Source organism: Fundulus heteroclitus, chromosome 13 (genome assembly GCF_011125445.2).
Source record: "Fundulus heteroclitus isolate FHET01 chromosome 13, MU-UCD_Fhet_4.1, whole genome shotgun sequence".
NCBI lineage: Eukaryota > Metazoa > Chordata > Actinopteri > Cyprinodontiformes > Fundulidae > Fundulus > Fundulus heteroclitus.
The window spans coordinates 10,794,860-10,866,948 of record NC_046373.1 but is presented as its reverse complement, the minus strand read 5'-3'; the positions used below and the strand labels follow the sequence as shown (position 1 = coordinate 10,866,948).

Sequence of the window (72,089 nt, the reverse complement as noted above, 5' to 3'; positions counted from 1 at the left end):
ACTGCAGTCTGATACGTTGTGAATGAATGCAAAACAGAGCAATGTAGTACATTACAATACCATACAATATGGTATGATTATTAAACAATGCACTTTGATAGCCTGATGTAATGCAAAATAGGGTACAGTATAATACACTAAAATAATATACTATGCAATACAATGTGCCATTGTGTGTATTGATGTAATACATTGCAATTCGATGCAATCAGAACTGCCTTGATTCGTCGAAATGATCTATGTGGTCAAAAATAACAATCCATTGACATCAATATCGTTAGCGAATGCATAATTTTTTAGATTCCATCTTTGTATTGTTTAAACATTATTCTCAATAGTTACAACATATTTCCCACAAAGTCCCGTGTGTCACGTACATGCAGTATGCAGCAATACGTGTCTGTGTCTGTTTTTAAGTAATCTGAGTTTGACTCCAGTCATTGACTACACTACCATTTCCAAACAAACATGGCAGATTTAGTGTCCGATTACTCACTAATGGAGCCAGGATCTAAAAGCTCTTTAAAGTTCTCGAAGGCCAAAGATGTCTAAAGTGTGGAAGTACTTCAAGTTAAGACACCATATTCGAAAATCAGGTTGCTCTGTAAGTTTCCCCACAAACCGCACCAGCAGAGCCCAGGAGAAGATGCATAGCCCTATCCAGGGGCTGCTGGTGTGACAGAAAAAAAAGGGCTTTGTGCGTTAATGTGCTGAGTTTATGCTGAAGCCCAAATTAACTTGACCTCATTCTGCTGCTTTTACGTTTCTATTGTTTATATGACATGAAAATCCAAATGAATCAACTAAAAACTAGACAAATTCCTAAAAGAAAGCATGCACCTAACGCAAGTGCAGCTGAAAAAAATTGACTATCATGAAAAAAAGTTTAACATTTTTTTGTCAATCATTTCACAAAATGAAACTCGTATATTTTATAGAATCATTACACATTGTGGGAAATATTTCAAGCCTTTGTTTCTTGTCATTTTGATAACTGTGGTTTACAGATTATGAAAACTCAAAATTCAGCCTCTCAGTAAATTTAAATATTGTGAAAAAGCTAAACCCTGTAAACTCATGGGGACACATCCTACTCAGCTAATTAACTCAAAACACCCACAAAGGTTTCCTGAGACTTTAAATGGTCTCTCACTCTGGCTCAGTGGGTGACACAATGATAGAACAGACCACTCACATAACAGAAGACCAGAAGACAGATAGGAGAGGAAGACTCAAAAGTTAATTGTTAAAATTAACACAGAAAGCTGTATCCAAGTAACCTGACTCTAGCCAGATGTATTTCGCTCCGCCTAGCTCCACTCATCCATCTGGGACACTGCCATAGGAATTGCCTTTTTTGAAGGCTGGGCCTTATCAAAAATCCTTGCATATGATTGGATAAGCCACTTGTCTGTCATTTTTATCGACGTGCTATTTCAACCACTCACACCGAAGCTAACCCGTGACGCTGTGAGAGCGACGCAGGAAAAAACTAAACTTTTTTATAATGTGTTTGCGGCTCTAATGGCACGCGTTTTATTGACAGTGAGCTGACAGGAAGAGGGGGGAAGACAGCCGGCAAAGCGTCGCGGGTCGGAGTCAATCCCGGGCCGACCGCGTCGAGGACTAAAGGCCTCCTAACATGGTTCGTGCTAACCACTCCGCTGCGGGCGCGCCCCAGAAAACAAAACTTGCCAAATCCGGTCGGGAGAAGGGCGAAAACATCGTTTCCACCAACAAAAGCCTTCAGAGGCGTTCTCTGATGTTCTTTTAATGAAACAATATTAGGTAGATTGGACAACACGGAAGAAATAGCAGCATCAACGTTAACGCTTGCTTCCTCGATGCGAGCCGCCATTGTTTTTTTTCACGGTCGCTTCTCCACTACATCACATCTATGAAACTCCAGCCCTGCGTCCTGATTGGCTGGACAATAAAATTGGTTGGAGAAATCACTCTCTATGGGAGATGTCCCAGATGGATGTGAGTGAAGCTAGGTGGAGCGATATCAATCTGGCTAGGGTCAGGTTAGTATCCAAGCACATTCATGAAAAGCTGAGTGGAAGGTGGAAGTGTGGTAGGGACAGGCGTCCTAGAGTGGATTGTCAAATAAAATCCATAAAAGAGTTTATTAGAGTTTCACAAGGATTAGCCTGAGGCCGGGGTCAGCGCATCAAGGGCCACTAACTCACACATGAATCCTACACATGGGCTAAACATTGTGGTTCTCCGATTGTTATCATGCTGTTACCAATAAACATTCGGTAACCAGGCACACAGGAGTCAGTTTCTTTGAAACTAGAGCCATGCCCCAATTCAATTCACTGCAATCCCTAAATAAACATATAAGAAACAAAGGTTCTCTAAGTGTGCGACTGTTTTTTTTTTGTTTTTTTTTGCAGCACAGGACCAAGTGTAATGTGCAGTTAACTAAATAAGCAAATATTAAAGCTCCACCAATTCTTTTCATCTGATGTGATCCACAACAAGGCTTTCCTTTGTTGATTTTGGTTGAAGATAATTCTACATACAGGATGTTTAGCGCAGTGTACAACCGCCGCTTAATTCACTGGAAGTCTTTAATAAAGCCCACGTACAGTAACTGCGCGACTCAGATGCACATTCGCGCATTTCCCTGCTGATGACTACACAGACTGTAACAAAGATCTAAATCTACAGTCAAGCCCCCTCTTGATTTTTATCACCCTTCCGGTAAGTTTCGGTGCTTTCCACAATACAGTTTAATCCGCCCGTGGATGAAAAGGCTGGGCATTAATCTATGCACAAAGGCGTAACTGTGAGGGGATGAGTGAGCATCTGAACGCTCGACGGGGAACAAGAAATCTCTTGGTGGGAACGAATCTAAGGGAGTGAGCAGAAGAACAGAACATTTCTCCCTTTACTGGATGCACAAGTTGGCCCTTTCTGACCGCAGCTTTCAGAACAATACTACTGCAGCAGAAAAGCTCTCTGAGCAGGTGTTGGAAAAGGTATCCAGAAGGGCCTGTTTCTAAATATATCTGTCCTATTTGCCGACACTGAGTCTCTCGTGTGCGGGCAAGGTAAGAGTCTTGGGAGAAAAAAATAAAGGTTGTGGAATCACATGGGAATGTTTTCCTATTAAATACAGGCTCTAATCCGCTCAACTCAGATTATTTACCAAATCTTTTCTGTCCCATAAAGCTCTCAGTGATGTGTTTGTACGTGTTAAACTAATCCGATAGGTCTGATACATGCGGCATCAACTGTTATGCCGTGATTCGGGGGTTTACCGTCTGGCCTGGCTGCACCCCCGAGCAGCTCTGGTCCTTGGCGGTGGATCCGCGAGGACAAAGAGGAGAAACGGACACCCAGTACCTGCTGACTGCCTCGTCCTCCACTGACACTGACACCGCCACCTCAGACAACAATCTCTGTGGAAAGAAGAAACAGATGAACAGCTTTAAGTTTAAGGTGTGAAGCTCAATCATCAAAGTGAATTTGAACATTTAAATCAAGGCCATGATAAAAGAGAAAGGAACTAAGCTATGCAAGCTTCTTTCTTTCTTTCTTTCTTTCTTTCTTTCTTTCTTTCTTTCTTTCTTTCTTTCTTTCTTTCTTTCTTTCTTTCTCACACAAATATTTCCGAGGACAAGGAGGTGGGGCTAAAAATAGCATCTTTGTGTTCGTCCGAGATTAAGACACATGGTTTCCGTAGGGATCTGATAGCTATTATAATGGAAGCTTCTGTTCAGGCGCTGCTGCATGTGTTTCTGTGTGTGTGACTGTGTGTGCACGTGTGTGTGTGTGTGTGTGTGCACGTGTGCGTCACAGCACATCCAGATCTGTGGGTTCTGCAAAATAGTGGAGCTAACAATGGACCGCTTTGCCGCAGGCAAGCTCGTAGCCCAGAGGCCACTGGCAGTTGAACTAACTCCTAGATTCATATAAGCACAAACAGGGTCTCTCTCTCTCTCTCTCTCTCTCTCTCTCTCTCTCTCTCTCTCTCTCTCTCTCTCTCTCTGTCTCTCTCTCTCTCTCACACACACACACACACACACACACACCAGGGCCTAACCCTCTTTAACCTCTTCTTCTGATGTATTTTAATGTTCTGTTTTATTTTCTGTTTCATCCGCAGCAACCACACACGTTTCCCATTATCTCATTTCCCACGTTCATTACATAGGGTTTTGTAGTATAACAGCTTTAGTACTTCTCTACTTAGCGCTATCTTTGCTGAATGAAAGAGACAAAGGAGTTTTCTAAAAGGAGCTACGGATGAGCGATTTTACCTTGTAAGCATCTACCACCAGATCTATGAGGTTTGATGCTTGAAATTGGCCCAGCTTTCCCAGGAAGGAGGCGGGTAGAAGCTTCCCCAACTCCTAAAGAATGAAAGAAACATAGTTGAAAGTAATTTTTTAACTAATTCCATCATCAATGCATTTTTTTCTTAAATCCCTGTAATAAAATCAAAATAACAATAAATACATATTGTAGACAACAGATGCTTAGGAAAGTAGTAATCAATATGCCGCAATCTTTTAGCAACAGGAAGAATGGGGCTTGAAAGGGCGACGTAACCACTGCACTGCATTGTGGGATACTTGGGCATCTGGAAACTGGCTTCTGTTTGTTTACATAGCCTTCATCCACATCGCTGTCTTTGTTTTCTGTTATTTTATTTATAAAATGTTAAGAACATAGCCCAAACATGCTGTCACTAACCATCACACTCGTTCACATGATCACTTCGGGGAAAAAGGAACGATGGGTTGAGGAGGAGCACTATGAGGTGAAGGTGCGTAGTTCATGTACCTCTGAAATAACATGTTTTCTCTTTACGATGAAAAATCTGGAGATCCTGGACCCACCCAAAGCTGCTTTGTCCAGGAGCCCTTAAAGACGTCACATTTCTGAATTCTTCGCCAGAATGAAAACCATCTCCATTGACGAGATAGAACTCAGCTTTTGAGTGGGTGGCGGCAGCAGGTCGTGTAAATCCTTTTCCCAGTTATCACGCTCATTTGGATCAATCCCACCGATCCTAGAGATTTATTTTCAAGATAACGAACCTTCTGAACAGGATCTAGCTTGTCTCAGTACAGTCCATCGGTTTCTCTCTAGTACTGTCCATTTGTCAAGCACTCTGCAGCTCTATCTCTCACAAAATAGTAAACGAATCAGCAACTTAAATAACAGCCGTTGCCCTGTAAAATGGCGACCGCATCCCACAATGCATTGCAAAATCACATACCCTTTTGAGTCCCATAAATGCTGATTTTTAGTTTACAATGAAAGGAGCTGTATGATGAAAAAAGCAGTTTCTTTGCTCTAGATTTCAAAACCATGGGAACCCCATACCAACCCATGGTTAGTTTGTATCGTGTTGCAGATATGGCACAGGTTACCTCATACCACTGGTACTGCTTCTTCTCCACAGCAAAGATGGGGTAGATATGGTTTTCCAGCAGCTTGTCAGACAGTTGACTCAAAGTTGGATGGTCCTGTGAAGATGTTCAAAAAGAAGGAGTTGAACTGCGATCCTGATGTAACAAAATGTAACTAGAGATTCAGATTGTCCAGATTTACTCGTGACATCCGCACCATCCGTGTGCTTCCAGTGTAAACGTTGTTCTCCAAGTGACACTTGCCGTCGTGTGGCGTTACGATCCCAGCCAGCCTGCTGTCCAGGGCGAGGTGAGACGGCTGGTCTGTCATCATGAGCAAGAGGCGCTTCGCCCCGGGCCGCCAACCAACTGCACGCTGCCAAACAACAAAACACAGAAGTCATATTTGACCAAAGGATTTTTATTTTAGAAATGTATTTACGAGATAGCTCATGTACATGGGCTTATGTGGGCTTTGACATGCTGCATCCCAACTACGTTTGGAAACATGGTTGCTTTATGACAGACATCACCACAAATCTATATCTACCACGTTTCTGGAAAGGAGTTTAAAAAAACTCCCCCGTTGTTATATTCTCATAAATCGTTCCTTATTCATATAGTCACAGCAACTGATGTGGAAAACTCTGCATGCTTCTTATTTTAATGATTTACAAGTGGAGTTAAAAAAACAAAATGCACACTGAAGCAGTTTCTTCATCTGAACTGCATTATTTTCCACAATGATCGGGTCTCTCCGCAATGCCATATTTAAGCAAAAGCAGCAGAAATTCCCTCCGTTATCAGTCAGCGTGGCTCCTTCTTCATGTCTGTGAATCATCAGACAGTGTGAGAAAATGGGACCATGTGTGCACGTTTGTGTATTTAGGGAATCTCACTGAGTTTATAGTACGCATGACGCAATGGAGAGTCTATTTTGGAATGTGACCACCACCGAGCTGATTGAAATCTTGCCTACTGTTACCCCTACCCGTACGCTTGCTGTGACTCAAAGCCCCCCCGCAGTCGTTTTGTGAGCCGCGGTGACTGTGTGCGCCATAATCCTGCAGTGGTGTTATTACTTAAACAGGATTCCCGTAGGAACACGCAGTGCTGAGTCACAGTGCTTCCAATTGTTCCAGCACAAATGCCACTCTAAGTGTCTGATGGGTCACTCAAGTGTCGTATTCACCTGGCAGACAGCAGCCTGGAGCATGGCGTCAAGTCCTCCCTCCGGCGTGTCGACGTTACCGGAAATGCGCTGCCGCTTCATTGTCCGCGTGAACTCACTGATGTTCCCAGTCATACTGAGGACATTGTGGAAACCGTGGGCCGGGCGACACTCGGTCTGGTAATCACTGGAAAAAAACAACAAAATAAAAACGTTAACTACATCTTTCAGGAATGCAGTATATAGCAGACAAATATGCAAATACCCCCCACCCACCCCACCCAAAAAAAAAAACTTGGTTATAGCTCCAACTTTAGATCTGGGCAAGTTTAGACTTAATATCAACACACTTCAGTTTTACTTAAATGGTATGTTTTCCTCTATTTCCTGTTTTTATATACAGATGACACTCAGCTACATCAACTGATAAAGCCTGAAGAATTCAATAAGTTAATTAGACTAAAAGTGTGTTTTGAAGACATTAAAGCCTGGACGACTGGACGATTTTTTTACTGTTGCATTCAGACAAGACTATAGATGTTGTCTTTAGAGCAGAACACCTAAAGAGCAAATTGCCTAGTCAGTTATGTACTCCAAATGGCATTAACTTGGCTTCCAGTAACGATGTAAGGAACCCAGGTGTCACATTTAACCAGAACATGTCATTTAAATCCTAAATAAAACTGTTTTTATGACATCCTTTCACCAGCATGTATAATTTTGCCAAAATTAAAACCATCACGTCTCAGATTTAAACAAAAAACATCTCCACACCTTTGCTTTCTTAAGGCTGGACTATTGAAATTAATTAATAGCAACACATTCTGTAAAAAGTCTTTAACTCGTTCAAAAATGTTACAGATAGAGGTCTGACAAAAGTTGAAAGGAGACAAATTTGTCACACTTTAGCGTCTCTTAATTGGCTTTTACATTTTACACATAAAACCATTAATGATCAAACTTCATCTTGTATGAAAGGTTTTCCTACATGTTCCCAAATGACCAAACTTTTGACTAATTGGCTGTCTACTCTGAATGAGTATGTCTTATATTACATTGGAACTGATTGTATCTTATGTGTCTATATGATTGGATTGGTATGAATGTGATTTGTAACGAATATTATTACAATTGTAAATGAAACAATGTCTTTTCTTATAAAAATTTAATTTTAGAGGGAACTTTGTAACTGAAATTGTCACTTAACTCTTCTTATATCATTAAATAAAGAATGCTGTCTGAAGAATATAAAAGTCCATGCAGGGAGTGCTACAACTCTGCTGCATTTTCAGCTAAAAAACAAACAAACATAATATGAGATAAATTTCAAAGCCAGATGCTACTTTTACGGACTAGATAACCCAATTGATGATTTTCTTTCTCTCTGTACCTGCAGGGATTGTCAATTTTAGAAGGATGGACGCTGATGTAAGGGGAGACAGGTTTGTCCACAAACGAGCCAAAACCCAGCCAAAGATCTGACGTGTGTTGCATCATCTGGAGGGACAGCGCGATGCCCACCGTCTTGAGCTGTATCACAGAAAGAATGAAACAAGTGAGTGGGCGAAAATGAGGAAGCAGATATTGATGGATCAAAAAGAACAACAGTGAAATACATGGAAGACAAAGAGGAACGAAAGGCTTGCACGAGAAGTAGAGTGACTTGATATTTTCTTAGATCCTCATTTCTATTAAAAAATTCTCGTGAATTATTTTTAAAAGGAAAATCACATTTTCCCACAAAGTAGAAGAGGTGAAGTGATAACTGACAGTCTAAACACGTACATGATCAAGGTTGTCCTGCATGGAAGCTGATACGTCCACCAAATAGTAGAGATCCACAGGATAGCGCTCCAGTTGCTTCACAGACACGATAAAACTGGCCTCTGAACCTGCAGACGCACAGCATATAGAGAGAAAACTGTCAAGTAACCTTGTTGTAAATGAGACATAAAATCCTGAGTTTCAGCTTCTGTACCTGGCCGGAGGGTAATGTCAATTTGTCGTGGGGACACTTGTGTGCTGCTGAGTGTAGCGTCGACCTCCACTTTGACACCTGACTGCTCCATGAACTCTGGTCCGCAACCTCTTCTGCGAAGGTTGTCGGGCAAATCGCAGCGACGGCTCTGCTCAGCTCCATGCAGGAAGTCCTAGGTACCACATGCATGCCAGAATGTAAAACTGTATCTTTCCCTATCCTGTAACAATTTTAACATTTTAATAAAAACAGAACTCCTTTAATCTATTATGCTTTGTAGTTTTTATGCTTAGCTGGCAACTCAGACAAAGAAAGCAGCGTCCATTATTTTGAGCAGGGAACTGCAGACTAAGGTCTTGTCCACACATAGCCGGATTTCTGGGAAAACAAATACATTTTTATGCATTTTAGTCTTTCATCCGCATGCTAACTCTGTTTTACGTCACTAAAACGATAGAGAGGCAAAATGTCAAGCGATCCAGGCAAAAAATAGATCCTGTTCAGTCTGAATGTACCTCAAAACAACGCTTAGTAGGGTATATGTGCGAGTTCATGTGGACGAAAATGTTTCTGAAAGCAATTCCTTGTACAATATGACTTTTTAAAACAACGTGGGGGAGATATTCGTTTTTATAAAGACCCAGCTACCTGTGTACAAGGCTGTGGATATTGTCAAACATTGAAAGGAACATTTAGAAGATCTTCTCAATCTAGTCACCATGTCTTAGGGCAGGTCTAGGTGGGTCCTCCACCATGGCATAGTGAAGAACTCACCTGAGCCTGTTACTAAGGAAAAGAGGGTGCACAGCAGGAGTAGATGAGATCCACCCAGATTTACTAAAGCCTCTGGACATTGCAGGGTTATCATAGTTGATATACCTTTTAATATTGCATAAAGGGATGACACAACACCTGTTTTAAGGTTTTAAGGTGTGGTGGAGCAGGGACACATCTAAAATATGGACAATGGGCCCCAACGACAAGGACTAAGAACCACTGTTCTAGGGTGTTAGAAAGAAGACTCCAATCGATTGCTGAACTTCGGAGGAGCACTGTGACTTTCTTCCTGCCTTTGGAACAGTGGGCCAGATCTCTACCCTTGCTAAGTTTCTGACTGGGTCATCGGAGTTTAATCATCAAAATCCACATGTGTTTTGTGGATTTGGAAAACACTGGACAGCTGTGTCCCTTGACGCATCTTGTGTATAGTGATGTCAGTGTATGAGGATGCTTTCAAGGGGTATAGGCATCCTGAATATCCAAACCAGAAACTGTATTTCCGGTTCTTGTCAAAGATTTCGAGATTTTTCCCAGTGCAGATTGCAGTTTCTTCGGACTGGTCTTGTTTGAGGTATTCACGGACAGTATCTAAAGGTCCGATTTGGTGTCCGGTTTGGGTACCCAAGGTTCTCTTCTTTGCTTTATGCAGATGATGTGGTTCTGCCGGAAATTTAAGTCATGACAATTAGAGTCCACTGCAGTGAGGCCTTGGTTGTCAGAGCAATGAAAGGTAAACTTCTTGGTCTAAGTGAGAGGATCAGTAATGCCTAAAGCAGAGGAGAGGAGCTTATGTTTCTGAGTGTCTTGCTCATGAGTTATGGCACAAGGGAACAGGATATAGATAGATGAGTTAGGGCCTTGTCTGCAGTAATGGATTTGCCACTCCAATTTGTTGATAAAGAAAAAAAGCTAAGCAAAAAAGAAAACCTCTTAATTTACTGGTCAATTTGTGTCCAGCATTGTGGCCATGAGATACAAATAATGAACAAAATAATAGGTATCCCTTCTGGTTAGAGGTAGCTTTAGTATCCCCTTGAAAGAGCAGGAGGGTGTTGCTCAGGAATCTAATGTTTGGGGTTCCCCCTTGATCTGATGTCATCCAGGATGAGGGATACAGTGAAGGTAGAAAACAGTTTATTTCCTTTGCCAGTGTTTTCTTCATTTCACTCCTTACCCATTCACAGCAGTAGTGGCACACGAACACAGTGCTGACAGGATGTGGGTTACTTTTCTTTTGATCTTTGGGAGATGCAATGATGACAAACTGAAAGAACTTTTACTATCACCCAAGTTGGTTTCATTTTCTCTTTCAAGCCCTTTTATTATATCTGTATTGATTTGAGACAGAGTGACTGGACATGAGAAGCACAGCTGATCTATCATTTATTCCCCTAAATTGCTAATCTTTAAGTACTGTCATTTTTTCAATCTCTCTGGTCTCCCAAAAGACAAAAACAACATTTAAGCTGTACTTTTTTTAAATTCAAGGTGGGTATACTTAGCCTGAAACACTTTCCTAAAAAGGTGCTTGGATTGTTAATTGTTAGCTGTCTCAGCAGCACAGCAGCGTCACGCCTCGTAGCTTTTGGATGGATTAGTGATATTTCGTACTTTGGCTTGTTGAGAAACGCTTGGAAATGCAGTACAGTGGCAGTGGAGGCGAAAAACTTTAATGCTGCATGTGTGTTCACAGTGAGTTATTAACCTCTCATGGGTGCGATTTCAAGCGTGTGACGAGACTAACAAGATTGTGCAGGCGTGTAGTGGAACAGCTTAATTACTTGGGGATTTCTACTAATGTAAGACAGAAAAACCCACCAGAGCGAAGCGTCAAACAGTCTACCACAAGAGCTGAGACTTTTACTAAATTTATGACCATGAGCTGAACCTGAAAGCCAGACTGACGTCTATTTATATTTAGTTATCACTGTGGTAGTTGTTTGCCCCTGACCAGCCCTTTAAAACCTTAAAGCTTCAGATGGACTTCCTGGGACTTTCCTTCCTGATATAACTCCCTTAGTAAGCACCCATTTGGATTTGCATAAGCACTGCTAAGGCTTTGTTTTCAGTGCTTGTCCAAGCATGACTGTGTGAGCGTGAGTGTGCGTAGAAGGTTCTGACGGCGATGTTTGAAGGCGTTCGGCCCAACGACATGAATTCAGCAAAACCTTGGCATGGGGAACGCTGAACACACACTTGTTGACATAATGCTTTCGCTAGTGTGATGTCACTGCATATCTGTGTGTGTGTGTGTGTGTGTGTGTGGTGACTGGTGTGGCACTGGGAGGCTTTGGTATCATTTTTCAAAGCAGATTCAGGGGTGGGCTCTGCACAAGAAAGACAAGACTGGGAGACAGAAAAAGACAGAGACAAACAGAGGGTGCAGATGCGGCGATATGCGTGAGCGCGGAGACTAAACACACGGATAGAGCGTGGCTCCGTCTCTGAGAAAATGTTCACACAGAGGCTGACGCTCTCACACAGGTCACACAGCGCGGGCCGCTTTGGGCTCAAACATACGCATTATATTCTCATTTGCGAATGCCGCAGAAGCTTTGGTGCGTGTCATCTGAAGGAATTCTGCGGAAAGGCTGCCACGTTCCCACTGTTTGCTTTATTTCTTTTTTGTCTGTTTTGGACAAGGGGAGACACACACACACACACACACACACACATTCACACACACACACATTCACACACACACTTATGCACACATTCCCACCTCCTGGAAACACCAAGCACATTGTGGTCCACGTCGGAGGCAGTCTGCGCAAGTGGTGACGCTGGGCGACCAACATGGTCCGGCTCCTGTGGATAGACGAAAACAAAAAGGAGCAGGGAAGAATCTGTGATTAGCATATGAACAAAATGAGCGAGTCGATACTCATTAGTTATGCAGCAGAACCGCTGTGGACGTTCAAGATCTCATATCCAGTCATGATGAAGAAAGAAGCACCACTCAGCATCCCGCATCGAGTTATTCAGCACAAATTAGCAAGTGCACAGCCGCGTGAGAACAGGTGCCGGAGTCGTTGGAGTGGTTCAGCCGACCTTTTTCCCACACACTCACACAAAGTAGCTTTAAACAGCATTTTATTTTTGGAAAGAAATACAGCATTTATGTTGGCTTAGAAGGTGACAAAAGGCCCACCACTCACCCCATGGCTTCCTGTAGTAAGATTAATGATTTATTGGAGTAATTTACTGGCTGAAATCCAATTTCCCAGAGACATTTCTGTTAATTACAGAGCTGGAATGTAGGACAGAAAAAGAATGAGGGTCTGAGCATCACTAGCAGACCCATTATCAGGCTGCTCTGACCCAGTTAGGGAGTTTGACCTCTATGCGATGATTTAACTGTTCACCAAAACTGATGGATGGATAAGTGAACCTAGAGGCGGATGCTAGAGATGCACAGGCAGGCTTTTTCACGCTGATACAGATTCTTTCAAGTCCAGTTTTGAAAGTTTTTTTTTTTTTATGTCAACAACTTTAATCCTGAAAATCTCTGGTCAATTTGTCTGAGCATCTCTATCTGATGTGAGATTTGCAGGTGTTAGTTTGGAGAGTTCCACTTAGAGGCAACGAGCAGGTATGCATGGGAACAGGTGAAACAAGTCAATTGAGGACATGCAATGTGGTCTGATAGTCTATTTTGGTACCACAGATCTGACCCAGCAGTTGTTGTTTTTTAGCCATATTTTGTTTAGGTGAGGTCTTTTTAAAAAAGTTTTTTCATATCAGTGTGTTGATTTAACATATCTGCAAAGCCTTTGAACGAGCTATTGCTGCCATTAAGTGTGTAAACCATAGATAATCGTTCTGACTTGTTTTTTTCCCTCCATTCATCTCTGTTTTCTCCTATGTAAAGCTTCTGATAGGACTAAAACTGCCACAAACTCAGTATCCTCTCTTTTTCTTTACCATAGAAAGTACTCCTGAACCTGTGCTTTTGTGTGTTTGTTTGTTTTTGATGGTGTCCGTATTCCTCTCGCTCAAACCCCACTGAGTCAGGTCAGAAGTCCGCTTCTTTTGAATCTGGCTCTGCCACACATTTCTTTCTTTCAAAAACAAGTTGTTCCTTTCCACTGTCGCCACGCACTTGCTCAAGATGAGGGACTCCTGCCTAGTGTCCCTGTCGTGAGGTGTTTGGGTTTTCATTTTGTTTTGTGTTTTTGATTAATTCCTTGTTTTGTTAGCAAGGTCTTCCCTTAATAGTTCATGCTTTTTGTTTTGTTTCTTAATTTATTTTGTGTTATTTTGTTCATTTTAGAATGAACACTGTTTATGTTTATTGATAGCTTCTTTCTTGTTCCAGTTCAGATCATTTTATGTTAATTAGTCTTCCTCCCTCAGCTACCTTGCCTTTCACAGCTGCTCCACATCTCCCCTGATTACTGTCCTGGTTTGCTAGTCTTTTCTCCATCCCTGCATTAGTCATATAAGATCACTGATTCTCATTGTTGTCTGCTGGATTCTCCTATTTGCCTATCCACGCTATGCCCTTTACATATAAGTGTTCTGCATCCTGTTTCCTTAGTGCCTGACAGTAATTTTATTGTCGTTTCTTCGTGATTAAACCTTTCACTCACCATGCTGCTCCGGCGTTCTGGTCCGCACTTTGCTCCAGAACAAACCTCCCTAAGTGTGACAGTCAGTGCCCTGAATGGGTATCTGCTTAAATTCAAACTAGAATTTGATTGCAGTGCCTTATGTTTCACTGATGTGCCCTCATTCTTTACATGTTTTTATTTAGCTTTTTCAATTGTTTTGAGTTATCTTTCATAGTTTATATTTAAATTAAGTGACAGCAACAGCATAATTTGCCTCTGGGATCAACTGAGTACTCTGGTTCAGATTGTCATGGGCATTAGTTGATCAACTGAATCTGATTGTACTAGAATAAAGGATCAAACTGTACAGAATGTAATCTGGAAATGAACATGACTGAGATTGTATTATATTGGCAAGAGCTGGTTCGATTTGAACTTAATTTGGACCAAATTTGATCCCGTAAAGCAGCAGTTGGGCCTTTTTTTTTTAAAGATTAGATGGTATCTGTTTATACAAAACTGAAAGGATTAGATTGGAAATATAGGCTGTACTATCTTTAGGAGATAGATATAAGAGCTTTATCAGTCCCGACAGACTGCGATAAAAGCGAGTGCTGTGCAGCGATCGCTTGAGATGACAGCACTAATTGCTGCGAAATTATGTAATTGGCTCTTAATGAGCCTCCACTCACCGGCGCTGGAGGATTCTGAGCAGACTGCGAAAGCCACGCAGCAGAGCAGGAGGACACGCAGAGGACCGCTGCGTTGCCAGGAAGTCATCCTTCACACTCCGGGATGCCCGAGAGGAGAGACGAGAGAGCCCCGAGTCGCTACTGGAGGTGGAGGTGAGGGCGGACCCGGTGACACTGAGCTCCGTGCGTCCGCCGCCGCACCAACAATAGCCGGGACTGGCGGAGCGAGCCGCGGGACATTGTCCTTCGCCCAGTAAAGCCTCTAATCCCGGAGAGGTATTCACGAACCCGGGCTCAAATGCGCTTACAAGCGCCCTCCCCCGTGGACCACGGGAGAAAAGTCGGACTGCCGCTCCAGTCCCTCCATCTATTTCCCAGGTGCGCTGTCGCTCTGTCCCTCAGCTGCCCGCTGGAAGCATCAAGCCGAGCCGGGCGGGGGTTGTCGGAGTGCGGACCGGGTGGACAAGGAGGGCGTTCAGCTGAGCCGGCGCGCTCCGACGTCGCCGACCGAACACATCGGGCACTAAAATCCAAGAGACCGAGCGTGTTTTTGCCGCTGCACTATCAGGCAGCAGGGCGGCATGGCAACGCGTTTACTCCTGGAGGGGAGGGGAGAGAGACAAATAAGGAGTCCGAGGGGAGGGAGAGATAGGCTCTGAAGTGCTTTCTACAAGGAGTTGTGATGTGGTGCATTCCAGCGTGCGCCGTGGCCTTGGACTGAGCGTTGGTGTTTATGCTGCTTCTTGGGGGAGCCATTTAGCCGCACCGAGAGCTCCTGTGTTGGGGGTGGAGAGGGTGGAGAGGGTGGGGATAAATGATGGAGGATATAGCCAGAGCTCTTGCAGCGGGGTTCGCAACCTGGAGCTCCAGGCGGGAGGAGGAGGAGGAGGAGGAGGAGAAGGAGGAGGAGGAGGTGGGGGTCCGTGTCTATTGTGCTCGGATTCCAGTGACTCAGAGTAACCTCCTCAGCACAGCTCCAGCCAGATACTCACTGAAACAACACAGCGTTTGGAGCCGGAGCAAAACAGACAAGAGCACAATAGCTTGCATCCCCCACTCACAGTATCATCCTGCTTGGCTCTTTTAAAAGTATTCCAAATAAAACACACAGAGCCAGCCCAAGACACAAGCAAACTGTGCGGTAGCTCAGCCGTTCCTGCCCATAAACTAACAGGGGCCGGTGTCAGGTCTACAAATGAACATCTTGTAGCAGAGAAGCAAATAACTGTGCCTTTAGGTGTAAGGTTTAAGCCGGCTGCCGAAGCGTTTGAGTGGGGTCTGGTTCCAGACCACAAGCTCCACTGGAAACATGTAATCTCCTCCAATTAAAGTTTACCAAGGTCTTCTGTCTTCTTGTTTCCCAGCAGTTATTATAGGTATCACAACTCACCAGTAGTCTAAATAACTGGGGAAAAACACAAAACTTTAATTACCACAGAGGTTGTTTGTAATCTAATCTGGAAGAGTTATGGATCATTTGACTCAGCTCTTATGATAAACTTGACCAACATTGAAATAACAGCAACTGGGGAAAGTTGTGTGTCAAGGTTTGTTTTTGAATAAAAAAAAATACAAAATCAAAGTAGAAAAAATAAACACCAAGTCGTTCTGAAGTCAGAATGTCAAAGGGTAAATGGGTTTTTTCTCACCAACCCCAACCCCTAAATCCAACAGGGCTGACATGTTTGAAATACAGCGATAGCTGCAGGAACAAACAGTGTATTTGCTCTTCTGGCAGTTTGTATCTCATTGAATCACGCACATACATAAATGTGAATGCAAAGGCGACCTATCCAGGGTGTACCGCACCCCTCCCCCTAACCAGCTCCCCCCGCAAGGGCAAGCAGATGTATAGAATGGACGGATGGAGGCATGTATAAATGTACAACACAAATTATTGATTATTAACTTCAGCACATCCCTGAAGTGCATTAAAGCATTAAATTCTAAGTTGTAGATTGTATTAGCATGTATTGTCGTGTGCAATTAACACGGTGATTGACTTTCAGTAGCATCTTGGTTAGAGCACAGATCAACAAGCTTAAAATGCTCCTTTGGGCTATTTGGCATTGTGAGCCTAAATAAGAACTAGTTAATCGCCTTCACATTTACCTTGTAAATAGTTCATACCAAAATTTACTCTGTGCACCACTAAGGAAAACCATTAAAAACATGGTCTTAGATTATCTCTATCCTCTACTCAGGCTGTATACGTTTCTGGGCTCTATAAGCCACAACAGGATTTCTATAGGAAATAACAAATATATATTTTGACAAATTTTAAACACGCATGTGAAGTGCATTTAATACATATTTGAATTAAACATAATATAAGCAGCACATGTGTTTACTATGTCCGTGATGCTACTTTCTAGTGGTTAACCATAATAGTTAGATGTAAAATACAAAACATTTTTAAGAGTTTTTTTTTTTTTTTTTTAAGGGGAATACCGTTTAAGATGCTCACAAGTAATATTACAAGTCAAGTTTTTAAATACTACTCAAAAGTTTTCTCAATGGATCCATGTCCTCCAGTCCGCCAGTAATACTGTTTTTCTGTCAGTGTCTGCGTGGTAGTCCAGTTTTATTTCACATGTCACGAAGCTTCTTCATGAGACCTGCATCCCAGACCTTGAGTTTTAGTAAATTCTCAAGTCTCCTGAGTCTTTTAAACGTCTGAAATATTTGCTTTATTGAGCTAATTGCAACTGAAGTCTACTTTTGAGCTAAGTCAGCCACTCTGGTGCATCCCCCGCCCCCCCAAAGGAACTCAAAAGACAGCAATGTTTTGCTTGGCACGAAGCCTAAACAGAAGATTAAGATTATGCCAACATTGAGAACCAGCAGTGAGCTCCACACCCTTTATCTAAGGTGTTTGACCCCATCTGCCCCCCAGGAGCCTGGCTCAGAACCAAATAGGCCTCTCCTCTCAATTATTCATTTGTCAAATGAGGACTATTTGGAAGGGGGGCAGCCCAACACCTCCCCATCCACAGTTCAGCAGTCTCTCTCAATTATGATAATGACGAAAACACACAGCACACTGTTTTCCGAGGGTGTGAAAGATCGCTGTGAAATCCATAGGCCGTCTTTGTGCAGGCCAAGTTTTGTCCTCTTCAGAATGATGGAGGGGGGCTTCAGGGGGAGGGTTCTGGAGGGCAGAATATGGATGCGCTGCAAACTTGATAATGGAGTCTAGTGTAAACAGATCCTTACCTCTGTCGATGCTGGTCAGCATCAGCATCCTAATGACAGCCAATGTAAACCTGACATAAAACACTCCCCCACTGTAATCCCCCCCTCCTCACCTCTTTTCTCTCTGCCCCCCGTGTGTTTGTGTTATCAGTTGACTTGGCTTTCCATCACGCTGGTCTGGTTTCATTGCTTTCCAACCACACATGCAAATATGCCCCCATACAAAAATATACATGTGTGCCACTGTGATTCTTAACCACTTTTCAACCTAACACCTGCCCAATTTCTTTTTGATCCCCCTCCCCCAAATCCCCACTCAGTGTTCCCTCCTATCACTGGTTTTCAAGTGTCTCAGCCTCTTTCTGGACTCCTATTCTCTGGCCAAACTGACGTGGGGACAAAGTAGGGGTCAAAGAGGAAACTGAACCTAAACAGGGATTCCCAGTGACGGACGCGTACCAAGAACTGCGGGTGCATGCCATGACTTTAACATTTAGAGACATTAGATTTGGGAAAATTTCGTTCTATCCTTATCCACAAACAATCGGGTGATTAACGAACCTGTTTTACACATTTCTTTCGAAAAGGAGGACATTTTCACCGTATTACAGTTACAGACGAAGCAATCTTATCTCCCCGTGCTGTGGTAAATGTCAATATGCAGTATAAAGTGACTTGAATTCCCCTTTTAAAAATCAAAATAACATCTCCCTCCCACTCTTACCACGAAGCCTTTTTTTCTCAGTTTAGATTTGTGTCACTTGAGGGGGTAGAACTCAAATGTCTTTTGTAAAAACTCTGCATTCATCTGTAGGCCAGAGAGTCCCGTCGGTGGAAACTGAACACAGAACTGAAATCTTTGAGGGGATAAGGCGGTCCCGTCGGCTCGTCAGAGCCATTCTGTTTCTGCATAGGCTGCTTCGCTGTTTTTTTTTCTCTCAACAAGAACCAATATTTGAATGTACTAGATCTTGGATTCTTTAACATTCTATTTGAGTTTATAGAAAATCTGTATCTCAATTCAACTTATCATTACTTTGAATAGATGCCAACATTATGTTCTTTAAATATCTACAAAGATAATTGCCTGTTAAGCTGTTTTGCCATCCATCCACAGCAAAGTATCACAAAGATTAGGATAAAGGCGTTCTCTTTAGGTCATTGCTTTATTCTATTTGTCATCATGTTCTTAGTTCTGTGACTTAGCACATTGGATATTTTAAAGCAACAGGCTGCAAGACAAATATGTTTAAAGAGCTAAAACTCGGTAGTTAAAGGGTAGTGAAAAATCATGTAATTTCACTGATGTTTTGCCACATTAATCTTTACTTTTTTATACTTCATTGTTGAATTTGAATTTAGCCATGTTTTGAGAATTTGATTATATTTTATCCTTTTATGTCTTATTGAAGTTTTCAGACCCTTTCTAGTTGCTCTGTCTTAAATAGGTTTGATTTGAGCTAATATGTTTTTTGTCATTCAGTTAATTGTGTCTGTTTAACAAGTGTTTTATTTTATTGCATCTTGTTCATATCTGTGGACGGTTGCATCTAATTCTGGTTGTTTTTTATTCATGTTCATCCCACAGTCATTCTTTGTGTCAGATTTGTTAATATTTGGTTAAATTTTAGGACAAAGCAAGGAATCATCATTGCCTCTGACTAGATTGTATTCTGCCCTGCGACAGACTGGCGACCTGTCCAGGATGTACCCTGCCTCTTGCCCGATGAACGCTGGAGATAGGCACCAGCAACCCCCGCGACCCCATGAGGGATTAAGCGGATCAGAAAATGGATGGATGGATGGATAGATTGTATTCTATGCAATATGGAAAACTGCTGGATGTGCCTTTTATTTTAGTAATATCGATTAACAGCTAGTAATATGTTTCTCTCTATTTTATGCCTATTTTATGCATTTAAATACCCAATGAACATGTTCAACCATTACAAATACTGTAAGTAGGGTATACTTGCAACTTTGACTGAGTTCCATCCGCGGCGTCTATATTGGATGCAAAACTTGGGTTTGCTCCATGAGCTTCAACTTTCAAGGTGAGTTTTCCCACTTCATGTGATGTTCTTGTTGTGTTTCAGACTGGGTATGGAGAAAATTAAGTCAGTCATGAAAAACTACCATAAAACTATTGGTTGTTGTAGGTGCATGTGGTAAATGCTTAGTCACAAAATTAAACTGAGAAAATCTCCAATTTTTTGGCTGCTTTTAGTTGCAAATTTTGATTTTCATCATCTATTTTCAATAGTGAATTGCTGGACAGGAAAATTAGTAAAATAGGCTATGGTGCCCTTGCCTTTCATAATGAAAAAAAAAAATAATATTTGCAACCCTGTTCCAAACTGCTGAAGTTACACCGACGCTGCAGTAACTCTGTGTTCTTGTATTTGTATTCTATCATTGCTGGTTGGCTTGTTGATCTGCAGTACCTGCAACAATAATCATTTCTCCTCTGACATTGAACTGTGATATTTTAAGGGTAAACAAGACTGAAACGCATTAGCTTGGTTTCTGTCTATTTATAATTAGATTATTTTTAGCTAATTTTTTACTTGTCATGTGATGCTCTTGGCATTTTTGGAAGTATGAAAATGCATCACTTTTCACATGAATTTGCAGAAATTTGCTGACCTTTCAGTTTTGGCATGATTCAACATGATTCAAACAAATGTCCATACAGATATGTAAGATTAGATAAGAATTCCTTTATCCTTTATTAATTCAGGTGTGACAGTGGCAAATACATAGACAGTTACACACAATTATTAGGAGTTAAAAAAGAAAAGAGAAATAAACAACAAACTCCAAGATATTGTTTTCAATGTGATGCATTGAAAACAATATCTTAAAAACTATACACAGCGGCCTTCACATTCATTGGTACCGCTAAATAAATATGTGCAAACATACAATTAGGTCAACTATTTATTGCTGGAAGATAATCTAAAATAAAAAAAATAAAATAAAAAAAAACTATGTCAAAGCTTTGTTTGTTGCACTGAGAGGAGTCGAATCAAGCAGAAAATTTCCCACTATGTGTACTGTCTATTGAGGTGGCAATTAAATGTCAGTTTTTAAAGTATTAATGCAAGCTGACGCACTAATAAAGAACAAGAGAAATCCCCTCGTTTATTTAGTTGAACTGAGAATTTCAGATCAAATGAACCTCCGAAAGCAGGAACCACCGCAATGACTTGTGACTGCTGCTTCAGTAGCCATGTAAGGACCAACTTCCTGCCAAAAGTTTTTTCACTTTCATTGGTGATGGCGTGTTGGCTTTTGTCAAGTTAGTTCAGTAATAGATGATGACCCAAGAGGGGACTTTTACTTTTGTCAAAATATTGTCAGTTGGAGCTCTTTAGCTAAAAATAATCTTTGAAACTGCTGAGTAATTTCTTTCTTCCTGATTTTTAACGTCATCTGTAAACCAATAAGCGTATTGATCTGAATCATCCAAACAGATTTACATGTGTTAAAGCTACATTTAACCATTCTGCTTAAAATCTACATGGATGAGGTAAAAAAAAAAACTTTTTACAAAGTCAGAAATGCTTCTTGTTTCAGCATAAAAAATTCCTTTGAGGTTTTATGGCTGAAATCACATGTTTAAGAGCCTCCCTTTGCTGCCTCCAGTGCACAATCAAGGAAACCCCGCGGTTCAGACAATGACAACGTCCCAGTTAAGATGACCATCCATGGCCTTGTGGTGGAAGGAAATATGTGCAGCAGCTTAAACACACCTAAACTTTCCAAAACCACCGTATGACTGCCAGCACATAACCCACTTTCTGAATCCACAGTGACCTATGTTTTCATCCATTTCCCTCATAAAATACACTCCCAGTCATTGACAATATCACTGAATCTCAAAACAAGCTGAATTCTTTGTTTAACTCTCAATCATATGACGTTATGATCCTCAAGTGGTGGAACTGTTGTGGATATTTCATGTCTATCTTCTTAGCTTCCTTGTTGTTTATGTTCTCTAAAGGAGAAAATACACCAGACACGTTACATACAGACACATAAACGCACCAAAGAAGCATGCGCCCATCCTACGTGTAAGTTAGCTTTCCGTTTTGATCAGTCAAGATTTTTACATCTTGACTGATGTTTAAATGCATCATTCAGATGTGTATATGCTCCTGTTTGACAAGGAATAAAAAGGAAAACAACATCCTGTGTCAAAGGTCACTTCCGAAAGAATCCCAAAAATAAAAGTTGAGTTTTAGTTTGGCCACAAGGTGGTAGTGTAATGAGCAGAACCAGAGAACTCAGAATTCAGCCAGACAAGACAGGTAACGTTTAAAGACAGTTTAATGGTCAGGAGACAGGCAATGGGTCAAAACCGTGATAACAGAGGCAGGCAGGATGATTGAGGGGACAAACCAGAGTCCATAGTCCGAGCACAGGTCCAAAGTTAGAGCCGGGTGATCAAAAATCCAACAAAAGTCCAAATCAGAATCTGAGCGCAGAGTCAGGGCATGGATACAGATCTGGTAACAGGCAGGGAATCAGGTTCAACAGGGGTAAGGCAGGCTCAGAGAATCAGGAGACATAAGCGGGTCAGATCACAGGCAGGCAGGAAGGCAGAAAACGCTGGATTAGACTCGCCGGTGGCTCATAATAATCTGGCACTAGTGACTGGTCTAAGAGCGGGTTAAATAGTCAAAGGAGCAGGTGAATCTGGTGAAGGCTAGCGATCCACTCATCGGTGGGTTGAGTGGACGCTGGCATGTTTTGCAGTCGCTTCTCTCCGCTACCTGTTTTTAATTTTTCTGTCTGCATTCTGTCTGTGCCTCCCACACTAGTTCTCCAGCTACACCTGGAGATCACTCTCCTTCCCCGCCGGAGATACATCCACCAGATGTACATACATCCACCAAATTCGCCAGAATTTCCACATTGATGACTCTGATCCAATAACGTCATTCTGGACCACTTCTCGCCACTCTCGCCGATATTCCAGTCAGCCGCTGACTACAGTTCACTTGCCAGCCTAGCTAAGGCAGCAAGCCTCACCCCGAGCCACAACAGTTATACTGTTGTGGCTTGGGGTGAGGCTTGCTGTGGCTTGGTTGTGGATTGGTCTCCTGAATGTCCGCTCTCTCACAAACAAGGGTCAGCTCATCCACAATCTCCTCACTGACCTTAAACTTGACTTCTTCTGTCCTACAGAGACCTGGCAACAACCTAATGACTTCTCCCAACTCAACGCCTCCATTCCACCTGGGTTTGTTTACCACTCTCTTCCTCGTGGCTCTGGCCACGGGGGAGGTCTCGCACTCCTCTACCGCGAGACGTGGAAGATGTTGCCTGTTTCCACTCCAGTTTTCTGCTCTAGGGAATGCTCTGTATTTGAATTGCCTGGTCCCACTCTGATATTTATTGCCACAGTCTATGCCCCCCCCCCCCACCCCAAACCACACAGCAACTTTTTAAAACAAATTCTCAATAATACTCACCCACCTGCCTACTCTCTCTCCTAATGTCATTCTCCTATGTGATTTCAATATTCATATGGACAATATAAACCTCCCACTCACCAGAGACTTTACCTCCTGCCTAGACAGTTCTGGATTCCATCAGTATGTTGATTTCCCCACCCACATAAAAGGACATTTGCTTGATTTGATTTGCTGCTCTGGTTTAATCCCGTCAACTGTTCTGCTGATGATGTTCATATTTCTGATCACTTTCTTCTGTCCTTCAATGTCTCCCTGTCTCTCTCCATAATCAAGCCAGTCCGCCTGATTTCTTTCCGCAATATCAAGAACATAAATACAGACATTCTATCCTCCCACATTGACAATATGCCAATCCCTGCTCTTTCCTCTCCGGACCACCTTGTCACCCATTACAACTCTGGACTTTCCAACATTCTCAACTCCCTTGCCCCTCTAAAATCCCAGTCTGTGTCCTTTTCCCGCTCTGCCCCATGGTTTACACCTGAGCCCCGGGTCATGAAAGCCAAAGGCCGGCAACTTGAATGCCTCCATAAATAAACTGGTCTCTCCATACACAAAGAAATACACAAAACTCATCTTCTTCACTATTCAAACTCAATAGCCGTAACTAAATCAAACTACTTCTCTGATCTTATCTGCTCCAACCAAAGCAGCTCAAAGTCTCTCTTCTCAATAATGCACAAGATTTTTGACCCCCCTGATTCCCTGCCTTCTCAAATGTATTCTAGTGAGACTTGTAATTCATTAATTATCTTTTTTAATAAAAAAAATCAACTCCATTCACCAGTAACTACATACGACCCCCTAGCCTCCCCCTCTGCCCCTCCCCTATAGCCAGTCATTTTCCTGCTTCCTACTGCCCACCTCCTCCGAAAATCTGATGTCATCCGTAAATCCAACTCCTCAACCTGTTCTCTTGACCCCCTCCCTACAGCTCTGGTCAAAACCTGTCTCACTTCCCTCCTCCCCTTCATTACTTCCTTTATTCATTCCTCTCTCTCCTCTGGTATTGTCCCCTCAGTTTTCAAAAATCTGTCTCCCCGATTTTGAAAAAACCTGGCTCAGATCCCACTAACTTTAATAATCTTCGTCCCATCTCAAATCTTCCCTTTATTTCTACTCAACTCCTCGCCTTTCTTACCCTTAACAGTCTTTACGAGCCTTTCCAGTCTGGTTTTCGCCCCTCCCACAGTACTGAAACTGCCCTAATAAAAATCACAAATGATCTCCTCATAGCTACTGATTCTGGACTCCTCTCCATCCTCATCCTCCTCGATCTTAGAGCAGCCTTTGATACCATTTCTTACTCAACCTTCTCCTCGATAGATTATCCTCTCTTGGCATCTCTCCCACCCCTCTTGACTGGTCCCACTCATATCTCTTCGACCGCACTCAGTTTATTCAACTCAAATCTTTCACATCCCACCCTTCCCCTGTCACTACTGGTGTCCCTCAAGGCTCAGTTCTTGGCCCCCTCCACTTGATCACCCACCTCCTTCCCCGTGGCAATATTTTCCGCAAATTCAACATTCATTTTCACTGTCACGCGGATGACACCCAGCTCTGTTTATCCAGCAAACTCACCTCCCCACTCCTCCTCGTTGCCACCAAATCCACCCTATCCAAATCCAATAGTTTCACACTACCCATTGACAACTCCTTGGTCTCCCCCTCCCCTCGGGTCAAGAGTCTGGGTGTCATCCTTGACTCCTCCCTTTCCTTTTAGTCACACATAAATAACATTACCTGGTCTGCATACTTCCACCTACGCAACATTAGCCGCTTCCGTTTCCCCCTTACCACTCACACTGCCTCTATCCTTATCCACAGCCTCATCACCTCCCGTCTTGATTATTGTAACTCTCCTTCATAAATCCTTCCATAAACTCCAACTTCTTCAGAACTCAGCAGCTCGTGTCATAACCAGAATCCCCTCTTTTCAACATATTTCCCCTGTCCTTCAGCAGCTCCACTAGCCTCGTGAGACCATCCTGATCTCGCGAGCTTTCAAGGTTTCACTCGCAGATCAGTCTGGCTACCCTCCGTTAAAGAAAATTTGGAGCCGTTCACCAAACGAACGTCCAATCAGCGTTGGCTTTGAGGCGGCTTGAGGTGTGACGCAACGGGAAGCGCGTCAGTTCAGTCTAAAGAACATGGCGGCTTCAGCCGATGAAACTAGCGTTAGCGCGGCTATCGAGCAAGTTTTATCGGAATTACAGAGTATTTCTTTGCTGAGCTAACGAGCCTTTACCTGCAGCAGCAAGAGTAGCTTGGCTTGTGGTTGTGTTTTCGTCGTCGCTCTGTTACGAGCGACGACAAATCTGATTGGTTTATTTGGCCCGTCTATCACCAACATAGGCCAATCAGCTAACCAGTATTTTCGCCCCTTCCCAAAATTACTTCAACGGAAGGTTTCCAGATGGATATGCGGAGCAAATCTATCTGGCGGAGTCAGGTAACAGCTCCACTGGCTCCCAGTTCAGTTCAGATTACAAATTAAAATCCTTCTGCATGCTTTCAAAGCCATCCATAACCTTGCTCCTCAATATCTATCAGACCTCCTTCACATTGCCACCTCCTCCCGCTCCCTCAGATGCTCCTCCTCCATCCACCTCACTATACCTCCAGCTCGGCTCGTCACCATGGGGAGCAGAGCCTTCAGCCGCTCTGCTCCCCAGCTCTGGAACTCACTCCCACCTAACCTCCGCAGAATTGACTCTCTCCCCCTGTTTAAAACCAGACTCAAAACCCACCTGTTCCAGCTTGCTTATTTGTAAATACACTGTTTTTGTCCCTCTTCTTAACTGTTTATGTTTATCTATTACCTGTATTTGTATTTTTATTTTTCATTGTCTGTAAAGTGACCTTGAGTGTCAAAAAAGGCACTGTTAAAATAAATGTATTAAGGCTAATGAGAACAGGGCGGAGCTGCACAGGTGTGTCAGATGGTAATCAGACCAGCACTAGTACCAAGATCATCACAGGTAGAAGTCACCTTGTTGATGCAGCTGATTAATGGGATGCACTCATTGTCGCCGAGCTCTCTGCCTTTCCTGTCGCAACACCTCGTCAACTTGCAGAAGGAAGGCCAAGGTGTTCCTTCTACTTGGTGCTCTTTCCATGTGGCGAAAGTTCTTCTTTGCGCAGAAACACGTAGCTGTGGAGGGTACTATGCAGCATCTGGTGTAAATTTCTGCATTTAAGAACACACACGTAAGCCTCGCCGTTTATGTTACATGGCCAGTGTATCCACTGCTAAAGCGTTGTCATTTTAGTTCGGTCTTAAGTTCAGTTTTAGTTCAGTCTTGTAGATTAAGCATTAGTCTCTTTGTTCATTGTGTTCCTTGTACATTTAGATTCTCTGTTAGATTTTTCTGTATTCAGCTCCTTCCCTCAGCTCCCTTCTAACATTATCCTCAGCTGCTCCACATATCCACCTAATTGCTCACATGTTTTGCAATACCTTTCAGCCCTTCCAATAACAAAAGCTCTGATTGTAAATAATCATCGCTTATTTCTTCCTTTCAACTACCCTATGTCCATTGTTCTGTGTCAGCCCATCCTCTTTGCTGCCTGTGCTGCATATCTTGTTATCCATGTGCCATACGATCTGTTAGTTTTCTATTTTATTCGTTAGAGCTTTTTGTGCATCCATTTTCTCTGTTAAGTCTGATATTGAATTATGTAAAGGAGATTTGAGTAATTTCTGCCTCTTTAGGTTTGTCCAGTTCTGGATTTATTATGAGAATGCAATAAATAAATACATTTAAAGTGTCCTCAGAGAGGGCGATGGCTTTAACCTAAGCACTCCGTTAAAGATTTTCAAGCTCCGTCACTGCTCGCCAAATTAAATATCTGCAATCTTAGATAACCTTAAACAACTGGTTTGTGTTTGTTCTTGCCGGGTACTCCGGCTTCCTCCCTTAGGTTTGAATCCGTGTGTGCGTGGTTGTTTGTTCTGTATGCCTTCGTGTTGCCCTGTGACGGACTGGCAACCTTTCCAGGGTGCACCCTGCCTCTCACCCAATAAATCCTGAAAGGATGAATGTACAAAGATGAATGAAATTTAGACTCTGTACTCCCCCAAAAAGTTTATTTCTCCAATATGTTATTTTAATGTGTCATTGTTACGACCCCTCCCCAAGACAACAAAATGGAAGTTCTGGCACTGGGTGTAACACAAAACAATCAGTAATCCTAGTCAGTAGATGTCAGTAAAAATGGTTTATTTATAATGTAGGTAGAATCTTTAATTACAGAAGGGCAACACAGGGAAGCTTTAAGCTTCAGGGTCTCCAAGGCCAAAACAACAAACCCCCCTGTAATTATAAAATAAAAAGAAAACACTTGCTAGGGAGAACAGAAAAGTACAAAACCTAAACTCCCTGGCTATCCACAAAACAGGAGAAAACAGTTAAACAAAAAGGCAGAGAACCCCTACCAGCTTCCACTGTCAAAAGAAAAAAAACAAATGTTAGACATTTGGGTTGCTCACAGAATGCTCACAGCCAAAACCATTTAAGGGTTCTTACAAACAGTTGGTTTGCCAACAAGATCACTTCAGATCAAGGCCCAAGGAAAGAATCGAGGGGCCTGGCATCTCTGGTGTGAAGCTCTTTATGGAGTGGCTGACGATCTCCAACACATTGCACCTGTGGCAGCCAGGTAGAACTAAAACACAAAGAGAGCTCTCTCATGAAGAGAGCCCCTAGAGGTCAGTGACCATAACAGTCATGAATCAGAAACAGAGGACCATGAATTCAGCCAGACAAGCAAAGGTTGTAATAAAAAGGTGATTTATTAACGGAGCAAAAACAGGCAGAAAACCAAAGAGGGCACCAAGCCAAAAAGCTAGGAGGCAGTAACCAAAAAACTCAAACAGTCCACAGCCAACCACCTAAAATAAACTGGTCAGAAGTCAGGCTGGTCTAATAAAACAAAGTGAGCAGAACAGGTCAAATAATCCAGGTAAAAACTAACAGGATCAGGTTGGGTTTCTGGCAGACAGGCAAAACAGAAAACTTGCAGGATCTGACTTACCCCAGGCAGGAAAAAACACACACACAATGATCGGGCCGAGTGCAAGGGACAGAGGCAGGCATAAGTCGGAGAGTGAGCAGGTGAATGGAATCAAACTAATTAGACTAGGAGGAGCTGATCAGGGAAGTGGCTGGAGGTGGAACTGAACTACTGACATGTGAAAACAGGTTAAACTAAAAAACAGTTCAAGAACCAATCTAGAACACACAATAAATGACAAGGCCCAACCTAAGATGGAACAAAGACTGAAACAGGACACAAGCTAAAATAGAAAAGAACCCAAAAACAGAAACTAAACTAAGGCAGGAACTCAAACTATGACATAATGTTTACTATTATGGGGATGAGGCAGCATCTAACCACACATCATTTTTGCCCTTAAAGACCAAATGCTCTTAAAGAAAAATCTAAATACGATTTTAGACATTATGTTTCCTCTAAGAAAGCATATTGCATGTTACTGTAAATGTAATGGTAATAATATTTCATTTTTCAAATGTGTAAAATGTTTAATGATCATTTTAAATTTACCATTATGTGTTTCTTTGTAAAATAAATCAGGAGCACCTGCCGTTGAGTTTTGCTGTTATCTTTCCAAATGACCCACATGTTTGCCCTTGGCACATTTTGAAAGTGAAAGAGAAGAGGAACGTTTGGTGTCTTTTTTCCTCATTATTCGTTTATCTCCTCTCCAGAGAGCTGTGGAGAGTCCCTGATCTTCTCTCTTTTCTTTCTCCCTCATCCAGGGTGCCAGGTGCATTGCACTTTATTGCTGTAATTCTGCATCAGTCACCTATAAACCTGGCTCCACTCCAGCTTCACTTCCACAAAGAAAGTAAAAGCAAAGGAATGAGGTCATCGGTCTCAAAGACTTTTAGTCACCGTGTTATTCCCCCTGGATTGCAGGGCTGCGGTAGGGAGAGACAAAAATGATATGCCACCCTCTAGTTGTGCGTGCAGTGCAAACCACACTGAAACACCCAAACTCCAAAGTTCCTCTGAATTTCCACTCAGGTTATACTTCCCTGACACAACTGTGTGCCTGGGCTGTGTGGGAACTGACCCTGCAGTCACGGGAAAACTGGACCTTTTTTTCAAGGTAATACACTCACTGACTCAGTGGAGCAGCATTAGCGCCACAGATGACTAAGGCAGCCTTAGTTCTGCCACTGGATCTAATAATGCAACAGGGGACATTTGATACACAAAACAGTTAAAAATGAGTGGGGAAATTAAGAAAACTTGAAATTCTTTATCAATTTAAACTGCAAGAAACAAATGTTTCACGTTCCTTGGTCTTCTTCACATTACAACCACAAACTCCAGTGCATTTTATTGAACTTTTATATTGTAGACCGGCACAATGTACAACTGTGAGGCGGGAGGAAAAGTCTTAATTCAGTAAATTTCATTAAGCTCCGCCGAGTTGTTACTTTTACCAACTTTTGCTGGGATTGTTTTTTTGGATATGGGGCGACGTGGTACAGAGGTTAGGGAGTTTGTCTTGCAATTGGCGGGTTGCTGGTTCGATCCCCCGCACTGACTGTCTCCTTTGTTGTGTCCTTGGGCAAGACACTTCACCCGCATTGCCTGCTGGCAGTGGTCAGAGGCCCAGTGGCACCAGTGCATGGCAGCCTCTCCTCTGTCAGTCTGCCCCAGGGCAGCTGTAGCTACTAACATAGCTCACCACCGTCAGGGTGTGAATGGGTGAATGACTGAACTGTAGTGTAAAGTGCTTTGGAGGTCATCAAGACTAGTTAAAGCGCTATACAAGTACAAGCCATTTACTATATGTTTCTGCCAGCTTTGCACACTGAGATTCAACCTTTTTGTCCATTATACTTTGCGAAAAAGCCCATGCTGTGAACATAATTTTCTATGACTTGCCAAAGTTTATCTAGTTTACTTACATCTAGATTTTGACAGGGCCATTTTAACAAGTTATGATAGTTTGATCTGTATGGTTCCTTTGTAACCATACAAAAGGAAATTGATAGTTTGATCTGTATGGTTCAGCTGTAAGTTTGGGGCGGTTGTCCTACTGAAAGGTGAACCACCACCCCTCTCTTAAGTGTTTTGCAGCCTCTAACAGGTTTTCCTCCAGCATTCACCTGCGTTTGGTTTCAACCTGATCAGCTTACTTTGGATTCTGCTAACCAGAACAACTTCTTTAGCGTGTGTGTGTGTGTGTGTGTGTGTGTGTGTGTGTACTACATGTTTTATGGAAGGTTGAAAAACAGGTCTTTAATGTCTTTCTTTTAATGCTGGCTTTTTTCTTTCCACTCTTTCTGAAATACTAGATTTTTGGAGTGGATGATCAATAGATCTCCTGACGACAAGCCCCCCCCCCCCCCCCCCCCCCCCCCTCTGATAAGCAGATCTTTGCTGCTCCTCCAGTGTTACCACTACATACCTCTTGAAAGCTTCTCTGATTAATGTCCTCCTACCTGGGCTTCAGTCTAGGTTGATAGCGACCTGCTGTTAAGTTTGCAGTTGGGTCATACTCTTACCATATTTTAAATGATGGATTGAACAATGCTCTGTGAGCCTGGGATGCTCTTTTATAACCTAACCCTGCTTTAAACCCCTCCACAATTTTATCACCGACCAAGTCTGCTCTGTTCCTCAGTCTTCATGATGATGTTTGTTTACTGATGCTCTCCAACAAACCTCCGAAGGCCTTTGCAAAACAGCTGTATCTATACTGAGCTTCAATCACACAGGGGTGGGCTCTATTTACTGATTGTTATAATTATAATTTTATTTTACTTTATTATTTTGGGATATTAAAATAAAGATGTCTAAATACATTGCGTTACATGGAGGCACAGTCTGCTGACTGTATACAGCTTCCGTGTATATATCCTTTTACTTCTTATTTTACTGTATTCTTATTTTTGTTTGCACCATCAACACCAAGTCAAATTCCTTGTAAGTGCAAACCTACTTGCCGATTAAACTAGATTCTGATTCTGATTCTGATACTCATACAGGACACAGTTTTCAGATCTTTATTTGGGAAATTTATTTGCAAACTTATGTTGGGCTAATCACATAAAAATGCAATACAATAAAATTAGGGTTGTGATTCTAATGTGACAAAATATTTAAAATTACCAGGAGGTATAAACATTTCCTGTTCCAAAGAAAATTCCCCATGGTAGCACGAGGTGACTCTAAAGACTCTTGATTCTGAGAAGATAAGAAAAGAAAATCAGGAATTAAGGAGATAATTCCAGCGAATCTTCTCTTTCTGTGTCACTTTCCAGTATGTTCCCTCCCTCCTTCTCGGTAGGAAACAACAGATAAGTCCTAGGGTTTCTGGCTGATACCAAGGACACTCTGTTCGGTAAACAATGAGTCGAAAATTCAGAAAGATGAGCCATAGTTATTGAAACTAGCAAAGCAAGATATAAACTGGTCGGTACACTGTTATACTGTACACTGATGCAGATATTTAAAGGAAACCTTTGATACAGCCTAACAAGGCAGCTAAGGAAATACCATTCTAAATCATTTGTGCACCAGATTTGCTTCAAAATCACAGCTAGAGAAAAAACCCACAACACTGCAAACATCTAGTGCAAGATCAGGAAATTGGGGTTGAATACTTTTCATAGTAACTTTTTAATTTTCGTCATTTTCAGCTGATCCGAACATCTCTTATTGATACACTCCTTGGGGGAGTTGGCAGATTCGGTCGATGTTTTGTGACGTAAATCATTACCTGCCAGGTGCAGTGTGAGAAAATCTGGGTCAGGGAGAAAACTACCCTGGTTTCTGGAAACGGGTCCCTGCAGTGGAAAAGGTAACATTTTACAAACCGAAAGTAAATCTGAGCTTACGTGGCAAAGTGCTGAGCAAATGTTTTACCTGTCAACAAATAACACAATAGTTTCACAGAGACAGAGAGTTTATACTTGCTCTTTTAGTCGAGAGATGAAAACATTAAGAAAAATCATATTTATATTACATTATATAATTTTATGTAATATACCGTGTTGCCTAAATGTGAGTTTGTCAAGGTCGCATAAGCATACATACAATATTGTGAAGAAAATGGTACACCTGCATTTGGTTTGAATCTTAGTGTAATTGGTGTTCCAGAGGTATTAGGTTGACGTGGATTTAAGTTTGGTTGTGGTAAAACACGTACCTGAAATGAAATGGAGGAAACGCTTCTAAAAAGTTAGCAATAACCCGTAGACCTGACAGCTTGTGAAACTACCTTTAGCAGCAGTGACTTTCAGTGGTTGTTCTCTGTAGGACTTTTTCAGCCTCTCACATCGTTATGGTGGAACTTTAGCCCACTCTTCTTTCCAGTCTTGCTTTATCTCATTGAGGTTTGCAGAAAGTCATTTCTGCACAGCTCCCTTGAATTCCCACTATAGCATGTCAATCAGGTTGAGGTCTGGACTTTGAGTGGGCCATGGCAAATGGTTTTTGTAATTGTCAACTTTCAGCACACTGTCATCATAAGCCCTGTTTTATAATCGCTGGTTACCTTTGCCAGTGGTCGGCGCAGTGTTCACAAACACCCCAGATCTGACCTGTCACACACAGTTACTGGCTTTAAACGATGCACGTCAAGTACCCTGCTGTACTCTTAGATTCTGGCAAAACAACCGTATATGCTATGCTCAAAGGAAGTGTTGTCTGAATGCCTGTCAATACATTTTAAAGTATCTCTTCTGCAAACGATCCCATTTTGCTCTTTTAGAAACTAAGACAGAATTTCAACTCTGTATATTTCATGCTTTTAACTCTGAATCTGACCTGTCTTCAATTTCAATAGAATGGTAACAAGTTTTAAACCTTCAATGTGAAACCGTTTCGGCCAGATTATTCTGATTTGCTGATCAGGCCCTCATGACGTCTTCCTCTCGAAATGGTGCCAGCATCGTACATCTCGCTATGTTCTGATTTTTGTTGAGCTATTTTCGTTTTGTTGAGCTATGTTAAGACTGTTTTTGTCTTCATCTGCAACTCGAGTTTATACGATCTTTCCCTTCCGACTAGTTTAAGGACATCTTAATTATCATGTTAATTATAATCTTATGAGATATTCCTGCTGTGTTAGGAGAGGTCTGGTCTGCTCGGAAGGACGTCAGGACCATTCTGACCTCAAATCGGTGATATCTGGGATATTAAACATGTTGGATTGTCTTAGCCCGATATTCTAGCGTGTGTGGTGTTCCCCGAGGACAAATGAGCAGGCAGCCTCCCCCTAACCCATGTGACATGTAGCCAATCATGAAAGCGAGGTGAGAGAAACACAGGAAAAATTATAGAACAACTCATCTCCTTCATATCATAGTGTAGCAAATAAAGCCCCTGTTCGTCTCCACTCCTTTAACCAAACCTGTTATATGTACGATATGTTTCTTGTCATGTGTGGTGTCTCTCAGCATTGGATATTCTACAGTCAATCAATCAATTTTACATTCTTGCCATGTGAACCAGGCAAAAGAGCAACCATTGAGGACATCCAACAATTTGACTTACTTGTCCAGATGGCTTACAATCTTAAAAAATTAAGAAGTTAACGGTTTAAAACTCATACCAGCCCAATAATATTTTCATCATTCAATTTCTTAGTTCTAAAACTTTTTTCATTAATTATAGATTAAAGTATATGTGTTGGCATCTGTATTGGTCTTGCAGCAGTTTATTTTTCCAATCAATCAATCAATCAATCAATCAATCAATCAATCAATCAATCAATCAATCAATCAATCAATCAATCAATCAATCAATCAATCAATCAATCAATCAATCAATCAGCCAGCCAGTATTAAAGGCCTGTCTAAATAAAACTGTCTTGAGCTCTGAAATGAAAAGAAAGAATATTGATTTGAGAATGTGTACATTGTTGTGTGTATACATTTTAAAGTTATTTTTGAATGCAATAAATAAACTGAAAAAGAAAAATCAAGTTAAGTTATAAAAACGAAGATCAATTATCGCTGTTTGATGGGATTTTTGTACCGATGCTAATTTACAACTATGTGATCCAAAAACAAATATCTATTTTAAACTACTTAACATAATCGGTAGGATTCATTTTATCTCACTGTTTATTTGCCCTAAACAGACTTCAAAACAGGCCTCTGAGCTGCAGTAAATTTGCAACTTTGTGTTAGTTTGGCGGGGACCAGGAACGCAAGTATTTTGTTCTTGTGCAAACACATCCTGGGGAAAAAAAAATCTCATATTCCTAAAAGGTTCAACAAAGACTGTGGGATTGTAAGAAACAATGCAAACTCAGTTCTTGTATTTTAATTGTTTTAATCTATTCAAGCAATTCATCAACATCACTAAAATCTAAAAAAGGTGATGCAAAGGACTAAAAGCGCTTGGAGAGAGATGGGAGTGTGTAGCCTGTTGGATGTCATCAAACAACGAAACTGCTTTGATTTCCAATTCCCAGTTGTCTGACTTATTTCAAATCACAGGGAAAGTAAGTTTCTCTAAGAATTTTAGAGGGGGTGTTGTTCAATAAACAGAGCTGTGTGCCTGCAGTGTCAGTGCGAAACCTTGCCTTTGATGGTTTCTGGTTAGACGTGAAGAAATCTACTGTATGCGTCTGTTGACACAGCCTCTCTCAGAAACACACACACACACACACACACACACAGAGCTGCTATGGTGGACTTTAGACTCAGGTCTTCTGCGAAAAACAGGGAGTTTCCTTCCTAGGGGAAGCAGTTTTCAGTGATTCAGTGAGCTGCTCCTGTGGTTGGGAAATTGAGGTGGGGAATGAAAACATCAAAGCCCACTATTTACCCTCAGAATGGATGTGTAGAAACACAGGTTTGACCAAAACCTTCCTCCCGACTTCCGTACACCAAATAACCGGAGGAAAAAACCCCGGCCTTGACTTACTAGTCAAATTTACTACAAAAAAGTACAGAACCACAGAAAAATTGTTGATGTGCTGAAGTGAAAACTATATCTGTTTATACCCATCCCGTGGTAGACAATTAGACAACATTGTTATAATTAGCTTGTTAAAATTAATCATCTTTTTAACTTCCATGACCCAAATTTGAGGTTTTAAAGCTTTCCTGTTTCACACATTCACAGCGTTGTGTACCAGCATGTTCAGGTGAGCGTGCTTGTTCTCCGTAATACCTGTTTAGAGTGCTTTAACAATAACATTTTTTACATGACCTACTTGAACTAAACCCGACCCTCACTGGCATCATTGAAACACCCCTCTTTTCAGCTGTGGACAAAAGGTGTAAACTGAGAAACGTTTTGCACCACTTTTAATACCTTGGTGCACAAAAATGACACAAGGGTTCTGGCTGCTACACACACATACAGTGGCTCATAAAAGTGTATCAGCGCCTTTTCTCTATGTAACAGTATTATTGTGATTCAATTAAACGTGAGACTGCAGCAATTTATTTCAAAATGTTTTTCCCAGCTTCATTTTGACACATAACCTTTTCAATGCATCTAAAAAACAAACAAATCTGCAAGAAAAGGGATGCAAAAAATAAAGACGTAATAATCTGTAGGCCTAAGTGGGTATAATCCTAAACTACGTTTGAAGCAGCAACTCTTGGTTCGGTTTCAGCAATCAGTCAACCAGCAATAATATTTAATTGTCCGGGAAGAATGTTTCTGATATTTCCATCCTTGAGATGAATCTAAACAAAAGCTGCAATTAATCTTATAGCACAAAAATTGTATTAGTCAAGACATGATTTGGGTTTTTATTAGTTTGTTTTGGACTTTTTCTGGCATCAGCCTGTCACCTCTCAGCCACCAGCCAATCAGCTCAGTCTCCTTCCAGCCAACGCCCTGCTCTTAATCAGATCCACCTGCTGCACTAATTAGAGTCAACTCTGCTCACCTGTTCACCTGCCTACAAATACCTGCCTCTTTCATCCACTCACTGCCAGAACGTCTCGTCTTGTTTCATGCGTACCGCCACTGTGCCCTCTGCTAGTCGCTGTGTGTTCAGCCCACACTGCTGTATGCTGCACAAGTCTGCCTTATTCTCCCAGTGAGTTCCAGCCGCCTGCTCTGGTTAGCCTCCGCTTTCATCACTGTGTCAGGCCTGTCACTGCCTATCACTCCTGGTCCGTCTGGTTCTGCCCTCATCTGATCAAGTCTGGTTCTCATTCACCTCTTCAATAAGCCTTTTAAGAACTAAACTCTGTTGTCCGGCTGAATATCTGGTTCTCCTGTATTACTCATAACAGGAGAGGGTTTTCCATATTTAGGGAAAATTCAAGTCAGACATAAAAAGGCTATCAAGAGGTTGACAGTGATGGTAAAAGAGTTGCAGGAGTTGGTTGTGCTCTTAATGTGCAATACCTTTTATTTCTCCATAAATCACATCACTGATGGGCAATGTCTCCCACCCCATGCATGGAGCTGTTGGAGAGCTCTTTTAGTGACGACTGCTGCGTGGCAGATGCTCTAAGGAACATTTCCGCAGGTTCTTCATGCCAGCTGCAGTCAGACTTTATCATCTCCGCTGCTCTCAACAGACATAACTGTTGATATCATGCTAATCGTTGCACAGGTTTTGATACGCCATTGGGAAAAGTAGGAACAAGTCGGCAGAGCACAAATGGAAAAAAAAAACGTGAAAAACCTTCAATTTCTGAGAAAATAGTGATTTTTGTTTTATTGCAAAATATGTTGAAGGTATTAAAATGGTAAACATTGTGTTTGAAGATGTTTCTTCATTGCACAGATGTAGCACAAATATTGCATTGAAGAGCTGTAAATTATCTTTACATGAACAAAATAGTGCTGTGAGTTGATCTGGACCCTCTGTTGACAGGCATTGAAGGGGTGGGAGGTGTTGCATGCAAAGTCATTTAAATTAGCAGCTTTTGTCAACACCCACCTGGCTGTCGGTTATTCTAAATAAACTTCGAGGCCTGTTTACTAGTTGATCATCTGTGCAGAGTGCCAACTTTCAAATGGTCATATCTTCCTAAATTCTTTGTTGATTTCCACAAGTTTGATGTCATTGAAAAGCTTAGATTCTGCTCTTTCAATCAGTAATCTGTAAAAAATCTCAAAACGGCCCTGGGGAGACTTGTTCCTGGTTTTGCTGTGACCTGTCACAATTGTTTACTCTGTTTCCAGATGCTAAGGAAACTTGCACACACCTTAGCTAGGGATGCCGCTGCACTATTATTGCATATTTTGTTATTGGATATTTTCCACTGTCAAATATTTTCCACTGTGCAATATTTACTCTGGTATTTACATTTACCTTCTACTCTTGCTGTTTCTTGGAGCTAACTTTAGATTAGACTGGTTTGTTCTTTTTCCTTCTTCCCTTCTTTTTTCATCTCTAATAATTGTGTGTAACTGTCAGTGTGTTTGCCACTGTCACACCTGTCTTCCCCATTGCGGGACAATAAAGGAATTTGTATCTTATATGTCAGGAAAAAAGGCTTAAAGCTATAAAACTGATACCTTCTCTCACAAAGTAAAGATCCAGACATGGCTAAAATTTCCCCAAACCTTGTAGAAGAATTTGTTGAACGTGTCACATGAAACCCAACTTGAATTTTGGGCCATAATGCCAATAGAAAGGCTAGAAATCACACACTGAAAAAGTCCAAAAGAGCACCATCCCCAAAGTAAAACATAGTGGGGACAGCATCATGTTTTTGGGCTACTTTTCTTCTGATGTAATTGAGCTTCTTCTAGAGGTTGATGGAAATATTTACAGGTCAAGATGCCTGTCCATTTTGACCCAAAACTTTCAAAGATTAGAAAGTCTAACAGCAGCTGGGAGGAACGACCTGCGGATGCGCTTCTTTGAGCATCTGCATAGCAGCAGTCTGTCACTGAACGAGCTCTGGAACAGCTCCATGCATGGGGCGGGGAGACATTGTGTCTCAGCAGGTAGAGTCTGCTCTCAGCCTTCCTGTAAAGAGCATCCGTGATGTGACTCCAGTTCAGTTTATTGTTCAGGTGAACACCCAGGTACTTATAAGAGTCCTGTATGCCAACATCAGTTCCCTGTATGTTAACCAGTATCAGTGGAGTGGGTCTGCACCGATAAAAGTCCACCACCAACTCCTTTTCCCCCCCGCATTTAACCTGAGACAGTTCTGCTGGAACCAGTCTATAAAACTTAGTATCCGCTGTTTATATTCTGAGTCACTCTCATGTGTGATGAGACTGACTTTGGCAGAGTCACCAGAGAACTGCTGTAGGTGGCAGCCTGGAGACCGGATAGAGAAGTCTGCAGTGTAGATGGTGAACAGAATCAGCACTTTTCTCTGCGGTGCTCTCGTACTGCAGACCAGCCTGTCAGAAACACACCCCATATCCTCACATACTGCGGTCGACCTGTGAGGTAATCCAGTATCCACTGGGACAGGTGGTGATCCACTCCTGACTGCTCCAGTTTGTCCTTCAGAAGTTGTGGTTGGATGGAGTTCAAAAAGAGGAAAATAGTGACCTAACCAGTGATAAATCTGACAGTAGCTCTGTGAGGCCATCTGATGAGGACAAGAAATTTCCTGACAACCATATAGATCTGGAGAACTTTTGCATGAGGGAGTGGGAAAATAGTGACCAGAAATTGGATGCTGATGTAGGGTGTGCACACATACTCAACCTTTTTCTTTCTTCTTTCGAACAGATTTGTTTTACTTTTAAATAGTAAATATCCAGTTAAATGTGGCAAAAGGTTTGACTTTATTAATCAAATAAATTATATATTCTAATTTGTCTCAAACCATTAGAACATGAATATGGCGAACTGTGTATGTTACATTGTGAGAGCCTGCTGGACACAGGGAATGACTCTTGGTTGCCAAGAGAGACAATCTGACACTCTGACAATCTGACACTTTTCTCTCCAACCATTTTGCAGGAAAGTGTAGAATAAATAATAGATTTAAAAAAAAAAAATATGAATATGCTATAGTTCAGTTTAAGTGAACTGAAGCTAAAGCTAGATCTTGCTTAGTGGGAAGTGGCACCACACTGTTCCTTGTAAATGGGAACACTTGATTTTCTGAAATTGCAAAAGCCCATCAAATTGTTTTCCATATTTATCAAAAATTATACAACCATTTACACCATGGAAAGACTCGGGTTAAAATTTTCTGACTATTTAGCTTCTCAAATTGAGACAAATTATTAAAGTCTGGCTCAGTAAAACGTTACAGTCAACTGTGCAACAGCGACTCCTAGTGTCACATTGGAAAACACATGAAGTGGGAGCCTGGGTGATAACAGTGTGAGTGAGATAGAGTTTGTCCATTTTTATTTACTACATGTTTTCTTGGAGTTTTGCAGTCTCGACAGGTTTCCCAGGCAAATGCAAGCCTTATTTACTCCTGCGGAAAATTAGCACATTTGTGCAACTTTTTTTTTTGCATGATGAAGGAGCTTTAAAGATTCAAAGCTCACCTGATCTGTTTCTAACTAAATACAATGTGTCTCAGGTGTCTTAGTATAGTAAAGGTATCCATAGTATAGTGGAATCAAATTTACTGCATTCAAGTCATTCATCAGTAAAAGCCAAGAGGGACACGGTGGCCTGATGCTTCAGCATGCAGCTTCCTTCCAGCGAGGGAAAGGGAAAAAGATCCAATTTCACTTTGGCTGAAGAAAAAAAGAGGCCACCGACTCTGCAGTGGGACTCTCACTTACTCCTCAGGCGTACTGTACTTGCATTTGTGCATCTTTTCTTTTTAATATATGCATGCAGTGTGTGCGGTCCTCGCTGTGAAGTGTTTAATAGTTTATAAGAGCCTTGTTTACTTGGCAGGGCTGCTGCCTACACAGCAGTTACAGCTCAAATGCTGAGAGATACAAGTTAGGAATAACAGGAAATAGATCCAGAGAAGAGTTTCGCCACTGTCAACACAAAGGCCAACGTAAGTAAAGCTTTTTTTAAATTATTTTTTTTAGTTTGGGTCAGATCTGTGTACAGTCTTGTTGTGTTTAGGAACTATACCATATTTCAATTATTTCTGTGAATTGCTCATAAGACGAAGCTTAAAGTCACAGTAAATTATTTTGTAGAAAACAAAATCACAGTTTTTTGTCAACTTATTAAAACTATTGAAAATAGATGTTTACATGCAATATAAAAATGCACAATCTCACTGCATGACAGTATTCAGATTAAATGTTTCCTGTTTTAGGTAAGATAGGATTACCAAAAGTATTTCTGTTGCTGATTGCCAGAAAAAAATGAGCAAGATAATGTTTTAAAGGGATTGTCTTTAAAAATCTGTAGTTTACATACATTCAAAAATGTAGCCAGTATTAATAAAACAGAGATCAGAATTTAGCAAAATTCACTCCAAAATATTTACTTTGTCATCATTAAGCTACATCGTAAGTTATTTGATGCTATGAATATGATTATTTTCCAATTGGAAGACCCATTTTTGCCCAAGTTTCAATTTTCTGGTTGATGTCTTAAGACATTGCGTCAGTATTTCCACATAACGTACCTTCCTCATAATGCCATCTATGCAGCAAAAATTCCCACAACATGTTGCTGCCACCCCCGTACGTCACAGTTGGTGCTGTCAGGTTTGCACTTTTTTTGCAAATCATAGTGGCCAAATGCTTTTATTTTAGTTTAAACCACAGGAAGTGTGTCCAAAAACTACGTAAAAGTCTTTCATAACACTTTGGAATAGTGACTTATTCCTCTCTTAGTCACCTTTCAGCTCCAAACTTGTTTTACTGTTGATAATGACGTCATTTCTCCACCTTCAGCCGGTATTTTTCACAATGTGTTATCCATATGTTCTGAGCTTAATACACACATTTCTCACTAAAAACTTTTCCCACATGTCTGAGCCACAGAACCTCTTCCTGAACAGTATATGGTTGCTGGAAATTCCCATGCTGGTTACACATGCGTGTAACTGTTTGAACAGATGAAGTTGGCCCCTTCAGGCATACGGGGAATGTACGCAAGGGGGAACCAAACAGGTGGAGGGCACACAATTCTTCAGAAATCTTAGGGTTTGCTCATGATGTCAACCAAGGAAGCAGTGTTTTGAGGAGGATCCTTAAAATACAGGATCTCTTCCAGTTAGCTCAGATTCATTTATCTAGGAGAAGCTTACAGAGCCATAACATGTGGAACAGTGTGTGCAAACACACAAAACTGGAAAAAGAAATGAAAAATATCTCTAAGTATTTGTGTCTCTTTTATGTCTCTGTTTTCTCCATTTATCTGTTGATTATGTTCTTGAATGTGTTTTAGTTTATTTATATCCTTTTTTTTTTGCTTAGTTCCTGTTTAGTTTAGTTTCCTATTTTATTGTTGTGTTTTGTTCTCTGTGCATTTGGAATCATATCTCTTAGATTATTTTTTATAGATTCATTGTGTCTCAATTCAGCTGTGTTCCTTTTAATTAGCATCCTTCCCTCAGCTTCCCTGCTTCAGTTCTACCACAGCTGCTCCACGTTTCATATGATTAGCTCATCTGCCTCCTTTGTCATCTTCCACCCCTAACACTTGTCTTTTATATACCTTCCAGAATTATCTCACGGAGAATTGGGTTATTTGTGTAAAACTCTTCAATGTGCAAGTTTACCGGCAAAGACATGCAAGCATAAGGCTGGAGACAGGGACGGATGTACCATCAGGCGAAACTAGGCTGTTGTCTAGGGCCCCCAACTTCCCGGGGGCCTCATAAAACCCCTTATATCCATATGGTTAATACAGTTATTACTTATTTGTGCACATTAATTATGTTTTTGATTAAAACCCTTTTGCTAAAATGCTATCAGAATGCTTATTGCAGCAGCAACCACAATCGGCAGCAAACTCAACAGTAACGTTGACGCCGCATGGCGATGAACAATTAGTGAGTATTAAACCGTTGAAGGGGGGACTCCCATGAAATCCTCAAATTTCTACCAAAGCAATTGAATAAATCTACTTACATTCAACCACTGGGTAAAAGCCTTATACTGTTTTTTATGTGTGTTTGTCGTCAGAATCAGACAGGGATGGACTGTGACAGAGATAGTTACAAAATTATCCAGCCAGGCTTCAATAACGATGTTGTTCCATCAGATTGTGTGAGTCCAGCATTATCCACTCTGCTAATAAGGAGTCATCACAGTGTACTTCTTGAAGATGATCCAGCACTCTGGCCAAAACAACACGCATGCTGCTCAATAGACAAGAGAGGACCTCTCCAGGTGAAGGGCAGGATCGTCCCAAGAAATTAAGTCGGTCGCAGATTTACTAGCAGCTATTCCTTCATGCAAATGAAAAGGAGAGCAGATAGGCAGATCTTGGCTTGTCTACAATGAAAAGGACTGTGTTATTTGTTTTTGCTGTCACCTTTCTGGAAACACAGGAATGAGCAATTAGCTGCGTGAGAATGGGCTTAATGATTGGAAAGATCTTTCAGCTCTTTTAAGAGAGCAGGAAAAGCCAGCTGAGCACATTGCTCCCCCACTAGGAGACATGGCCTCGTTGTACCCTGTCCAGATCTATGTCTGCTTATGTTCTTTGTAGTGATGGATATTACATGAATGGCTGCTGATGAATGCAGAGGTGATTATGTAACAATACTAAAACAATCACCTAGGTGACAGGTGAGTTTGATCAGTTGAAGACAACGGACAGAGAAAAGGTCTTTGGCAATAATATTCAAAATACCCCAGACATGCAGAATAATTTGCAAAAATAAATAACAGTGAATTTATGTTATACACACAAATCAGAAGATTATATCGCCAAAAGCTTTTCAGCTGAGAACAGCCCATAAGTTTCTAACCAAGTGACAGCTGATGAGCTCTTCTAGCTGCTATTTCTGGCATTATTTTTGTCCCTCACTGCAGCTGGAGGGAATACTCCTGTATAAATAATGTCTTCATTGGATCAATTTGGGGGAAACCCAAAGCAGTACTGTGGATTTTCACAATACTTTTAAGGTTGATGGTTTGGCTTACAGCAGCTACAAGAAACGAAACAATAGGAGTAAAAGTTAAGCACCACGATATAAAAGTGTAAACATGTAGAGCATTTGAATTTTAAAGAATCGTCAATCATGTTGCTGAGTTTTTTAAAACAATCCTCTATAAATACAATGGATAAGTGAATAAAGTAGGAAACCAAGGCCCTATTTTATTCACTTTTCTGCATACAGACAACATCAGACATTCAAACAATGCTGCGATTGTAAAAGTAATACTCAATCCAGCTCACACAAGGAGATAATAATCTGCAGGGATGGTAAGAACAAGATTAGGTGAGAGTTTAGCATTTTACATTTAAAAAAGCTGTTTGAAAGAGAACAGTGTACAACAATGCGGTTCAGGCTTGACCAATCCATATATTTATTGTGCTATTTATTTTTGTCTAATTTTAACATGGTGCAGAAAAGAGTTGTAAATGCTCTTTTTTCAAGGAGTTTCGAAGCTTTCATAAATCTGTAAAGTCTGTTTTAAAAGCACACCTGCTCAGAGCAGAACCCTGTTCAAGTTTGATCAATCTAAGTAGTTTAGATTTTTTTTTGTTGCTAGAAATGATTAAATGCAGACCAGACTCGTGTAAATAATGTGAATTTAGCTAAGCCGAAGCAGGATGCAGATTTTGGTGTCTCTAGTGACATTTACTGGGTCGCAGAATCATGTCGCTGCTTTAAAATGGTGCATAGCTTGTCTGTCACTCTATTACAGCAAAGGATTTATTTTTTGTACCTGTTTCACAAATGGCTGCCAGATTAACTAATTATTTTCTTGAAGGTGTTGAGGCAGTGAGGAGCTTTATTGATTATGGGCTGGTCAGCAAGAAGGGTATGAGGAGAACATGGGAAGAAAGACAGATAGTGGCCTGGGGTAAGGGAATCAAACCGGTGACAGCTACGTTAAGGTCCGCAGCCTCCACATGTGGTGCGACCGCTCTCCCACTGAGCCATGTGGGACCCCTGCAAGATGACTGATTTAAAGGTGTTGCAAGCTTCCTCTGTGCTTCTGAGACTAAAAGTTAACAGTTAGCCTGACAAGAAATCTTTCCTGCTGTTAACGGGGCACGAAGACTACAGCAAGACCTGCTTCCTTTCTCATAAATACAATGGCGTTCAGGCATAAATCACACATCTTCATTTAAGGGACCAAAAATGGCACAATGAAAATGTTCCTGATGAGAAGAAGTCCCAAACTTGCAGCAACTGTGGTAAAAATACACTTTGGCAATAGCTCAGGATTTCTCTCAGGACACTGGCTACTCGATTTTACTCTGATATTTACCATTTTTATGTTTAAAGCACATGGTCGAAGGTAAGTTGTTAGGGTTAGGGCACCAAGAGACTTTTAAAACTAGCAGGGTCATTATTGTTCTGGTTTCGAGTCCATAAAGCCATATGGACTCAACTTACTAGCCGACAATTGACTGAAACACTCCTGTGCTTCAGGACAGAGAACCTACAAAGTGCAGCAGCGTCGATACTCTGCACCTTTGGCTCACGACCGACTGCTAACAAGCACAGTTTCTCTCTGACTTCCTAATTAGCAGGATTTGGTGATGAAAGACACAGCCAGGACCTGCTGGGATCGACTCAGCGGTCAACCAGGACTGCTGCCAGCCCAGGCTATAAAAATATCCCTTTGGGATCTATATCTTATGCAGACATGCTCCTTAATAAATGAAAAGAAATCCCTTCTTTCATTCTGTCCTTTAAAGCCCCCATATCTCCCAGTCTGATTAGCGAAAACACGTTTTAATCCCCAATCTCTTCAATGCAGCTCTTGTGTTTATGCTGTTACTCCTTCCAGCAGTGTAAGGGGAAAATATTAACAAAGGTCTAACATCATAATCATCCCCAAAGTGCAACACGCTATTCATAAAACCCTAATTTTGTTTTTCTAGTTTTAAATGATATTTTAATTTCAAGCAAATACACACCTTTATTTATTTTTGACAGAATCAATTCAATGCATTTATCCAACAAATGTAGAGGTTTTATGCAGGCTGGGTACTTCCTGTTAACTAACTGTGGCTTGATAGGTTGAGTAGTTGTCTGGCAACCAGAAGGTTGTGGGTTCGATTCCACTTAACCCCAAGTTGCCTACCGAGCTGCGTCTTGGTGTATAAATGTGTGCGCGTTAGTGAGAGTGACTGGGTGAATGTGGCTATAGTGTACAGCGCTTTGGGTGGTCAGCATGACTGGAAAAGCGCTATATAAGTTCAGTCCATTTACCATTTAACAGGTGGTTCAGCGATAATTGCTAGTTAAGAGTCTGAAAACGGTCGCATAAGAAAGACCCACAACAGCTGAACAAGAAAAAGGAGCAGAGACTGGGAATGACGCCAGTACCCATGTGTGGAAATGGTTGTTTCCGTCAAGGACATAACTCCTCTACTCTCCTGGCACCAACAGCAGCATCTACAGGGTTTTCTGCTCCATGCCAGTCTCTGTGCGCCGGCGCACACGCATACAAAAGTGTCAGATGGACTGTGAAAATGCTTTGCTTGCTGCCCCATGGATTGTGACAAAATGTGACAGGTGATTTAAAACGTGTGGCACACCGCGGACCGAGTGAAGGCGTGAAAGCCCCACCGTCTGGCCACATGTTCACTTGGAGACATGAAAGCACACTAATTAGGGACGTTACACAGACAGTGGTTTCACAGTTTCACAGGAAAGATTCAGTCCCTTAACCTGTCTCCCCACTGAGGCATTAATTAAGGGAGGGAGACGCGTGCTCTTTGAATGACACCCTCTCACCGCGTGGAAACCCTGTCAGCAGCTGACAGAGCTGCAGAGCTGCACGGATTCTGCTTTCAGCGACGAGGCGAGAGGATAGCAGGGCTGAGATGTGGTGATGGCTGTTATATGTTGAGAAAACAGTGTATGAGAGAAGAGGAAAAATACATTTCCAGGTGAAACAATTTCATTCCATGCTATACACATTTGTTGTAATGTGTATAGCATATATGCTCTTTGTATCCGAATAAACACATGTCCTGTATGCACATTAATAACTGGCCTGTCAAAAGTATTCACACTGCTTCAACTGTTTGACATTTTGGTTTGTCGAAACCACAAACTTCAAAGCATTTGTTAAGTGCACAGCTATTAGTTGTCTTGTGGACATATTATCCCACCTGAGCTGCCACTCTCTGCAACTCCTCCAGAGTTACCATAATGGCCGCAACTCTGATTAATGTTCTCCCTCCCAGCTTGTCATTTGAGATAGTGAGCCCCATTGATACAGGTTTTGCACATTTTTCCCATACTTCGATTTTTGGATGATGGTTTGAACAGTGCACTGTGAGACGTCCAACATTGGTGATATTTCTGTGTAACCCAGTCCTGCTTTACAGAGCTCCATAACTTTCTCTCTGAGCTATATGCTGGGGTCCTTGGTCTTCAAGATGTTGTTTGTTTCCTGCTGTTCACTAAATAAAATTCTGATTACTTGACAGAACAGCTGCATTTTGCTGATGGCTATTTACTGATAAGGTTTACTGAAACCAAATTTAACCCTGGGTTTTATTTCAGGGAATTATTGAAAACAGGTTTGAATACAATGCCTGCAAGAAAAAAAGGTCAGGACTCCATTTCCTTCCTACTCTAAAATCATGCTCTACTTTTGATTCTTCTATAATATTCCAATAGAATACATTGAAGCTGGTGGTTATATTATGACAGTATGCAACATCCAAACCTTAAAACTGCTTTTGCTAGGCATTGTGTGTACAAGAAAACACCAGTCGATCAAAAGTGCCTTTGCTGCCTAACAGAACATAAGGAGCACAAAAATACAACATATCAGGTACAAATTGACCACTGACCACACTTTACATGATCAACGGACAAACCTACCCAGACATTCCCCACTGGTATGTGAAATGGCATTTGGGTCGGGATGTGGACTGGGTTTGCCCAGTTTAGGACAGTGCTCTTCTCTGGAATAAGGGAGGCAGCTTTGGTCCTTCTTGGGCTCCTCCACTCTAGGGGCCCTGTCACACATCTGAGGCTCTGGAGGGCGGGTCTTTGGCTCCTCACAACCATTGAGCATTTTTCTTGTAGAGAAACCTTATAAAGCACACCCACAGATCTTTTGCCTACAGATACACCTCTATACAGATAAACTCAATAGTTAGCGTTGGCTGCCACTAAACACATCTTGTGTTAAATAATACTGCAAATTAATCAGTGATGTTATCAAAGGCGTTGGTTGTTTGTATCTGTGATGCTTCTTCTGTTTGTTTTGTTGTTCTTCTTTTATCCCTTTTTGCAGGTGTAGAAGCAGACTCCAATGATGTTATCTTGTTCTCTCTTTTTCCTCTACCTTTTCCTCACCTTCTCTCCCTTTTAACATTTTCCCTCACCTTTCTCCCTTCCATTTTTTTGTCTTTTACTTTTCCGTTTCTGTGTCCATTTAATTCAAAATAATCCCCAAATGATGGCCAATAAAGTTTTTTACATGTATATAAAGCGGAGCACCATAGCAGAAGCAGTTATTCTCCACTTCAACGGTTATATAATTAACATCTTCCTGACACAACAGGGATTCAAACCAGGTCTTCCATTTCTAAAATGTGGGCCACCACAGCAAGACACAAGACTAGCATTATCTGGATACAAGGTTTTATGGTTAGACAAGAAGAAACTAAATCATTTGGCCACATGGACGAGACATATGTTCAGAGTAGTGAATATGAGGCTTTCAAACCCAAGAACTTTGTATCGATCACCAAACATGGTGGTACCATACTCTGGATGCGTTTAGCTGCCAGTGAGGCTAGCTAGTGCATTGCACGCTGTGGATGAAACAATTAAAAACAACTACCTCCAAATTCTTCAACTTTACCTCAAAATAACATCTTGACAAGTACAACGTAGACACATTTGGATGTTCCATCAGGCCAATGATCTCAAACTTGCAGGAAAACTGGTTTTGTAATGATTCAGGATAACCTCACCAGAAAATAGAAATGGTGTTCATAGTATATTAAAAGTTCGTTTCCCACCCTGCTCTGTGTCCTCTCCAGGGGCTGGGATGTGGTAGAATCCCCTGAGACAGAGACTTGCTGGAGCAGAAAGGGTTTAAGGCTGATGGTGATTGTGACTGACGGCTGCTGTTGGACGGCTGGACATGCCGTCAGTGGTCAATGGAGTTGTGGCTTGTGCGGGTAAATAAACAACCTAGTGTTTTCACCATACTCTGCTGTGGTTGTTTTTATTGCAAAGTAATCTAGCCGTAATCTTGCCACCAAAGGCTGTCTGTAATTTCAGTCCACCCTATAAACAATACATGTGATGTTGGACTTGTTTTTATATTGCAAATAGGGATTAGTCTCCTTTTTACATATTACAGTACAATGACGTGGAAATGATTCTAAACCTGTTTTTGTTTATTTTATGGAAACCCTATACAAATACTTTATATTTTTTGAACATCAAAAGAATACTGTGGGAAGATGAACATAACTGAGGGATATTCTGAATAAGAGGTAGCTCTTACTTTTGAGCCCTGAGAAGGAATTGATTTTAGGGCCGGTACGAGCACACAGAGCAGAAATGTATTGATTGATTGCATAACCTTTTCTCATCTCCTGTTTATCTTGCCTCCCCTTTCATCTCTTGGCTCCTCTCTTTTTTTAAAAACCCTTCTCACTAGCGTCTTCTGTAGTTCACCCATTCATTCACCTAGGTCTAATTCTGCTGAAAAACAAACTTATCGTATATTTCGCTGTTACTGGTAAAAAAAAAATGGGTGAGCAATCTGCAGGGGAAAGGAAGCGATGATCAGTTTTGCCTGTTTGCTATGTGGTGACTGCTGCATGTGCATTTCGTATGCCAACAGCTGGAGCACCTGACTGCGAAATCTGACCAGCTCTCCGAATCCACTCGAGCCATCTGGTGCTGGACGGAGAAGGGCATTGCCAACCGTCACATGGGGGTTTAACACCAGCACCTCAATGTTGCTTACGCGTGCAGAATTTTAGCAATAACCTCCAAGATGTTGCTTCAGTCCGTGTGTGTAGTTGTCCTGTAATTTCCTGGTACAGGTGTTTCCTGTATCAGGAAATGCCTAATTCGAGGGGTATGAATTCACCCCTCAGTCCACTGTCAAGTTCAACAGTAGTCTGTTTGTTGAAGCAGGAAATCTGCTGGCAGAAGCAGAGAGGTAGAGACCCCTGGGTTAAATGCCCTTTTATACTATGTTCCACATTAGTAACAGCCCCTTGTATATGATGTCAAAAGTTGCTTTGTTAGAACCGAAGGGTTATGTTTAAAGTCCACTCTGATGAACATATTTTGGCCAGCTGGAGAGGGCTGGAACAAGTTGCAAAATTAAATCAGTGCCATTGTGAACATGCATGGGTTTTGTTAATCTTTTTTTTGTCTTCTCAAAATGGGTGTTTTTTTTGTTTTTTGTTTTTTAGAAATGGCTACCAAAACTACGGGGCCCTAGATGGGTCATCGCAACATGTTTTGCATGTTGAGAGAATGTGCGCTCGTTTTACTACATTGTGCTCTCGTTTAACTAAATTGTGCTCTCGTTTTACTAAATCGTGTGCATAATTTACTATATTGTGCTCTCGTTTTACTATAGTGTGAGCTCATTTTACTAAATTGAGCTCTCATTTTAAGCATAGTAAAACGAGGGCACAATTTATTAAAACTAGAGTACAATTTAGTGAACATGGTTATAGAACATTGTTTGCACGATGTACTTAAACGTGGCCACAATATGTAAAATGTGCACTCAATATTGTCTTGACACATGTAAATATGAGCACATTATAGTATATTCGAGATCTCGATCTACCAAAACGCACCCACGAAAGAAAACATGCTCACGTTTTATTAAATTCGAGGGCTCAATTAAAGGAAACGTGCTCACAAATTATCACGACCTGAAACAAAATATCACTTAAAGTGAGCTCTTCCGGGCTCCGTACAAAACAAAAAACAAGTCTTTATTTTTGCGTTGCTACTGAAAAACTTTACAACCCCGGATAAACAGCCAATGCAATATCACCATCGTACAATTTTAGATAAACACAAACTCCTGAACTTTGAGAATCGGTCTCAAATTCATGCCTGGCTTTTCAGGTTTTAAACAGTTTTTCTCCCCCTCCTTTATGCGGCTTTCCTCATACTAGGCCAGTTAACTGGATTAGATCTCTCAGAATATCCTCCAAACCAGACAGTGTCATGCCTGTATGGTTTTGGGGCGATCAGCTTTCTCTGTGAGAACTACAAATTAAAGGAGCCTGCCTGCCAGAAGATGTGAGGAGCTGCGGCTCTTTTAGATCCTTTAAATCCAACTAAACAGTTTGTGAAGGACTGCTTAGAGCTGCTGTCGGTGACTGGGATGTTTTATAAATAATGTTTGTTGCTGTGGGTCTTAGATTTGTGTAAGATGATACACACATACTAGATGATGTTGCTGGATTTATAGTACTTTAGCTTTTTTTGTGACTATTCTTATCTCAAATCACTGTCTTTAGCCTTTTCTGCTTAGGCTTGATCTGTCAGGACTGCTGATCTAAATAAGCTAAAAGCTACAATCTTGTATAGTGCATTAAATGGTGACATTTATATGTATTTAAGTTGCATATGTCCCCCTTTTTAAATAAAATTAATGTCAAGCTGTGGATGGAGTCAAAACTCAGAGTACCGTACTTAATTCCTGCACAGCGCCCCTTTTTGGAGGATAATAGAGCGTCTGATTTGAAAAACAGACCAAATTTCAAAGAAAATCAATACAATTTTGTTGATGCCACAATGAGTTAAAATAATCAAACAAATCTGTTTTTAGATGTTTTTTTAAGAAAGTCAGATGTCATAGTAAACAAATTAACATATAACATTACATTGTTTGTTTTTAATGAAAAACGTCAAACGTCTGTCACTTCAGCAAGTGTACTTATCTAATTTTGCAAATCAATAAAGATTTAATTTCCACCTTTCTGGTATGTTATTTGAGTACCATAACAACACAAAGCATATCTCTTTGATATTTTTGAGTTTTCTTTGCACCAAAAAATTCAGAGGTTGCAGTGAATCCAATACAAAGGATGGCATCTTCACTTCCTCCAAAGCAGCCGGAGCGGTTTGTCAGGAGAAGGAAGTGAGGCAACTGTAAATCTATTTATACGCCTAGTTTCAGTGTCTTTCCATGCCAGCATTACAACAGAGAAGTGGCATGACATTTTTGCTTGTTTTTATTTTTGGGTGTGGATTAAGATATTTCCAGATATTGTGCCTTGTTAACCTGGCACATTTTAAAAACATAACATAAACAAGCACAGGTCTACCCCCTCTGTCTTTAGTATTAGCGACTCTTTGGAATCTCATGCTTCTTTTTACTTAATTCAACATTTTATTTTATTTATTTTATCGATCAATATGGCAACATATACTGATTGTTAAAAATTAAGTATAAGAAAGAAAAAAACGAATAAGATAAGAAAAAATGTGACGTTGCAAAGAAGTTGGTGTATGTGTTCAAGCGGTGGGGAGAAGTACAAACTTATAGGGATCCATCCCTTTACTGACACACTAATGTGTTAAGGGTTACAAGAATAAATGTCTTAATTATGTAGAACAAGTTATATCTTTCCTTCCAATATTATTTACATATTTAAAAATAATATATTATATATCATACGTTGATATAAGCAACAGTACAACAACAACAACTAATAATAATGTTTTAAGTATAATATCAAATCATAATGTAATTGACTGTTAACTGAACATTGCTTGAGCTCCACATTCAGGTTGCTCTAAAGCTGCATCCCACACACAGAAACGCAGAAAATTTCCTTTATGTTCCTAGAGCAGCAACCTACTGTGGGCACAGGGTGCCGCCATTTTTACAGCCAGTGCATGAAGTAAACCCCAGAAGTCTAAAGTAATCACAGGAAGTTGCTCCCAAAATGTTAATTGCCCGACTGCAATTCCTGTTGTTCATGATTTAAATAAAAACAAAAAAGTTAAAGTTTTCGATTTTAGGTTTCTCATCCACCCATGTTAGGGTTAGATTTGACCCTCAGGGGAGGGGATAAAGCTCAGGTATTACATTAGGTTTAAATATTCGATATTATGACTGATCTTAGGTTCCTTGCATTTCTCTCGGTTTACATATTTTATTATCCCTAAAACATCCAGTGTGAATTTTTGGCATTGACTGTAAAAATGGTGGCGCCCTGCGACTGCAATACAGTGCCTCTCTTTTGTTCCGGTGATGGGTGTTTGATATAAATTTAAACTGGTACAAAAACAAATACTTCTTGACTTGGTTTATTCTGTTGTGCAGTTACGTTTCTGGTATTTAGAGTTATCTTCACTCCGGGTTTCTTATTGGTTTGGTTTCCTGCTCTATTTTGGTTGGTCTGGCCCTTTCTGTTCTGTCTTCTCTTTACTTCCTGTTTTCCGTGCACTTTCTGAGTTTCCCAGCATCATTCTCACACTGTGTTCTCTTTGTGCTGTGTTTACTAGCTTCTGATCTCTGTTTTTAATTAGTGTCTTACCACTCTTTTAATTTCTTCTCCTCTGTCTCTGGTTTCTCACGCAGCTGCCCTCGCTCTGCTAGTCTTAACTATTTCTTGGCTCCCTGATCAGTTTCCTACAGTTTCCTCGTGTTGGGTTGGTTCTTCAGTTGCTGTCGCTTCATCGGCTAAATGCTGCCTCGCTCAGTCAGCTTCCCTCCATTTTCCTTATCTCTCCTATTGCTGTTGTTGGATTTATCTAGCTTGATGTTCTTCGTCTCATGTTTTTGGATTTCAGAACTTAGACCCTGTTGTTGTAAGTTTCTGTTTAAGGTACTATTAAATATACTTATTTTACCTTTACCTCCCTCTTGCCTGCATTTGAGTCCTCCATACATTCACCATTGTGACGCATATTGCATAATAATTTTATTCTGACATCAGTAGCTCTGAGTTTGTATACTAGTCCATTTTGGAATTGAACATAAATCACATGCACAAAAATAATGTGCAGAATACCAAATGTCATCCCATCAGGGCATCGGAGCTAAAAACCCAGTATCTTTGAGGCCTGTGACGCTTTCCGTCTTCTTCACTTATTTTGTCTCCAGGGGATGGCAGCAGACTGACATTTGCCCAGTGCTATGCTCATTATAAGCCTGCAGTCATGGATGTCTACATAATTATTCCTCACATGAAAAGAAGATGGCACCGCTGAGGTGCATTATATAGGCCTCTGGGGATATCATCATTCCTGGCAACTCCTGATATCTCTTCTTTCAACTCACTTAGCTGATTAGAAGCTCATAAAGCGTATCCATCTCCACTCTGCTATTGCTTCAGGCCACCACAAAAGATGAGGTTGAAGAGGCAGAAATGGTTTAGGATTGATGACACTGTCAGACCTGCGAGGGACACAGCGTCTCCTTCAGAGAGCTGAAAAAGGTGTCCACCTTTCCTGCTAAACCTAATATTTCTCATAACTGGGTGGAAGCTGCTTCTTCTTACATGTAATATAAAAAAATCTGAAATTTAAGAAGCGTCAAGAACTGCTGCAAAAATAAACGTTTAAAATGACTAGTCAGTGTTTTCAGACTGGAGAATAAAAGTAAAATTTCCCCCACAAATCTTCATTTAAAGAGGTTAATGTTATTAAAATGCCTTCACAGAAGGTTGTAAGGAACATAATGTCCATACAGTTTTCCCACATGATCCATTGATGTAACCCAAGAACTGCAGGTGGTCCTGGCTCTCTCTCCTGCTGATCGGGCAGATGTGACTGCAGCAGGGAGGGAGGATGTTGTTCCTTCATAAAAACTCAGCCAAGTTGGCAACACTGAACAAACACCGAGGACAACAACTGCATAGGGTTGCTTTACATCGTGTTAACAGTTACTTTCAGATCTGGTTCAGTAATGTAGCTTGGGTCCTCAACAGGAGTGCTTTTATATTTAGACAAATACTGGAAACCCAATGGCTAACATGGGATAATTTTATTTTAAAGCCACTGACATAGGAGTCATGTTTTTTTTTTTTTAATAACTCTTAAACACTCCACTTTGGACATGACTTTGAGTTTTCTAACGTAAAGAGCATGCCATTTATTATTATTATTTTCTGTTTACTTATGTAAAAAATACATTTCAGTTTTTCTGATTTGTTTATAATAAACAAGCAAAACGAAATCCAATTAAATACATGGTACAAGGGTTACTCTTCCCAGGATTGGCCAGCCTATCAAAATTACTCCAAGAATGGATTGATGACTGATCCAGGAGGTCAGAAAAACCCAGAACAACATTTAAAGCACTGCAGGCCTCGCACCGCTCTCTTAAGTTCACGGTCAATGATTTTAGATTAAGAAGGAGACGAGGCAAAATTTACATCTATGAGAGAACTTCAAGGCAAGAATGAACAGATGCTGGACTGAAGCCCGTCTAGTGTTTGCGTAACTTGTAAGAAGGTGTATGTGCCGTTACATCTGGGGTAAAACCAGCACAGTTTTTTAGAAAAAAACATTACACCATCATCGTGGTGCTAGGGGAATGGTCTGCTGCAGTGAATGGTGGGATATATTTAATAGAGTGATGTGTTTGCTCTCCTGCAGAAACCCCTCAGGGAGATTGTCTGAAAATCAGTTAATGCACTTGAAACTTAATTTCAAGCGCACTTTAGTAATTAATCTCGACAATGATACGAAACTCACAAAATGAAGCTCAAAAATGAAAAAAAAAACAAAAACAAAAAAAAATTAGGGCTTTGGAGTGGCCTAGTCAAAGGGCAATTTCTTGAACTCAAACTGACCTTTAATTCTCAAAAAACATACAGTATGGCATAATTAAAGGGGACATATTGTTCAAGATCTAATTTTTTATTCCCTGAATACATTTTGTTGTGTACTTGGAGTCTCTAGGGGTGCAGACAATTTAAATTTAGTCTGTCAAGGTGATGCATAGACATCTTTATATTCTTTTTGGGTCATATTTTTCAAGCCGTTCAGTTTTCTCTATTATATATTACGCTTTTTTAAACAATTATGTCACAGTATTTTTCTGCAGAGCCGCAAAAAAGAAAAAAAAAACAAGGTCATGGACTTCCGGCTTCCAAGTTTCACGAATCCTCCATTTATTTTGTTTATCTTTGCACCGCAATTTTGTAGTCTAAGCTCAAGGATGCTTAAGCTACAAACGGACTGTGGGGCAACAGTAATGAGGAATTCCAACCCAAGCATTACAGATCCACTTTAAAAGCAAAACACAACTGAATGATTTCAATGTGAAAGGGCAGGCATCAGAAAACACAATATCTATCCTTTAAAAGAATTCTGCAAAGAAGGGTAGCCAGTGCCATAAAAGACTCTTAATAAAGGCTACTACCAGTGTGGCACATTCACTTGATAGGTTTGGGGCCCAATGACTCTTTCACAAAGGACAGGGTTGGTATTTTCTGTTAAATTAAATCATCAGTTGAAAACTGTGTATTTTATTTGTATTGTCCTTTTTCCGACTATCAGTTAGGGTAAATATGAAGATGTGAGGATCTAAAATATTTAAGTAGAGGAAATGTGTAAGATTTTAACACAGATAGGCTTTCCTTATTGTATAACTAAGGATTTTAAGAAAGTGCTCCCTACATCCTGTAAAGTGTTGCCAATAAACTGCAGCATTACTTCTGCAAGTTTCCAACAGAGAACTCCTTCTTGTCTGCAAAATAGTCAATTTTCTCTTCACATCAAAGGCTCTCCTTTTGTCAGAAAAGTGCACTTACAATTACTAATCTACTTGGGAAGTCAGTGGAGAGGCCAGTTGTGATTTATTTATGCAAGCGCTGTCAAGATTAGTATATCATATTGCACTAAAAGTGATTAAATACGCCCCTTAAATCATTCAATTCCTTTATTTAACTAAGCACAACCCCAAACAAACCGGCACATTTGGATGGGCATGAAAGAAGAAGTATCTAAGACAAACATGCAGATATCTATGACTTCATAACCAGATGGATATCATGGATGAAGTCACACACACACAAAATGATTAACGCTGATAGCTTCAAAACAATGCCCATAACAGGAAATATAGCTTTAATTAAAATCTGTTGGTTTGAGATGAAGCAACAAAGGAAAGATGAGAGGGTAGAGAGGTAACACTGACGGAGTTCAGGGAAGTAAGGAGAATACGCCAGAGTTTCTCGGAGTCAGCCATTGATTTGAAGCTGCACTACAGTGGCAGCATCTTATTCCAGCCAGCAGCAAGTCTCTGTTGGAGCTGCAGCAATGAAACACTTTTAATCAAGCGTCTCACAAACAAGACAGAATGTTGACGCCACGCTTGGGATGTTGTTGCAAAGCCGTTCATTTCAATTTATTATTGATTTGTTTTCTCTAGTTAGTCATGAGAGTATCGGCACACGCACAATCCAACAAAATTCCCAGCAGCAGCAGCAGCTGGAACATGAGCGCCTAATGATTTAGTGAAAAGGACCAAGTTTAAACTCTGAGTTCTGTTTACATCCATATGGTTTGTCCTTTAGCTTTTTAAAGATTGAGGGCCATCCAGTCCTTTAACATCCATTGTCATGCAGTGTTTTATAAGAATTATTCATATTCAAACACCCCTTGTGGGACTTTTCTCCAAAGGAAAAAAAATCTGTTCCCAAACTGTAAAGTGTTGCGCTGTGCTCAAAGCGCATTGTGTAAATTGCAGTACAAAACTAAACATACACCGCTCAAAAATAATTAAAGGATCACATTTTAATCAGAGTATAATATCAACTAATTTAAACGTCAGGAGTATCGATATGGTCAGTTCAGAGCTAGTTTTTCCTTGACTTTCCACTAGTTTTCCATTTGACCAGGGTCAGCGTCACTACTTGTAGCATGAGGCGAGACCCAACAGAGGTTACATAGGCAATCCAATTTTGGTCAGCCTGCCCTCCACCATCCTGGCAGATATCAAGAAAGGGACCTGCAGTGGGCCAGTGGGAGAGCTGAGGGCAGGTTCACTGGAGAAGCTGCGATGAATGTCATGCTGTCTTCAACATCGTTCAGTAGGCTTGGTGTAGTGGTGTGTCAGAGTTGGTGTGGTGAGGTATAACATTGTAGGGACCTACAAACCTATGCAGAATAAACAATAGCATCATGACTTTCATCAGGTATCTTGATGAATTTCTTAAATCCATTGTTGGACCCTTCACTGGTGCAGTAAGTCCTTGGTTCCTCCTGGTAAAAAAAAAAACATGTGACATTATGCTGGAGTAAACTTTATAGAGTTACGTTACATTTCTTTGTACAAGTTATGTTGCGTCACCATGTAGCATCACAACATTATAGTTGGATGACCTAACACACATTAATGTCTTGTCACATTTTATTTTCTGAAAAAAAAAAAAAGTTTTGGTTGATGTAGATGTTCATATAGTAAACTGAACAATTTTGAGTTACCATAAAGAAGAAACAAGTATCACATTACTGGTGCTTTACTGGTGCTGGTGCCACTCAGGGGGCATCACATCTGTGCCCTCTGGTGCAGCCGTTAGCCATCCCACTTTAATTTCCCGCTTCACACCTGAGGCCTGTACTATGTTATGCAACAACATGTTACTCTAAACTATGTTGCATTATTCCATGCAATGTTAAATTTTTTAGTGTTATGCTCTGCTATGCCACTCCATGCTGTGATATGTTTTGTTTAGATTTGCTCTGTTGTGCTACGCTAATGCTAATATCTTGCTCTTGTGAATCCAACATTGTGTTTTGTCTCGTCTCATGAGTTGGGTGCATTTCTGAATGTGCTGCAGACCCGGCTGCAGAAACAAATTACAGGGGAGGGGGGGGGGCATTCCATTTTTTCAGGGGGGCACACTTTTTCAAAAAACATTTTATATGCTTCAGGCTGAACAGTGGCTCTGTGACTACTCCTACAGTGCTGAGAAATAAATTCTCAATAAAATCTAAAATAAATAAATAAATAAAAACCAATAGTGTATTCAGTGTTGCCAAATTAGACAGGTTTCCAACCAATTAGGCTTCTTTTGAACACATTGAGCTAGAACAAAAATAGCTTATGGGCAGGTTGTAAAAATTTGGGAAGCTTTTCACAACATTTGTTGGGCTTTTAGAAAGATTTACTAACAAAATCTATCAAAATATTTGTCTATGTCTGGAAGAAAAGTAAAAGCATTTTAATAAAATACCATCTCCTTTCAACTCATTTTACTGGTCAGTTTATTTTTGAAATGAGTCAAATCTGAATGTCGAATCAATGAATAATAGCTATAATAAATACTATTGATTAATACTTATAATAAAACAAGAAAAGAATACACTATGAAATTGTATTGGTCGATGTAAACGCCCCAAGAGGGGTTGAGTTCTACTGATCAACTTAAAAATATTCCATGGCTGTGAAAGATAAATGTTTGATTGAGCTATACTCTGTAAGAGAAATTAAGTTTATATTAAGGTAGATTTACAACTCATGTTGGGAAGCTATTGATAAAAGTTTTTTTCCCGGTTGATATATCATGATTGTTAAAGGGATCTTGTTTGCCTGATTATACATTTTGTGCAGAGTTTTTTTTTTCTTTGCTTCAGCTCAGTTGTGTGCTAATGGCATGTACTTATGTGTTTAATAGTTCTTTGCTTTTAACATGAGAGAGTTTGAGATTTGGGCTTGTTTCTTTTCTTTTTAGTTGGGCAGGTTTTGTGCTGGTTTGGGCTGGAAACTAACAGTGAGATATGGCAACCTGTAGCACTGTCTTGACTCAAACGTCAAGCATAAGCTACACGCTGATAAACATGAGCGCTGGTGTCAGGCTGAACACTGACTGAAGTAAAAATTCATACTAGCAGACGTTCTGTAATTACATCAAATAGGGAGCACAAGGATCAGAACAAAGCAGAATTCCCTTCTGCCTGCAAATGACCCAAGTTTCTTCAGTGTGGCAGTTTTACTGCTTGGTTCTGCTTCTTGTGCTCCTAGCTGTCCTGGCTAACCCTCCTAAGCGTGAATGTTTACTCCAGTGTAGACTTCAATGCTGACGTTTCAAACAGAAATTAATAGCGCTGCTTCCAGCTCGCTCTCGCTTGCTTCATTCAGCTGCATGTTGAACCGTGAAGCAGATGAGCCATAGCAGCACAAAACCCCACACAGTGCCATTGTGGTTAAGTAAGAACTCAAAACGGAAGCTAGAATTTAATAAGGCTCACCAGTCTCAGGCAATAACAGATGGGAAAAACGTTGGCTGCTCTAAAGATTCATTTACTTGCAACTGTTAGATGGCAGGAATATAATGTGGGGGAAAACAGTATGAAAGTGTGGATCTAACCTCTGCTGTATCAGTGGTTCAGACTGCTGCTCCTTGAGGTGTAATGGTGTGGTGGATGTTTTACACTCAAAGCCACAATGGAGCAATCATTCAGCCTATGTGGGTGTTGTTGCTGACCATTTCTTTAATTTTTTTATGACCACAGGGTACACATCTTCTGATTACTTCTTCCAGCAGGATAATGCACCATATATCAAAGCTCAAACTACTAAGCTTATAAAAACCCTGTAGAATCTGTGCCACAAATAAATGAAGGCATTTCTAAGGCAAAACCAGGTTCAGTACTTGCAAAGTGAGTATAAATTGGCCGGTGAGTTTATATTGTATGCTGATAGACACTATGTGGCTTGTCACTTACAATGGTTTCTAAGTAAGGTTGCCAAAAGAGCATGAAAGCACAGAAAGAATGTCTGGGTCAATGAGGGGCCACCGCCTAAGATCCCAGACATTTTGTTTACGGCCCTGTGCTGTGTTCACCTACACTTGAATACGGTAGTAACCCGTGTGTCGATGTGCGTGCGCGCGCGGATACTTGTGCGAGCGCGCGCGCTTGCAGCGGCTCTCTTGTACCTCGGACAGCGCCACGCGCCACAGACGCATCTGTGAAGCGAGGGAACTTCCACCGTTCATTTGCGCAAACATCAAACTCAGACGATGTCTCTTCTCTTTCTTAGTTTTTGATACTTTGCCAATATCCTTTACAAGTTCCTTTACGACTTTCTGTTCTACGTGGAAGGATTGCAGCGGATAAGCCTTCGTCCTCCTGCTGGGATCGAAAAGAGCGGAGCAACGACGCACTCGGAACGCCGAGCATCGGGATCCTCTCTCGCCGTGTGCTCGCCTCCTCCTGCTGGAGCCACAGAGATGCCCGGGGAAGGATGTGCTCCAGCCGCAAGATCCTGTGGAGCCTGCTCCTGCTCTCCGTGGTGGAAGTTGGCCTGGGTGTGGCGAGCATCGTCCTGGGTGCGGTGGGCATCAGCTGGGTGCGCGGGGAGCACAAGCCACAGCAGGGCGACGCGTCTCCGGTGTGGAGTGGACTTTGTGTACGTGATGCCACCGATAGCTGTCCTCACCTTTTCTGTTCTGTTTACTTCCAGAGTGGATAAGTCCGAGGATAGAATAGAAGAGAGCTGCTAACGTTAACTACTGGCTATATATATAAAAAAAATATCTAAACTACTATTAGAGGGGATGCTTTTTCAGATAAATCAACTCTGAAAACAAACTAACGATATTTAAGGTCTATATGTTAAAAGTCGGGGACTTTGGATACTTTTAAACTCCCATTTCTGTATAATAGACACTTAGAGTACCAGGTTAAATATTGAGACCACTTTCAAACACTAAAAGTATATATATATATATATATATATATATATATATATATATATATATATATATATATATATATATATATATATATATATATATAATACTCCCATTTCTGTATAATAGACACTTAGAGTACCAGGTTAAGTATTGAGACCACTTTCAAACACTAAAAGTATATATATATATATATATATATATATATATATATATATATATATATATATATATATATATATATTATATACACATACATACATATACACAGATAATTTTTTCCACAATTAAAAGCTAATTCAGGCACTAATAGTACATAAAGTAACAATCTTATTAATAGAGATCATAATTAATTTATTAATTAATCTTAAACCTCATATTGGTACATAATACTGTGCTTAACTTGGTTGAAAAAGAGAGAGAAGATGCATGTTCTGCTTGATCATAATGTGAAGCATGCACTCCCTCAGCCATTTATTCTCCTCTGAAGCTAAGGACTGGCTTTATTAATTCATGCTTGACTTGGTCCTCGGCGCTTCAGAGGGTCAGAGCTTTCATGCCCAATCATGCTCTCAGACTTCTGTGAATGTCTCCTCTTCTTACAGCTGCGCTCTTTGCTTCATTGTTTTGATGCCGCTCCTGGTCGGTAAAGAGTTTAGTTTCAGATGGGCCGCCAGCAATTTGCAACAACACTCCTCCAGCTAAGGAAACATTGCCTATGTTTGTCAAAAAGCAAAAAAGCTACAGTTACAATGAATACACTCGCTTTAAGCAGGACATCTCAGTCTGGAGATTCTAATAGACTTTTAATGTTCAATTTGTTGCTATACATCAGAAAAGTAAGAAGAAGAAAATATTACTAATGAATGGGTGCTTGCAGACAAGGTTGTTAGCTTGCATACCTCTGCAACCCTTTGTATGATGGACATGTTCTGCAATGTGACATACATGCTCAAGCTGTCCGCTGAATCAGCCGTCCCGGACATTGATTGACATTTCTCCTAAAAATGAATTGAATATCCAGGATTCTGATTTAGGCTCCTGCAGCAAGCTGCACTTCCAAGGCCTCATAGGTGAAGACGTGTACAAAATCCTTAAAATAAATGGTTGTTATGGAGACTGGATTGCCCAAAGATGTCACTCCATGCTGCTCCTCTCTAACTGTGAGCTTTGGATATTTTTTGTACCCCCCTTTCCAACACTTCATTGTGCGTGGAGGGAAAATAAACTTAGGGCCACTTCCAGCTTTAATTGAGCAAGTTCCAGTAAATTCAAGCCTTCTAATTGTAGCTCTGACTGATACTGGTGAGTAGATACAAAATTTTCTCGTGATCATTTTCCACCTTATGAAAATCAATACATATTTGTCCTATTTAAATGTCATATTTTCTTGTTTTTCCCCTTTTGGAGAATAGCTAGGAGAAGTAGGCCTATGTGTCATGTCATATTTTTTCTCCAGGGCAACAGGAGGTAACGGGTTACTAAATAAACATTATTAGATACTCTGATCAACCTAAACGCTTTTAAGTTAAAATTATGATATATATTCATAGAAATTGTTAAAATTGTTTTTTCAGTGGTGGTGTCTTTTCCTTACTGAATAGATGTTCTGGTTTTAAAAGTCTGGTTGTGTGTGCTTTGTCAGTGTAAGATTTTGTTGCTGCAACAATCCATCAATCAGTTTATTGATATCACCTTATATAATCAGATAACACCTGTAACAAATCCTGGAGGGAAACCCGGACAACCCTCTCATTGGCAACATTCTCCAGCTCATTGTGGGGATCCATAGATGTTCCCATGGCAGAAGGGATCTAAAGCTCCCTGAGCAAATTTTGGGCCTGCCCCGAGTTCTCCTCGCAGTGGGAGGTGTGCCTCCCTTTGGAAAGCCTCCAATTTCAGGCACCCATCAGGCATCCTGATCACATATCAACTGACTCCATTCATTTCAGAGGAGCAGTGGCTCTACACTGATTTCCTCCTGAATGACGAAGCTCCTAACCCAATCTCTAGGGCCGATGCCCACCGACCTTAAGAGGAACCCTTCTTCGCCTGCTTCTACCAACGATCTTGCTCTTTTGGTCATAATTATTATATCCTGACCAGAGGTCAAGGTGGGAACATAAATAAAAAGCTTAGCTTTATTGCTCTGCTGTTTCTTCGCCACTAGAAAGTGGAGCAGGGCCCACATTACAGCAGAAAAATGGTGAATCCATCCATCTATCCATCTCTTGTGTCACTTGTGAGAAAGACACAAAGATACTTGACCTCTTCCACCTACATTGATTGTGCAAGGACCAGATGGTCTTGAAAGGATCTCCGAACCCCTTTATTTCCACACCACAATCCAGCAAAATGCCTCGGGCAACACTATTGTAAGCCTTTCTCATATTCCTGTTTTGGTCCTTGTTTTCTTTTTGTTAGTTATTCAGCATTTCAGTGAGCCAGAGCAAAACCCCTTCCCCATAGCCTTTCTGAATTCCTACAATGCAGGTTTTGCTACAAAAAAAAAAAAAACTGATTTATCCTAGGAATAATTTCCTACAACTTGCTTTCTTTCACTTGACAATTTTGATCACCGACACTTTCAGGTGAACATCACTGGTAAAATCCTTGGACATAGCCTGCCAGATTAAAGGAGCAATAAGTTAGAAATGTACTGCCAAATTAACATAAATCATTCTCATTTGTCACCCGGGATGGAAATAACATCCCCTATAAACAATCGGTCCTCTCCATCAACAATGTATTAGTCACGTTTTTGTCCTCTCAAACCTAGAGGTACGGTCCGGGTACGGTCCCGTGTGTACTTCCTGGTTCCTCAGCCAATGACATGAGAGTTGTCAGGGTTCCCAAATCAGAGTGCATCATTTGGTATTTTATCTTGGTAAAAGAGCAGCAGCTTGCAGTCCTGGAAGCCAGTGAGAGAAGCAGACAAGAAATAGAACAGAATAAAACATCATATATTTATCCTGTGGATAAATGGTTGTTTTTTGTGAAGGCATCGTGTATGTGTTGTTCCGCTATATACCACCAGGTGTCAGTATTACTTATTGCTCCTTTAATGTCCCAAACTTCTCCAGAAGTTCAATGAAAGTCCCTTACGTTTCAATTGAATTTCGTGAAGCTTAGCTCATGCTCTTTTCCTCCCCTGGCACCAAGCTCACCCATCCCATGATTTCAGTGCTGTTCCCCATAGGTGTTGAGCCCATGTGCAACTGGAAATTAGTAGCCCCTGTATACTGGCTGATAATCAGAAGCCAAGACCAACAAGCTTCTTGTCAGGTCTACCTCCGGGAGGGCACCCCATGTCTCCCTGCTGTCCACCAATAATCACAAATAACGCTTTGATTGCTCATTGTTCGAGTGCAAACGTGATCCAAAAATATTCCTCATGACAAGAATTTCAAATCATGATGACTTTTAAAGTGTACAAGACCAAGATCAACTGGTAGAAATTTTCCATATGTATATTTTAATGATTGCAAAGAAACATATTCAATAAAGCAATAGTCATGCCACTTTGGCAGTGAGGAATATATAAAGTGAGTTGGGATTAATTTTAAAAAATAAAAGTCGCATGACATACACAGAAAGGACCTTAGTATGGAAAACACAAAAAATAAGGCTGATATGCACATAATCTTTCACACAACATCAAACTAACAGGATTTAAAGCTCCAGATGAATTAAAAGGCAAGAACTAGACCCAGAAATATGAAAGTACTGTACAATGATAAACCTACACAGCTGGCTGAAAGTGGGGTAACTCTTCTATGTTTGCACCTTTTCAATAAAACCCTTTAAACAAAGATTTTAACCAAACTTGATGCAGAAACAGTTGACAAGGGAAAGCTCACATTCAAACATATTCTCACTACTCCTTTCAGCAAAACAAACACAGCACACATCTCGCTGAGCTGTCCCTTTGTGAGCTTGTTCCGCCAGCATAATACACTCTGCAGTTTGCTCTAAAGTACTTACATCCAGGGACAATGTGGCTTCTTGGCACGACACATTTTAGGAGAAACAAAATACACATGAGTAAGAGAGGGATCTCCTTTCCTGTTTTCAGGATTATGGAAAGGGATTAAAACCACAATGTATCATGTAATTTCCCAAACAGTATTTTTTTTTATGCATGTAGAGCTCAATACACGTTTTTGTGCTGATGTTAATTAACTTTTTACTTTCTTTTCCCCTCCCAGTTTCTGCTCTGTGGGATGTGCGGCGTGTTGTGTGCTCGGAAGAGGACAGGTCTTATTGTAAGTGCTGTAAAGTTGTCTCATAAAGACCCGTCAACTTCTTTTTCCTTTTTTCTTGTCCACTAGATTGTGACCTAAATACAGCAAAAGCTTTTTCTTGTTCCGGCACAGGACAAAACTCAGCAGTACGTGACACAAGTTGTAGGGAATGTAGGACGTGCGTGTGCAGCAGACACGAGCCCAATCTTTTGGTGATTTTGAAAATCTTACTTTAAAGCTCACAGTTGTTCAATTTTGCCGCTCCATTTTACACTAAAGACCACCTGGGTGTGTGATCTGTAAAGGGATTTATGGGTCAGAATGGCTCTGGCATCAGCCAAATGCAGAGCGTTGACCTCTACGACTTCTGTGTTGGATAAAATCCTGTCCATTAAATAAAGATTTCTGGCAACTCACAGTTCATTCTGACTCACACACGTACTGAACAGGTCGGATCCCTAACAAACCAGGTCCTGAAAATGCCACAATAAACATGTGCTGGGAACCGGAAATCCCTTCCTTGAATCTGTAGACTTGATTCATTTGCAAACTTGTAAACTCCAGTCAAGCTGCGCATTCACAGCGTTTTCAAAGGGCTGAAAAGATGGAGACCTTTTACTGTTCTGTGTAAAAGGATTTCCCCCTCCTCACAGATTTCCTTTTTTTTTTCTCTTCAGCCACTCTTAAATCTTTCAGAAAAAACTCTAATATCAGACAACGATATGGGTAAATAGAAAATACACTATCCAAACTAAACAATCATCAAACAGCAGAGCACAGCCAAAAGTTTGATGCATCTACCTCCTGATGATTACACCAAGATTATGTATTATTTATATATGCAGCTATATTCAACTAATTCAAATATCATTGAAAGGTTCATTTATTTCAGTAACTAAATATACTGAAACGCATTAAATAGATGATGTACACACATACTGATGTTTTCAAGCATTTATGTATTCCTGTTAACTATGAGGATTTTGGGTTTACAGTCAATGAAAACACAACAACAGAGCAATGAAAAAATTACATTTTTAATACAAAAATGTGGACATAATGAAAAGTATGTTTTATGCGTGCTTGAAAGTTGTCGTTTATAAAAAGATAATTTTAATCTGACAAACAAACCCCATCGGAACAGATATTCTAACTTATTGAACATGGCTGTATGTATTTAAAGCGCTCAAAGTGTTTCCCAAATAGACGTCAAAAACCAAGCAGAGAGTGTTCTGACACAGATATCTGAGGAAATGAGAGGAGGCAAGCAGTCACCTCTCTTCTCTCTCTGTCACTCTTTCAACCTTTTTTTTTTTACAGTCAGTGTGTCTCCAGGTCCTTGTGTTTCTCTTTGACTCCGTCTCCTGCAGGCAGTGCAATAATGATGGATCAATGTCAGTGCGATCCGCTGTAACCGAGATGGCTCTCTGTCTCATCCTGTCTGTCCCGAGCTTTCTCTTTCGCCTCTCTTGCTCCTCACACCAATATATCTTTCTGTCTCTCCTGTTCCGTCTCATAGTTGCTGTCTATTCAATGCCCATGCTCTCTCCATCGTCCCTTTTTCATCTTCCTCTATTTCTCCCCCTCTCCCTCCCCCTGCCTGTGGGGAGATGATTGCATTAGCTCGGTTTGGCTCCGGACCCCTGCCAGCCGATTTCCACACTTCTCCGGGTAATGACTGAAATCCGAGATGCCCTTTTGCGTGCGGTTAAAGGCACTAATGGCATCTGTACTGGGAGCAATGAGACAATACCTGCAGTGCAGAGACAAAACACGCACACACACACATGCATCCTAAATCAACGGAAAGTATGATTGCATGACTGTGTTGTTCTGATAGCGGAGTAATGAAGCTGCAGTCATTTCCCAGTTGGAGTCTTTTGGGAAAATATGACTCGCAAATGGGTTTGTAAATTTGCGTTTGTCTTTTTTCAATTGAAACTGGGGTCATCCGTATGAAGTGATTGATCTGACGATGATCAAGTTGAAACCCGATCAGCAAACATCAAGCCCACTCATCCACAAATGCAGCTAGTAAGCGATGCAAGTGTATCCACGAGCTGTGCAATATTTCCAGAAAATACAATATGCTGTTATAGAAATCCAATTTTCCAATGAGAAATGAACTTTACTTGGCCTGATATGCATCACTTAACACCATCGCTATTGTTTAAACTAAGAAAACGATTCAGATCAAAGCTCATTTATCTAATTTATTGACAGCTCTGCTCGTATATTTACATGAAAACTACTCTGTCTGTGTCTTTCAGATGATCCTTTTCTCAGCATGCTGCATCTGTGGCCTGATTGCCGGGATTCTCAACTTCCAGTTTGTTCGGGCGCTGAACAAACGGCCAAACTCAATGCAATCTATCCACCTGGCTGCCATGACACTGGCTTGTCTGGGTAAATAAAGAACAACTGCATATTATGTTATGATGCAATGAAATGCAACAGAAAGCAGCCGTTGTTGTCTGCAACAACACACATGCGCATGACGATATGTGCTGGGGGGGGGGTATTGTACGAGAAATTACGGTGCCCTCCACACTTATCGGCACTCCTGGAAAAATATAGTAAAACAGCTGGAGAAAAAAAGTAATCTTTTATTGCAGTAATCTTAATGTCAGCTAGTAATTTTAACAAATTTATATAATGGCGAACACAGAGCACTTTAGGAAATATTTGCAAAGTTTTTTCCATACCATTTTACAAGAGCTTTACATCATCACAAGTTTTCTTTTTTTGTGGCTCTGATAATTAAAAATGCAACATTGCTGTCATATTAAAGACAATGATACATACTTTAAAAGCTTTCCCTGCATGTAATGCAACCTATATGCAAATCACATGTGTTGGAAGGGGGGAAAAAATCATAAAAGTAGATTTACCCTTCTGATTCAATTTTATTATCCAGTCTTCTTAGGTAGGAGTCTATTGGCACCCCAAGTCTTGACTCGGTAATATATGTCCATGCTAACTTGAAAAAGTTCCTCAGGTTGTGAGGACATCTCTTGTCCACCGGCCTCTTTATGTGACTTAGCTCTGGACTCCTTCTAGGCCATTCAAAAAGTTAAAATGTCCTCTCATAAAGTCGGTCTTTTGTTGATTTGAATGTCTACTTAAACAAACCGTGATGCTGAAAGTCACAGTCCTTCTTCATCTTTAAGTTTCCAGCAGACATCTGAAGGTTTTAAGCCAAAGCTGACTGTTAATGATTGTAGAACTATTCCAGTCTGAATAATAAAAAATCTTAAATGAAAAGAAGTAACTCCAGAGCATGATACCCTTTCACATCAAAATGTTTTCTTTGTGTTGTTTTGATGATGTGCAGCAATTTGTTTTTTAGGCAAACATATAATTTGCAATAATGGCCTAAATGTTAGGGTATGGTCTCATCTGACCAAAACACGTTGTCTCAAGAGCTTTTAGGAGATGTTTTCTTTGGCAGGAAATTATTCTGTCTTGCAACCCTGACACCTTTATTCAGACACATGAAAAATACAGGAGAAGGTTTTCAAATGCATGAATAAACTGGCGCTAATTGGAAATATGTGCAGCTTCTTCACTATTGGTATTGGCCTTCTGGCAACCTCCCTTGTCAATTTCAGTCACATCTCTTTCTTGGGTTTTGGAGAGGTTGTTGTGATATGTCTGTTGTGTCATATTTTCCCCATATCTTTAATTGACTGCTTTCATTATCCCGTGGTTTATATAAGATGCGGTGGATTTTTGTTCAACCTTCTCCTGACAGGCCCCTTTCTGTGAGATCCTTTCCGTCATAACCTCTGCATATTATTACCAGGATACAAAGGAGAAAACATTAGGCCAGGACAGCTGAAGTAATCTGATTCGCTGTCATTGATAACAGGGGTTGACTCAAGAAGTCACCTAGGTTTTAGTTTATGGCAGGTTATTACAGCTTTTTATTTTTTCTTGATTTTTTCTTTGAAGAAGCTGATTATTTTTATCTTGAATTGTACAGGATATATGCAAAATTATAAGTCAGTAAGTAAGTAAGTAAGTAAGTACAATTAATTTATATAGCACCTTTCCCAGGCTAAAAACTACAAAGTGCTTCACATTAAAACAACCATAATACAACACAAACAGTGAGAAAAGTTTTTAAATGATTGATTATGGTTGTTTTTTTTTGATATCACAAAATCCTAGCATTTTGACAGCCACTTTGGCTGTGAGGACAGAGCTGGCCATGAATGATATTTAATATTGTGCAAGAAGAACCATTTCTGTGTTGATCTGTTAATATTTTCTGGACCTTTATCCTGCTTGTCTGGCAGTGACCACTAGATCTAATTTATAGAGCACTTTTCAGGATACTCAAGGACACAGAAAACCTGGTTTGCAAAAAAATTTAATAATGCAATAATAAAAAAGGAAGAAAAAGAATGACATGCAAAAGTCTGTCAGAGTGTGTCCATTATCTCTGGTGCAGGAGTGGGTGAGACGACCTGCAGCTTTTGGATGTACTGGACTTTAACTAGAATTAGAAGAGTGAACCTTAGCGGATCCTGGTGTATGGATCACAATGTCAGCAGCAAAGAACAGTAAAAGGTGGATTCAGTTAGTGTTTTTGAGATAGAAGAAGTTGGTACTGAACATTGTGTTGATGTGGTCCTGAAATGTCAGGTGGCTGTTGAAGATAACTCCAGACATTTAGGTTGTGAAAATTTGGCGAAGAGGTTAGTGTGGACAGGGGACACAGAAGTTGCGAGCAGATTCAGTCAGGCATTTGGGTTGAACTAATTATATCTTGTAATTATTTTAGTTCAGAAAATTGGCTTGCATCCATCATTTTATTTTTCTGTGGCAGCTGGTGGACGTGTATTGGTCACTAGAAGTTAGTGATTTGGTGGAGACATACCATGTAGATCTGGATGTCGTCAGCATAGAATGAAACTGGACTCCATGGTAATGAAGCGGTCAATAAAATACTTGATTGAAATGAGAGAGACAAGCACAGAACCTTGGAGAACACCATGGGACAGAGGAGATTGGTATAAAGGTGCCATTTAATGTCAGGTTCAGGGGCCAAAAAAAAACTAACAAAAAACAGGTTCATAGCATCACTGATCCTCCACTGCATATCAGTGAACATAAGGTACTTTTCCACATAATTATCCTTTGCTTCCAGCTAAAGTCCCACTAGTGTTTAGCAAACCCCACACATATTTTTTTTTTATTGCAAGACAGAGAAAAAAATTCCCCTGGTGTCTATCTACTTGTGTCGTATCAACAATACTGGTTCTGTTTCTCAAATCATGTACCCTGCCTAATACTCGGCAGTCTGAGCACATACAGCAAGTGTTCACACTGACAAGGGTGGTAAACATGCAGAAAATCCTATTCCCACCTGAACTTGACATTTTCTAATCACCTTTTCATCGGAAAAATAAATGTTCTTGGTGCAGACACCTTTTATCACATTATGTGTGACTTCCATGCAATGTATTGTTAAACAGGTTTTTTTTATTTCTTATAAAAAGCCAGGGATTAACAGAACCTGAAGATTTTGTCCACGGGGAAATGTGGATTTGTTAAGAAATATCTTGTTTTCTCCAGGGATCTCAACTTGTACCTTATCGACGTGGCTTACCTGTCGACTGGCCAGCTCTGAGCAGCAGAGGATGTTCATGGAGAGGGAGCACTCACTGCACCATTCGCATGAAATGACCGAGAAGGTAAGACAAAACTACAGACAGAAGAGCATAATGCTGTATTACATTTAAAGGGCAACACTATAAGCCTTTGGGGTATGTAACAAATGTGTCTTTTCAGGAGGTCCTTGACAACTCCAGTAACGGCATTCCTCAGGTCTCCTACAACGGACACACTTCAGCATCACCTTAACAATCTGGAGCACACCAAAACAAAGACGATTACCGCAATACCATGTGTGAGACAGAAGGTTTGGCTTGTGGTTGACTAAACATATCCCACTCCTCTGTCCTGAATGCACAGAGTGGATCGAGGCTCTCACCTTGAAAACCTTTACTACGGTCAGAGAGAGACGTGCAGCGTTAGGACAGCTTTTGTGCTTCTCAATTATTTATGCAAACAAAGGTTCAAAAATCCTCAGCTCGAACCAAAGCAAGGATGCTGAACTGCTGTTTGGATGACAGCTCAGGTGAACATCTTTGTGACCTCTCTTAACCTTAACAAGGAGGAAGGAAGGATTGTTATCTTGAAGCAATGAGCACAAAGTTAGCATGCAGCTGATCTATGTATCAAAGAACTATTGTTATATCAGTCTCACTGTCTTAATTCAATCTCTGTCTCGTAATCAGTTTAATGAATGCAGTCTGAGATAGCCAACAGTAAACTGTATCTATTGTCTGACGATGGAATGCTTTGACACGGCGGTGAGCAGCTGTACCGGACTATATAACAATGCTTGTATATGACGTATCTATAAATCATTATTTTTGTAATGCTTCTTATAAAGTTACATTAAATGAAGTATGGCTAATCTATGATTCAGACTGGTTTTGATTATTTTTGTCTTTGTTTATCATTGTAACACTATTAAGAAGACTGATGGCAAATGTACTACTCATCCCCAGACTGAAATATTCCCCACTGGTCAATGATTCTTTAAAAAACAGTTTCTGTTGGTAAAACATGTATAATATTTGCTAAAACACAGAAGTGGAAAACTTTATTTTTCTAAGGATTATCGGTAAAATTGGGCCTTGAGACCCCCGTCACTGTCTCATCAAATAAGCAGGATGCATCTCTACACCCGTAATGTACGACAACTTGCAAATTATTCAGATCCCTTGAACGTTTTTACATTTTGTCATGCAGTGACTTAAACTATTCAGTTTTTGTTGGCAAAAACAATATGAAAAGTTTGGCAAGCATTTCAATTCAATCCTTTTTACTCTGCTGCCTCTAAATGTAACCCCGCTGCGCATTAAGACATTGACGCTAGTGATTGGAACATTTCAAAATGAGAAAAAGT

The 72,089-nt window shown here is 40.7% G+C and overlaps 2 protein-coding genes across 4 annotated transcripts in view; one reads left to right on the top strand and one right to left on the bottom strand.

Annotated features, from left to right (window-relative positions):
• itgb8 (integrin, beta 8) overlaps positions 1–15,338 on the bottom strand; it is a 24,845-nt gene extending 9,507 nt beyond the window's left edge. Inside the window, exons 1-10 of one of the 2 annotated variants that reach the window (XM_036145044.1) lie at positions 14,547–15,338; positions 12,024–12,109; positions 8,522–8,693; positions 8,329–8,435; positions 7,934–8,073; positions 6,565–6,730; positions 5,590–5,748; positions 5,394–5,489; positions 4,275–4,367; positions 3,273–3,413 (exon numbers count right to left, since the gene is read on the bottom strand). In XM_036145044.1, the coding sequence (XP_036000937.1) occupies positions 3,273–3,413; positions 4,275–4,367; positions 5,394–5,489; positions 5,590–5,748; positions 6,565–6,730; positions 7,934–8,073; positions 8,329–8,435; positions 8,522–8,693; positions 12,024–12,109; positions 14,547–14,634 (1,248 nt within the window). In that variant the 5' untranslated portion in view covers positions 14,635–15,338. The remainder of the gene's footprint in view (positions 1–3,272; positions 3,414–4,274; positions 4,368–5,393; positions 5,490–5,589; positions 5,749–6,564; positions 6,731–7,933; positions 8,074–8,328; positions 8,436–8,521; positions 8,694–12,023; positions 12,110–14,546) is intronic. The other variant, XM_012860065.3, reaches the window with a different exon arrangement.
• A 24,601-nt stretch (positions 15,339–39,939) lies between these two features.
• LOC105924120 (transmembrane protein 196) lies at positions 39,940–71,601 on the top strand. 2 transcript variants are annotated; one of them, XM_036145043.1, is made up of 5 exons: positions 39,940–40,143; positions 65,069–65,125; positions 67,375–67,510; positions 70,688–70,806; positions 70,904–71,601. In XM_036145043.1, the coding sequence occupies exons 2-5, from the start codon at positions 65,084–65,086 to the stop codon at positions 70,973–70,975; spliced, it is 369 nt and encodes a 122-aa protein (XP_036000936.1). In that variant the 5' UTR covers positions 39,940–40,143; positions 65,069–65,083; the 3' UTR covers positions 70,976–71,601. The 2 variants fall into 2 exon arrangements, with proteins under 2 accessions (XP_036000936.1, XP_021170915.1); XM_021315240.2 differs by lacking the exon at positions 39,940–40,143 and adding an exon at positions 60,098–60,577.
• The last annotated feature ends 488 nt before the right edge of the window (positions 71,602–72,089 follow it).

Excerpts from the sequence above, each read along its gene's own strand:
- LOC105924120 (XM_021315240.2), top strand. The coding sequence starts at position 60,413 with ATGTGCTCCAGCCGCAAGATCCTGTGGAGCCTGCTCCTGCTCTCCGTG. Across the intron at positions 65,126-67,374 it reads GGAAGAGGACAGGTCTTATT|ATGATCCTTTTCTCAGCATG; the intron begins GTAAGTGCTGTA and ends TGTGTCTTTCAG. Across the intron at positions 70,807-70,903 it reads CGCATGAAATGACCGAGAAG|GAGGTCCTTGACAACTCCAG; the intron begins GTAAGACAAAAC and ends GTGTCTTTTCAG.